The sequence below is a fragment of the Girardinichthys multiradiatus genome, chromosome 13 (genome assembly GCF_021462225.1).
Source record: "Girardinichthys multiradiatus isolate DD_20200921_A chromosome 13, DD_fGirMul_XY1, whole genome shotgun sequence".
Taxonomy (NCBI): domain Eukaryota; kingdom Metazoa; phylum Chordata; class Actinopteri; order Cyprinodontiformes; family Goodeidae; genus Girardinichthys; species Girardinichthys multiradiatus.
The window spans coordinates 34,853,572-34,925,660 of record NC_061806.1 but is presented as its reverse complement, the minus strand read 5'-3'; the positions used below and the strand labels follow the sequence as shown (position 1 = coordinate 34,925,660).

The 72,089-nt window shown below is 40.1% G+C and overlaps 2 long non-coding RNA genes across 2 annotated transcripts in view; one reads left to right on the top strand and one right to left on the bottom strand.

The window, feature by feature from the left end:
- LOC124879789 overlaps window positions 1-360 on the bottom strand; it is a 1,531-nt gene extending 1,171 nt beyond the window's left edge. Inside the window, exons 1-2 of the long non-coding RNA XR_007041123.1 lie at window positions 235-360; window positions 1-128 (exon numbers count right to left, since the gene is read on the bottom strand). The exon at window positions 1-128 is cut by the window's left edge and continues 1,171 nt beyond it. This is a non-coding gene — a long non-coding RNA (uncharacterized LOC124879789). The remainder of the gene's footprint in view (window positions 129-234) is intronic.
- Window positions 361-37,042: 36,682 nt separating this feature from the next.
- LOC124879853 lies at window positions 37,043-62,267 on the top strand. The gene is made up of 4 exons (XR_007041139.1): window positions 37,043-37,347; window positions 37,444-37,752; window positions 61,146-61,417; window positions 61,494-62,267. It is a non-coding gene; the product is annotated as an uncharacterized LOC124879853 (long non-coding RNA).
- The last annotated feature ends 9,822 nt before the right edge of the window (window positions 62,268-72,089 follow it).

Here is a 72,089-nt window from a genome sequence, read left to right as displayed (position 1 = left end):
GGCGGAGCGGTCTTACTAGAGAGCGGGCAGGCAGGTAGCTCTTGCGAGGTCGATCCGGAAACTGTGTCCAAGGTTTAGCTGTCAGAGGGTTTGTGGTTGAAAGGTCCAGAGTTGCAGCTCACGGAGACCTGGGAAAGCAGTAAGACAGGCTTGGGTAAATAGAAGGTCGAACAGGAAGTTCTCCAGTCTCAAAACACCGGGGTTTAAGGCTTAGGTACAGAAGTTTGAGTTTACCACTCTACGTGTGCCATCAGGCGAAGAATGCTCGTCCCGCACGCTCCTTAAACGCACCAGCAGATGATTGCCTGCAGGTGTGCAGCTGTAGGGCTGCGTACCACGCCCACCTCCTCAGGGAAACGACAGGAACTCATACAGGAAAACACACAGACTATGGCAATCTGTCAATCAGATTTAGGTTCAGACTTTTATATGGCCAGTCCAAAATCTACATTTTGTTTTTTTTGTTTGTCCATATATAGGTGGAGTGCTTCAAATCACTGTCCTGTTTAATTATCCCTGTGCACTTGAGTTTAAAAGTTCCACCCGATGGTGGGACTTTCTCCCGCAGGAGTTTCTGTTAGATTCCACCCATTAAAGAAGGATCAGCTGCTGAAGAAGCAAGTGAAAACATCATACTAGCATTGTTTCAAAATGACCACGTTTGACTGTCAGTGTGATGTTTCTCTGCTAAATGCTGCAATAGTTTAAGCCACATGTAACTGGACTCACACCTTCCAAAGTTTTCCACATTTGTCTTTAGGATATTTTCTAAAAAATCTCTAGGATCATGAAGATGTTTTTGTCAAAAAGAAACCGGTCTTTATGTTCTTTTCAGTCAGCAGTCGTTTTCACCTTGGAAATCTTCCATTGATGTCCTTTTTGTCCAGTCTTCTTTCTGTCCAGTCTTCTTCTTCCTGGATGAGTCATCTAATGCCTCTTTTCCATTAGTACCTACTCTAATTGACCCGGGTCGGGTTTGGTTTGTTTTCTATAACAATTGAGTTCCATCTCAATGTGGGCAGGATTGTAAATAGCAAGGCGGCCTCACAGTCTGAAAAAGTAACGTAATATGATTTGCAGTTACACAGACACAACCGCCTTGAGAGGTGCTTAGTCTATGGCTGTTGTCAGACTCAGAGTAAAAGAAGAGAGACAGAAAAGGCTGCAGGGGGCAAGACAGAGTTCTCTGAATAAGAACAGGAGAGAGAGACGCCACGGAGTGGTAAAAACCGAAGGGTACGAGATAGAGGACATGTGAGGGTAAGCTAGTGGTCATAAACACAATAAACCCAGCATACTAGAATATAATGTTTAAAAATATGAGTTATTAAAGTATGCTGTTACTAGTGATGTCACCCCCTAGCTAATCAGTGACCGACGGTCTTCTGATGTCGTGCTTTTAGCACCACAGTTTGAACCGCATCCAAGAAGGTACTAAAAATAGTAACAGAAAAGCCTAAAAAGCGAGTTGATTCATGTCGAAAAGTACTATTTGAAAACAGGGCTTTAAAGCTCTTCAAGTAATTTTGGTTGGCCGTCCTCTCCTGGGAAAGTTCACTACTGTTCCAAGTTTTCTCTATTTGAAAATAATTGCTTTCACTGGTTTACTTGTGTCCCACAGCCTTAGCTATGTCTTCCAAAAACTTTTTAGACTGATTAATCTCAGTGACTTTGCTTCTTCGCTGTTCCTGAATTTCTCTAGATCAGGACATGATGTGTTGCTTTGTGAGACCTTTTAGCCTTCTTCATGTAGTCAGAGACGTTCTACTTCAATGATTTCTGGTTTCTACAGATCTGACAGTTGTTAGGCCTGGGTGTGGTTGCTGAACCAGAACCAGAAAATGTATTTCCACATTAGTCCAGGATGATTTGGATACCTCATTTCCCTTAATAAATGAAATAATTATTTCAAAACCGCTTTTTGTATTTACCCAGGTTGTCTGGCATTAAAATTGGTTCACTGTTCTGAAAATTTAAAGAGTGAGAAAAATGCAAAATGCAAATTCTTGCAAATTGTTTTCCACAGATAGTAACATCACCTTCTTTAAACAATGTTTTACTATGATATAGCTGAGCAAAATGTTTATGTTTTAACATGTATTAATATTGTTAGTGGTTTTATTGAAGGACAAATACATTCAAACACTTTTATTGATATGCTAAAGCTTTGGGTGTAAGTTTAGTCAGAAAAATAATTTTCCCACCTGGTCTAAAAGCATTTTCCGCCACTCAGACCCCTGTTTTTTTTGTTTTTTTATCTCTTAGTTATTTTATCTTTCCTTCACAATACTTCATCTGTATTTTTTTTTTTTCTACAGTATTCAAAAAGTCTGATCCAAGGTCTTAGCCACCAAGCCCAGCATCTGTAGCCTGCAGCTTCCCTGCCTCCTTCCATTCTTTGTGTAACTGCTACATCAAAATCTAATCCACAAGCAGATACTTTAAAATTCATCCTTCATACATCAACACATTTTTTCTCTAGACCTGTTGTCGACTATGGATCATTGTGTGGCACTTGCTTTTAAAGAAATATTTCTTCATTGCAGTCGATTTTCACTTTCCAGTGGTTTGTTCAAACACAGTTGTGGCAGTAACATGTTGAAACATCAATAATTTTGTCATGAATATGTACGAAGCTGTGATCCATCAGCGTCCCCAATCCAGATTCCTGCAGCTTCATCAGAGGTGAAGATTAAAGGCTTTGAGTTCGTCTCTGCACACCTGAGCCTCGTTCTTCAGCAACAGCAGCGGCTAATCACAAATCCTTTATGAGACCCAGGATGGAAATGTGGAGGTGTGCTCAGGAATTTGAATGGCACTGATTAGTTCCTGGAGAAAATTATTTTTAAGAGCCTCGCTGCTTGTCCTCACCTGAACAAGGAGTGAAGGAACTCTCAAAAGAAATGGGACTGCAAATAGCAGAGATTTGGCTTTGTAGGTGAGAAACAAAATTCACACAGGAAAGCATGAAATTGTCCAACTAGAATAACACCTCTTTCCAAGTGCAACTATTTTGTCCTATTTTTGTTTGTGCAACACATTTTTTAAACATTTGTTTTTTGCAGAGTTAACCCAAAAGCTGTGACAGCAGTCTGGGTTTTTAGACTCTCTTAAAGAGTGTAAGACTGAGCCTGCTGCTGCTGAATAATCCAATAAAACCTGCAGAAAACTGCGCAAAGAGACTGAGGGGAGAGGAGGACCAGGTTGAGGAGAGGATCTGTAAAAAGGTGGAGGGCAGGAAGTCCTCTGTAAAAGCAAATAGACCTTTTTATTGATCCTGTGCAGGTGATCACTGAGCTGTGAGACTGAAACTGACACACAAAGACTCCTTCAACTCAGAAATGCAAAATTAAATCGACGCTGCTGCTTAAACGTACAAAGAGAGAAGTATACAGTTTTAAATTAATAGAAAAGGGAACCTTTAATGACATTTTAATTATGACAGAGTGACATATGGTTTCTATGCCAACTAACAGAACAAAAAGCATTTCTGTGGTTTAACTAACCTTTTTCATATTTTCATATTTCACAATCTGCCTTTTGCAAAAAAGCAATACCACCAATGTTGGCTGTGGTCATGCAGGCATTCTACAATGTTACACTGCAACACACAAACAAAATGTAAGCTATCACATCAGCGTAAAGCAGTTTTCTAATAAAATTGTCAGATTCAATTTATCTTATTACTCAGTCTTCAAAGGTTAATCAAGAGGGGAAGAAAACAATCATAGCTGAGCAAGGAAGACATGGGAGTGCTAAAGACAAATAAGAAACAGGAGACTAGCAATAAGTAAAAAACATTTAGGTGTGTCGAGAGCAGCAGAATGACTGAAATTACAGAAGGGAACATGCTGGTCTGCAAATAAAACGATTAAAGGAGACCAGAATACATAAATAGACCAACTGGACATGAATTGGATCTGTTTGTCTATGAGTTTAATGTTTTAGTAAGGAAAATAGCCTGGATAAAGCATATTAATACCATGATCATAGTTTGAAGCTGTCTTACTTTCTGTGAAAACCTGCTCAGTAGTATAGTTGGGAGCTGCTTTGTATTGCACACATACAGGTCCTTCTCAAAATATTAGCATATTGTGATAAAGTTCATTATTTTCCATAATGTCATGATGAAAATTTAACATTCATATATTTTAGATTCATTGCACACTAACTGAAATATTTCAGGTCTTTTAATGTCTTAATATGGATGATTTTGGCATACAGCTCATGAAAACCCAAAATTCCTATCTCACAAAATTAGCATATTTCATCCGACCAATAAAAGAAAAGTGTTTTTAATACAAAAAACGTCAACCTTCAAATAATCATGTACAGTTATGCACTCAATACTTGGTCAGGAATCCTTTGGCAGAAATGACTGCTTCAATGCGGCGTGGCATGGAGGCAATCAGCCTGTGGCACTGCTGAGGTCTTCTGGAGGCCCAGGATGCTTCGATAGCGGCCTTTAGCTCATCCAGAGTGTTGGGTCTTGAGTCTCTCAACGTTCTCTTCACAATATCCCACAGATTCTCTATGGGGTTCAGGTCAGGAGAGTTGGCAGGCCAATTGAGCACAGTGATACCATGGTCAGTAAACCATTTACCAGTGGTTTTGGCACTGTGAGCAGGTGCCAGGTCGTGCTGAAAAATGAAATCTTCATCTCCATAAAGCTTTTCAGCAAATGGAAGCATGAAGTGCTCCAAAATCTCCTGACAGTTAGCTGCATTGACCCTGCCCTTGATAAAACACAGTGGACCAACACCAGCAGCTGACACGGCACCCCAGACCATCACTGACTGTGGGTACTTGACACTGGACTTCTGGCATTTTGGCATTTCCTTCTCCCCAGTCTTCCTCCAGACTCTGGCTCCTTGATTTCTGAATGACATGCAGAATTTGCTTTCATCTGAAAAAAGTACTTTGGACCACTGAGCAACAGTCCAGTGCTGCTTCTCTGTAGCCCAGGTCAGGCGCTTCTGCCGCTGTTTCTGGTTCAAAAGTGGCTTGACCTGGGGAATGCGGCACCTGTAGCCCATTTCCTGCACACGCCTGTGCACGGTGGCTCTGGATGTTTCTACTCCAGACTCAGTCCCCTGCTTCCGCAAGTCCCCCAAGGTCTGGAATCGGCCCTTCTCCACAATCTTCCTCAGGGTCCGGTCACCTCTTCTCGTTGTGCAGCGTTTTCTGCCACACTTTTTCCTTCCCACAGACTTCCCACTGAGGTGCCTTGATACAGCACTCTGGGAACAACCTATTCGTTCAGAAATTTCTTTCTGTGTCTTACCCTCTTGCTTGAGGGTGTCAATAGGTGGCCTTCTGGACAGCAGTCAGGTCGGCAGTCTTACCCATGATTGGGGTTTTGAGTGATGAACCAGGCTGGGAGTTTTAAAGGCCTCAGGAATCTTTTGCAGGTGTTTAGAGTTAACTCGTTGATTCAGATGATTAGGTTCATAGCTCGTTTAGAGACCCTTTTAATGATATGCTAATTTTGTGAGATAGGAATTTTGGGTTTTCATGAGCTGTATGCCAAAATCATCCGTATTAAGACAATAAAACACCTGAAATATTTCAGTTAGTGTGCAATTAATCTAAAATATATGAATGTTACATTTTCATCATGACATTATGGAAAATAATGATCTTTATCACAATATGCTAATATTTTGAGAAGGACCTGTATCAGTTGTTTAGAAGTTCTTCTGATAATTTATTAGTGATTACAAAAGGTGCCATTTTACTAACTAAACAAATGGTCTTAAATCATTAGCATATTAATTACAGACCTGTTTTATAACACTCATGAATCATTTACTTTTTTTTTCCTTGTTGCCCTCCTCATCACAGAAGGATTCTGTTTGACAGTGTGATCTACATTTTGCACAATTTCCTTCACTATTCCAAAATCAGTCTATAGTTGGTTTGAAGGTGAGGGTGCTTCAACCCAACTGGAAGCCTTATTCCACAGAGAGCCCAGTACACACAATCTTTTCCTAAATGGGCATGATCTTGGCTCAGTCTTTCTTGGTGTGGAGGTTGCCAGTTGTTCATTTCAGCTGCTTGATGAGATCATTTTGGCTGCAGCTGGAGCAGAGAGGGATCCCAAAGCAGAAAGTAGGCACTTGGCCAAGAGCACAAAAATAATTAACTCTGAGTCCAATGAGCCCAATGTAGGCATAATGAAGTTGTAGCACTGACCATTCAACCATGCTGCACAACCTTGATTGCTGCCACCAGGATCTCACGATGGGAGTTTTGTGCATCCCCCAAACAAGTGGGAATCTCTAACGATCTATGACTTGTACTGGGGAACACACTGCGCCCTTAATGAACCCAAAAATGCCTTTTCAAGATCCTGCAAAGAAACGTCAACATTGTGGCTCCAGTTTAAAGGGCCTTAAACGTACTGATAACAACTTTAAACTGGCCTGATTTGTTAGTTTTTTCTGCTTGTCAGCAAAGATACTGAGACAAAGGCAAAGTTAGGCCAAAACCCAGCTAGTAGAAATCCTTCAGATTAAAACAGAAAAAGTCTGCCTCAGCAGGTCTGATCCCGCTACCAAATTAACTGAGTTCTTCTCCAACATTTTAAGCTGTTGTGTCTTCCCACTGGTATTTATGTTGAGATGTTATAACTGTTTAGTAGCTGCGAAACAAGCAATAAATGAGGACTGTGACAAGAACATCTCAGAAAGTTCATGGTCTGATAAAATGTTTTTCTGCAGCTGTCATACTTTCAGAAAAATGCTCTTTGAGTAAATAAGAGCAATCCCATTCAGCATAACTCAGTGTGAAATCCTGAGCCTCTGAGAGAGCTGAAAGAAAAGAAAAGGAGGGAAAAAAGCACAGCATTAGCCAGTTTGCAGAAGTTTTGACCTCATTGGAGGTGGTATCTCAGAAATAGCCTTTTCCTTGCTCTACAGAATGTATTTATTTGAATCCAACGATGCTTCTATGAACAGTATTCATTTCATAATAATGAAATTGTTACATCCAAGCTTGCGTTTGAAGAAAAAAATGCATCTTTAAATTCTACCAGGCTGGTGGAAATTTGTCTCAATTTGTTGTTTTTGTTTTGTTTATGCATTGTTGATCATCAGTTTAATCTCTTAGACGGCCTGTTTTGGTAACAGATAACGTCTGCCCTGGATTTTGGATGTTAATTTATCAAAGGGAATTTTTATTATTTTGGCACCAACAAATGAAATATGAAAAATGTGAGAAGTCACTTAAATTGTTCGTGCCTTTGATAGAGCTGCAGCAGCAAAACATCATGGTAATACTTTAATGCCGAATAAAATATTATCCTAAGTAAACTGAAAATGTTTTACAATATTTAAAGCAAACTTTATATTTGATTAAACATTTTTTCATCTTTGCTCAGAGAAAACTGATGCCACAGCTGCTTACTTGAGGCATCTTGCAACTGTTGTTGATGTATTTGCATGTGTCTGAGTGTCAGCCAACACTGGAGAGGAGCCCCAGTCTCAACCCACTTCCCACATGGTTTTTAACCTTATTGCCTGGAGTTTTGATGCGCTAAAAAAACTGCTGACTGCAGATAATCTGCAGCCATGAAGGGGACGTTTTAAAATATGCGGGTGGTTTTCTGGAATTGTGGCTGAGAGATGGTTACACACATTAGTAAAACTTGAAGACTCTACAAAAACATTTAAACAAACAGAGGATTTGTGTCGACATCTTACCACCACTTACATTCTGAAGACGTTTATTTACCACCAAATTCAATTTACCACCAAAGACAAAGATAAACATTAATTTCCTTGCAAATCTTCAATCTTCAGCCAAATCTGTGGCTAAAATGGTTCCCTTTTAAACAACAGGAAGCTGATATTACATGTGATTTTCAAACACCATTATCTTCTTTTCTATGTTGGCGTCCCACTGTGTGGCAGGCTTTCCTTCCTGTTCTTCTTCTTCCCTTTTCTCCCTGGGAGGTACAAACTGTCCAGAAGCCCCTGTGCTCATTGCATGATCCCCACCGCCTTTTGTCCTTGACTTTGAACTTGAAATGGCTTCCTGGCAGCAGAACTGAATAAGGATGGAGGCCATGAGATAGCATTTAGTAGAAAAGGAACACGAATATCACAAAGGTGAAATCAAGTTATGACAAAAGGTTAAAGAAATAGTTATAATCAATATGTTTTCTTGAAAACACAGAAGTCATCTTTAATTACACAGTGAGCTGGCCAAAAGGGGAGCATAAACCCAAAATACAAGCTTCACTTTCCCATTTAACAGAAAATCAAGCAAAAATGATGTACTTCATTAGCAAGAGAGCTGGGACAATTTAACGGAGGTCCAAAACAAACAAAGAAGTTCAATTCATGAATTGCATTACGATCAATTATTAATGTGTTTCATTTACAAAGAAATGGTGTCTCTCAGCAAGTGGATACAGTGCAAAAAAAAAATAAAAATAAAATAAAAAAATACAATACAAAACACTAAATACTAAACTTTAAAAGCAGATCAACAAGATAAATACACTTCCATAATATAAATGAATGTAATTAAAAACAAGCAAACAATTCAAAACCAGATTATTGGTGTTTTATGTTTAAAAAAGGTCACAAAGAAGTCCTAAGAGGAGATGCAAGATGGGGGATAGCACATTTGATTTTAAAATTGTAGCCTGCACAATTAAAAGTATTGAACACATTTGAAAATAAGCAAAGAAATAGAAGTACCCAAACTCACAGCCCTGAAAGAAAACAAGCCCTCAGTTATTCTGTACTTCACTGGGTGTCTTGCTCTAAATAAATTGGCATCTGTTTTTACCCATAGGCCATGGCATTGATGTGACACATCTTTTCAGCTGGTTGTCATCTATAAATCTGAAATTGTTCCCTCAGCCCCTCTCCAGAGTTCTGATATGGTTAGATAGAAAGAAGAGAAAAAAAACGTGCTGATTGATCAGCAACAACTAAATCATAAAATAAAAAGAGACAGATTAAAGATTTATGTTCAAACAAAGACAAGATGTAGAAAACAGAGAATGCTCTTGTATCTATAGCATTAGACCGACAACAGAGTTAAGAAAAGGCAAGCGCTGATTGTGATAGAAGGCACAAGAATATATCCTTGAAGTGCTGAAGGCCCAGTGCGGCTCCATGAAGGACTCCAGTGCCAATTAACAATCTGCAGAACTTGAGCAAATGAGAGTGGCAGGATGTCAAACCCAAGAGGCCACCAGCTGCTTCTAGTCCAGAGCTGCTATCTGAAACACTGGAGGGCTTGTAGAGGAATAAAACATACAGTTGGATCAGGGTTTTTTATTGTCAGAGGGTGCCTGACAGATATACAGTGCTGTTAAAGCAAGAGAGATCAGATCTAATAAAACAATGTCAACAACCAATTAGCAAAGAAGTTCTGTCAGTCTCTAATGCACTTACCAAACCAGTCAATCAAGATGGTGATTCTTTGATGTGTCTTCTCAACTGGACAAATACAAAGAAAGTTCCAAATACATGCATTTCTTTTACCTGGTGTTTGACAACTTGTTTACTGTGAGAAAGAGCGGCATGTTGGCTGCACAGTGACAGCGAGTAGGAGCACCTGGAGGCAAAAGGAAAACATGCAAACTCCACAAAGGCATCCCTGCAGCTCCAGCATGAGAGCCTTTAATAGGATATTTGAAAGTTTGGTTTGAAAGTTGTTGCTTTGCTATTTGCTTTAGCTATGGCAAAAACAACTGAGCATTGACAATTTCCAGGAGATTCAGTCAAGAAAGTTGAGCTTTGGGTATTTAAATAAACATTTGTCATACTTCATGTAATTAGGCAGGAAATTTAAAAATATTCATCATTAGCCCTACATGTCCAGCCACAACTATTCATGCCCCTGACAGATTTAGGTTTAAAGAATTGTTTTATTTTTTATTTATTTTATCGATGTGTTTCTTCTGACTGGATGTAATATTAATGTTTTGGAGAAGCCCAACAAGAGTCCCAGTTTGAATCTGCTAGAGAATCTATGGAGGGAGCTAAAGATTAGGGTGATGTTAAGGAGATTCTTTCAAATCCTGAAACATTTGAAGCTCATCACAAAAAATAAATTATTAAAATGCCAGACGGAACACTCAAAAAGCTGATCAACAATTATAAAAAACTGTTGCTTAGCTTACAATCAATAAAGAGTTTTAATCAATTGTTTATTAAAAGGTATATACTCTTTTTTCAAAACTGAGATTCCTATCACATTGTCAATTTCATTTCCATCAAAAACAAAATTTCTCGGTTGAATGAAAATAATTTTAAATCTAAATCTGCCATTGGTGTTGACAATTTGGGGCTTAACTGTAAATTCTGACACTGTCTAGAAGTAATCTCGTATTTATCTGTCTCATTTTTGTGCTCCGGCTACTCTTTTGAGGAAAGAAGGAAAGGAGCATGTACTAATAGAGGTGGTTGTTAACAGACAACAGGTGAGCTGAGAGGGAACATGGAGGAGGTGTTGACTGATGCTCAGAAACAAGGGAAACTGAGGATTTCTATACATTATTTAGACAAGCAGTGATTAAAAGCAGGATTGACAAAGGCAGGATTACAGAAGTTAATCAAATCTCTAGTGAATTTGTCCCAAAGTACTGGAAAATCTTTTTTTTATTGTGGCCTAATATGTACTATATTGCCAAAAGTAATGGGTCGTACCACCAAATCAATGAATTGTGGTATTACAATCACTTCCATGGCTGCAGTTGTGTAAAGTGTGTGAAGAGGTTAAATGGCCCGAACAAACAAATCACAGAATAAAATCAGCTCGGCGGTGTTAAAAATAAAGAGTCTACAAAGTAACAAAATCTCAAACCAAATCGTGTTTTACCTGATATGGATCATTAGTGAATGCAATTTGTGATAAAAATTAATAACAGTTTGCCGTGCTTTAAAACTGTTAGTGTAACTGTTATAACAAGGGTAAAGAATCATTCAGAATCATAAATCATACAATAGCTCGTACTGACCTCATTCTAAGAATAATCTTAGGATTTCAAAAACAAATATAGATACATAAATACAAACTAGACAAGATAAAGTACACTAATCTATGCACAGTATACTTAGAAGGAAGATGTAAATGAGGTTAATAAGCATTTGCTGTATTGTGCATGAGGATGTCAGCAGCCTAATCCTAAATGTTCACTTTCAACGCTCCCCGTCTGCGGAGAGGTTCTCTGGTGTGCTGCTATCTCCTCTCTAGCTTCTGAATGCAGCAGGAACCAGCAGGTACCAGTGCTGCTCACATTCCAGACGGGGTCTGAAACCAGACGGAGCGGCACATTGATCTGCTTGGAAATGCCTGTTTGTTCGCACCATGATCCCAGGACCAAATCTACCTTTCAACACTTATCTCTTCTCCTCCACCAGCAGGCTCTGCTCCTCGGTTCAGTTCAGCTTGATCCAACTTTAGTTTTCTGTTTTGTTTTGGTCATTTTACCAAACTAAACCTAATAAGAAGATCACAGTAAAATGCTGAATTTTCACATTAATATTAAATTGTTAATATGAAATAGATGCAGTAAGAAAACGACTAAAATGGCGACTAAACATAATAATAGGCGAATCAACATAATGATGAGCATGTAAATAAGCTACGTTCAAACATTTTAATACTGTGATACAATTAATTTAATTTTGCTAAGTTTTATCCTTATGATTCTAAATCCAGTCTAAATTCTATGACCGGTAAATATTTTTTCCATTGATTACTAGGAGCGTATTTCTTTGTTTGTTGTTTCTTTTAACAACTAATCATAGCTCTTTGATACAGCGTCACACCTAACAGCGGGGTCGACCAAACCTCCTCTCTAAGATAGGAATTTCTATTGTTTCTTAGCGCAGAGTCGCTCTCAGCAGCAAATGGAATCACTCTTAACGTAGGAGTCCTTGCCAAGAATTTTTAGGCTTAAGACAGGAGCCCTCTGAGAGCACTCTGAGAATCTTTGTGAAACGGGCCCTGGCCTACTGTTCATTAAAAGAAAGTGTCTCAAAATAAAAATCAGGGAGATAATTGAAAAGAAAATCCTCTAAAACATCATCCAGTAGCAGCAGATCCACTGAATGAGAGAAACACAGATATAAATGGTTTTAAAGAACTATAACAATCTCTATCTGGGTCACGTTTAAATTGTGAGCAACGCTAAGTCTTCCTGGATAGAAGTTTCTCAGTTTGTTTGGAGCCTCTGGTCGACAGTCTCTCCAGGCTTTTCCTCTTACTGCCTGGAGGCAGATTATAGCTACTGTACAAAGTGCTCGCATGTGTGTGAGTGAGAATTAATTTATTGTGTTGAATGAAGTCTAATAATACAGAGCACTCCTCTGCTGATCCCTGCAGGGTGTTTAATTCTCTTTTCCGAGCAGAGTTTCCCCACAGAGTACGCCAAGAGCTCATCTGCAGGAAAAGAAAGAAAAGCGAACTTTGTCTGACTGTGGACAAGTTTAAATAGGTGATTTGGTGCCTTTCAGGAAACCCTGTTTCCCCTTTTCGCTTACTTTTATAAAGCAGAAAACGATCAGAGAGGAGTTTGGTGGCAATAGATGGAAAAAACTTCTGAGGAGGTGAACTGACTTCAACAGAATAAAACACAAAATAAGTCAATAGTGTATGTTTTTGTTGAGGATAACAAGCAGAGATTGACACAGGAAATAAAAGGGCAGGAGCTTCGGGATCCTGTTTTCCTTTAAGTGGTTCTGTCTCCTGTGGGCAGAACACGGCAAAAAGTCATTTGCTGACCCCTGACCTCCAGATCTGTTATTTCCCAGGACATGGATATAACCAAAACCCACACAGTGACAGCAGCTGTTGCTCTGTAAGGGTCATCTTCAAGTGGAAATGCCTTTGAAAAATAGAACCATATTTGGGCAAAATATTGGGAAAGAGTAATGTGATTTTAAAACAGTTTTAATTATTATAACATTTCTCATTTTTTCAACTTTTTTGTTTTTTTAATTCTGATGATACATATCTACTGCATATTCAGAAATTTAAGAATTCAGAATAAAGGGAGCATGTTAAAGGTGAAGGACTTTTTAAGATAGCATCCAGTAGTGTAGCCATTTTTTTAACAAACCTTCAAAGACAATAAAAACCCATCTGGGTAATGGTGTATGGACAGCCAAATATCACAAAATAGTACATGTTTTTAAAGGGACATAAAATTGCCAATTCTGCTTTGTGTGTATTTGAGTTGGTTTGCATCAAAAGAGGCACAAGAGTTAAGGTGATCAGCTGACGTTTGTAAAAACTACAGAAAACACACAACTTTTTGGAGATGTTATCAAATTTGGAAGCAAATTTAGGAGTAAATGACTGTGGATGGTAAAGCTGAAGCAGATGTTGATGGCCTACTTTAAAGCTTTCTCTGGTATGAATGTGTTAAAGTTGTTGTTTGATTTTTTTCAAACAGATACATTTCTGTTTACATCATGTATTCTTTTGAAAAACGTCCAGCTTATCTTGTTTTATCTTAAATGATCAGAAAGGAAGGATGACTTCTGTGTAGGCTGTACCTCAGGTCCATGCATGGTGGGGCTGACTGGTAGGACTGTGTTTATTATAGGCGTCTGTCTGGTGATGCTTTTCAGGGGAAGTAGTGGCTGTTGTAGCAGTTAAAAATCACCCCAATGAAACTACGTTTTTCATAATTTGGGTCAAGTTTCAGTAACTTTGATTAAATATAAAAAAAATAACATTTTTTAACAGAGACAAGATTTAAAATATTATGACTTTTAAAACATAAATTGGAAAAAAAAAGGGAGCATTTTCATAATTGCTATGACATTTTTCTGACTTCAGAGGGCTAATTAATATGTACTGTCTGCTACACAACCATCTAGTCCAGAGCTGTCAGTTTTATTTTGCCTGTCAAACTTGCAAGCAGTCAAATTCTTCCTCTGAGAGCCAACATACAAACAAAAAAAAAAGAAAAGTTATGGCTTGCTGCCAGTGCTCACGATCGACTTCCCTGAGAACCGCAGATATAAACACTTCCACCAGCTGGGATGTGGAGGATTTGTCAAAGTCAGAGGGCATACTGTGAGGAAAAAGAGGATCAGTAAGAAACTAAAGAATGAAGAAACTGAACTGGAACGTAAGGGACCAGATGGGCCATTTAAGGCTTGGATTTGCACATGGGAGCAAACAAAATCTCACAGATACAAAACATGGTAATATGTAGAAAATCCTTTATTTTTTGGCTTGAGAAGGAAGGATATCTTGCAGTAACTGGTTCGCTCCATGTTATATGTTTATCATAACTGATATTTTTTAATGCTTTATGTCAAATAAGTCAAAAATCCTCAGGCTTTATTAGAAATGGTGTTCATTAGAAAAAAGTGTTTATTAGAACTAAGGTAATACTTACACAAAAAAAGTATAAATAAATCAATCATATTTGGTATCCTTTTAAAGGTGAATCTGATTTAATTAACCAAGTTCCTTTCTTTTAAATTAAGGAAACCAATATTTTTCCAGTTATGAGTTATTGTTAATTTTTATTTTGGCTGCTTCACCGCTATGGAACTACTGGGTGGAAGCTGCAATTAGTTGGACTCCACAACAGCACAAAAGTTGCAAAGGTTAATTGTAAAACTGAGGTCTCTTAGTGTAAGGGGTAAACAATGGCAGGGTTGGTGAGCAGGTGAAGCCCTGCAGGCTGGAGGTGCATGAGCAGAGCAGGTGTAGAGCGGCGGATACAGAGCGTGCCAGATACTGAGTCTATCAACTTTTAACAGCAGTGCAACATTAGCAAGCAGGTGGCGACTTGGTGAGCGGTAAGGATTTCTGGCTGATGATGAGTTGGATGGCGAGGCTGTAGATGAAGCTAAATGCCACGTAGGTGACTGAGACCTGAGCGAGCTTGTTGGCACATGAGGAGGGATCTGCTGCACAAGGAGCTTAGGGAGGAAGAAATAACGAGGGTAACATTAACGGCGTAGGTGATGGAACAGAGTGCTTCAAGTTTACGAGGTAATGATGAGCAAAGTGTCAACCTCAAGTCAGGCGTGGACAGGAGCTAGTAGCCCTGTCAAAGGTCACATAAACCCACAAAAATAAATAAGTTAGAGTAAAAAATAATAGGTACCAATAATAACAGATTCTATAGTAAACACATTACATTAAAATTTAATACATTATGTTAATATAAATGTTTTTATCATTTATTTATTTTATGACAATTTCATTTTATTTAAAAACTGTTTCAGAGAAAATGACTTGATAAATTTGTCATTTAGATGTTTTTATCGTAAATTTTATTACTGTAATTGAATTTTTTCAACCGCAAACAAAAAGGAGACATTTTCCTTATAAATCAATCATTGTGTCAACTTATTTAGCTGAAATTTTTACATCCGTCATCCATCATTGCTCTTTATTGTTCATCAGTATTTTAGATCAACCTCACGATGAAAGCAGTACTGAGCATTATAACACAAAAGTTGATGAGAAATTTCAGATTATGTGGCTTTGCAACCTCGGAAAAAAATAGCAAAATACAATTTTATTAGATATGATTTCTTTTTTTTACTTTTATTTTGACTTTCCAATTTACAAAAGAAATCTGACTGCAATGGATTATCATGCATTCTGATTTTTACTAAAATACTGTCACGGGTTGTGGTGGAAGAGCAGGACCCAGGCACAGACTGGAGCACTGAATGACCATAATTTATTAAATAAAAATGAAGAAACAGACAGTGAGTGCAAGGAAACACGACAAGGAACACGGCAGAGTTACAGGTGAGAGTAAATGACATAAATAATCCAGAGGGGAGCAAATGCAACATGTGAGCTTAAATATTGGGATGAAATAAAATTCAGGGGTGATTAATCTGGAGGATATGAGGAACAGCTGAGACCAATGAGACTAGATTGAAGGGAACACAGGAAGGAAATCTGACAAAGAATAACACAAAATATACGAAAATGAATTAAGAACCTAAGTAAACAGGAGTCCTTAAAATGGTAGAAAATATAAATAACAGGGAAGAAACAGATAAAATGAAGAAACCAGAAAGTCAAACACTTGACAAATACTGGCCAAACACTGTTTAAAAATCACTTTGTAATATAAAAGAATGTGACTTTTTGTAGACGTTTTAAATGTTCAACAGCAATCATGTTTAATTTAGATCTATATTCGGCACAAAAAACACACATTCAGATTTTTATTTATAAATGTCAGATTTTTTGTGAGGTCACTCATATGCAAAAGACAATCTGTGTTTCTGTTGCCCTCAGCCGAACCATTCAGACTTGTATTGGAAGTAAACTCTACACTTTAAATTCACCACAGCTCAATAGCCAAGAAAGGATCAAACAAACACAGGCTGTTGAAAAGCCAGAGATTCTCATTTCAAAAGATGGAGAAGTGTCTTTGTTTGGCTCCAGGGGATCTTTTCACTCGGCACACTCCTTAGTTACTGTAAGAGTTTAACAATCTCCAAACATTTTATTTGGAGTAAAGTCAATATTTCTGAAAAGGTTTAAAATAGACTTAATCAACTAAATCATTTAAATTAAATCACTTAAATTGAGAATTAAGATAACTTTGTTGATAGCACTGTTGCTTTACAGCAAGAAGGTCCTTGGTTTGACTCCCGGCCAGGGGTCTTTCTGCATGGAATCAGCATGTTCTCCCCGTGCATGTGTGGGTTCTCTCCGGGTACTCTGGCTTCCTCCCACAGTCCAAAAACATGACTGTTAGGTTAATTGGTCTCTCTAAATTGCCCTTAGATGTGAATGGGTGTGTGCATGGTTGTTCGTCCTGTTTGTCTCTGTGTTGCGATGGCGTGGTGACCTGTCCAGGGTGTACCCCGCCTCTCACCCATGGACTGCTGGAAATAGGCACCAACTCCCCCGTGACCCATTATGGAAGAAACGGGTATAGAGAATGGATGGATAGAACTTATTTTTTCATAAAGGCAAATAATTTTACCGAGATAACAGTAACAGCCAACTAGGTAAACCTTATTCCTGGCAATCACAGCTAAGATGAACTGTTTATTACAACTGCCTCAGTGCTATAAAACTCAGCTTGCTAGCAAGTTTGATTTTAGTATTTGTGATGACCCTAAACCAGTTAAAGCTATAAATTTAACACAGCAACTTTCTCTACCACCAGTCTTAACTTTTACTAAGCTGAACCGATTTCAGCAATCCCTCACCCTATATAAGGAAGCATGTGGAGTCAGTTGAAAGAAATAACTCCCTTTTGACAGGAAGAAACCTCCAGCAGAACCTGGCTCAGTGTGATCTGTCAAGAGTGGCTGGAAGTTGAGAAGGCAGAAAAGAGACACAGATAAAATCTGAAAGACTGGCCCAGCAGTATTTTCTATCCAGAAAGAAACTAAGAGTGGTTCCAAAGTTCAGAGTGGAAATAGGAAGGACTAATGACTCCACTCAAGAAAAAAACTCAGAAAAAACATTGAAGCCCTGGCCAAGAAGGACTTGCAATAAGTGACAGTAAGTTTATTTTTCTTCATGAATAACATACAGCTTAATGTTGGAATTTTCTTAATATAAAATAGTGCTTATTCAAATATAGTTTTCAGTCTCTCACATGCTCAGAATGCTGTTGTCACAGATAAATTAATTACACCAGGGAATACATTTGCACAAACAAAGATAAAAAACCCTGACATGAAAGTGAATTCCTGGAGCTAGAACAAGCATCCGTCTTTATTACTCACCAGGGTCAATGTCTGTGTCCTTGTGTCCCATCATTCTTCAGACAGATGGACAAAGAATTCCCTCTGGACAGAAATGAGCCCTTTAGATATTTTCTCTGCTCAAATATTAAGTGTGAAAACTTGTTTTTCCTTATTGACAATAAATACATTCAAGCTTGTGAAATGTAGGGTCCTTGAACATATCAAAAACTATGACTTTTTCATAAACTCTAAGATCTGGAGTCTCCTTCTGACCTTTAAAGTGTAAACAATCTTAAAATAAATTGCTTGAAATAAAGAGTGTCACAGAAGCAAGGCAGATTACTCATGTTTATCTCAAGGGAATAATTTTCAGTGAGTGAGAGAGGAAGGAGGATGTCTGAACAGATAAACTGTACTGAAATGCTTAATTAAAAAAGGGCCTGACATTCATTTATTAGAGTTGAGCAATCAGAGGAATGTACAGGGGTTGGACAATGAAACTGAAACACCTGTCATTTTAGTGTGGGAGGTTTCATGGCTAAATTGGACCAGCTTGGAAGCCAGTCTTCATTGATTGCACATTGCACCAGTAAGAGCAGAGTGTGAATGTTCAATTAGCAGGGTAAGAGCACAGTTTTGCTCAAAATATTGAAATGCACACATCATTATGGATGACATACCAGAGTTCAAAAGAGGACACATCTTGCTGGCACATCTGTGACCAAGACAGCAAGTCTTTGTGATGTATCAAGATCCACGGTATCCAGGGTAATGTCAGCATACCACCAAGAAGGACGAACCACATCCAACAGGATGAACTGTGGACGCAAGAGGAAGCTGTCTGAAAGGGATGTTCGGGTGCTAACCCGGATTGCATCCAAAAAACATAAAACCACGGCTGCCCAAATCATGGCAGAATTAAATGAGTACCTCAACTTTCCTGTTTCCACCAGAACTGTCCGTCAGGAGCTCAACAGGGTCAATATACACGGCCGGGCTGCTATAGCCAAACCTTTGGTCACTCATGCCAATGCCAAACGTCGGTTTCAATGGTGCAAGGAGCACAAATCTTGGTGCTGTGGACAATGTGAAACATGTATTGTTCTCTGAGTCCACCTTTACTGTTTTCCCCACATCCGGGAGAGTTACGGTGTGGAGAAGCCCCAAAGAAGCGTACCACCCAGACTGTTGCATGTCCAGAGTGAAGCATGGGGGTGGATCAGTGATGGTTTGGGCTGCCATATCATGGCATTCCTTTGGCCCAATACAGGTCCTTCTCAAAATATTAGCATATTGTGATAAAGTTCATTATTTTCCATAATGTCATGATGAAAATTTAACATTCATATATTTTAGATTCATTGCACACTAACAGAAATATTTCAGGTCTTTTATTGTCTTAATACGGATGATTTTGGCATACAGCTCATGAAAACCCAAAATTCCTATCTCACAAAATTAGCATATTTCATCCGACCAATAAAAGAAAAGTGTTTTTAATACAAAAAACGTCAACCTTCAAATAATCATGTACAGTTATGCACTTAATACTTGGTCGGGAATCCTTTTGCAGAAATGACTGCTTCAATGCGGCGTGGCATTGAGGCAATCAGCCTGTGGCACTGCTGAGGTCTTATGGAGGCCCAGGATGCTTCGATAGCGGCCTTTAGCTCATCCAGAGTGTTGGGTCTTGAGTCTCTCAACGTTCTCTTCACAATATCCCACAGATTCTCTAGGTCAGGAGAGTTGGCAGGCCAATTAAGCACAGTGATACCATGGTCAGTAAACCATTTACCAGTGGTTTTGGCACTGTGAGCAGGTGCCAGGTCATGCTGAAAAATGAAATCTTCATCTCCATAAAGCTTTTCAGCAGATGGAAGCATGAAGTGCTCCAAAATCTCCTGATAGCTAGCTGCATTGACCCTGCCCTTGATAAAACACAGTGGACCAACACCAGCAGCTGACACGGCACCCCAGACCATCACTAACTGTGGGTACTTGACACTGGACTTCTGGCATTTTGGCATTTCCTTCTCCCCAGTCTTCCTCCAGACTCTGGCACCTTGATTTCCGAATGACATGCAGAATTTGCTTTCATCCGAAAAAAGTACTTTGGACCACTGAGCAACAGTCCAGTGCTGCTTCTCTGTAGCCCAGGTCAGGTGCTTCTGCCGCTGTTTCTGGTTCAAAAGTGGCTTGACCTGGGGAATGCGGCACCTGTAGCCCATTTCCTGCACACGCCTGTGCACGGTGGCTCTGGATGTTTCTACTCCAGACTCAGTCCACTGCTTCCGCAGGTCCCCCAAGGTCTGGAATCGGCCCTTCTCCACAATCTTCCTCAGGGTACGGTCACCTCTTCTCATTGTGCAGCGTTTTCTGCCACACTTTTTCCTTCCCACAGACTTCCCAGTGCCTTGATACAGCACTCTGGGAACAGCTTATTCATTCAGAAATTTCTTTCTGTGTCTTACCCTCTTGCTTGAGGGTGTCAATAGTGGCCTTCTGGACAGCAGTCAGGTCGGCAGTCTTACCCATGATTGGGGTTTTGAGTGATGAACCAGGCTGGGAGTTTTAAAGGCCTCATGAATCTTTTGCAGGTGTTTAGAGTTAACTCGTTGATTCAGATGATTAGGTTCATAGCTCGTTTAGAGACCCTTTTAATGATATGCTAATTTTGTGAGATAGGAATTTTGGGTTTTTATGAGCTGTATGCCAAAATCATCTGTATTAAGACAATAAAAGGCCTGAAATATTTCAGTTAGTGTGCAATGAATCTAAAATATATGAATGTTAAATTTTCATCATGACATTATGGAAAATAATGAACTTTATCACAATATGCTAATATTTTGAGAAGGACCTGTACTTGTGCTAGATGGGCGTGTCACTGCCAAGGACTACCGAACCATTCTTGAGGACCATGTGCATCCAATGGTTCAAGCATTGTATCCTGAAGGCGTTGCTGTGTATCAGGATGACAATGCACCAATACACACAGCAAGACTGGTGAAAGATTGGTTTGATGAACATGAAAGTGAAGTTGAACATCTCCCATGGCCTGCACAATCACTAGATCTAAATATTATTGAGCCACTTTGGGGTGTTTTGGAGGAGCGAGTCAGGAAACGTTTTCCTCCACCAGTATCACGTAGTGACCTGGCCACTATCCTGCAAGAAGAATGGCTTAAAATCCCTCTGACCACTGTGCAGGACTTGTATATGTCATTCCCAAGACGAATTGACGCTGTATTGGCCACAAAAGGAGGCCCTACACCATACTAATACATTATTGTGGTCTAAAACCAGGTGTTTCTGTTTCGTTGTCCAACCCCTGTAGAGTTCAATGTCTGATTCAAAATTAATGAAATTCTGCATTTATTTAGCCAAAATTTTCTTTATAGCATCTTCATAGGCTATGAAATAAATGTTTTAATGTAAGAATCACTTTTAAAGTTTCTGAAAAAACCCTTTTATAAAGCACTCTTTTTAAATGATTATATGTATATATATATTTTTATATGATTAGATGGCAAAAATTTATAGGTTTCACAGACAGCAGTTGCTTTCAAAAATCTATTACTTTTTTTTCCTGCCTAAATTACGTATTTGTTTAAAGCTATTAAAAACTTGGCACACTTGATCTTCCTTTTTCACTTCCAGTGGACAGAATCTTTCAATCTGTCCATCTGCCAATTTATTATATTATATATGCAGCTAATCTATAGCTGCATATATAATAAACTGAGGTCCCTATCATCAACACTCCAAACGCACCTTCTTCTACAGCCAGACCTGGAACATTTTCCTGTCTGTCTATGTGTGATTTATATTTATATAAAAAAAACAGAGTTTCTGGGCACCCCAAGTCTGGTGCTGACAGAGTCCATTACCATGGTTAACATATGAAAGTGTAACCCAGTTTCATGTCAGCTCCATGCTGCAAAGTCTCCTTTGTTTCCACGATGCATGCTTCAGTTGTGAACGTCGCCAACATCATGGTGGGATGTGGTCAGACCAGTTGTTCATGAAACGCTAGAGGCAGCTCAAAGAGGGTACAACTTTGCAGGAACCAATTTGCAAAGAAAAGGTTATAGCCTTTTGGGGTATTTCTTCATTAGTCTTGCTTTTATTTCCTGATTTGACTCAGGCTGGACTTTGACTGGACCATTCTAACATGAATATACTTTGATGTAAATTATTCTATTTTGGGTCTGGCTGTACATACAGGGTTGTTGTCCTGCTGGAAAGTTAACCTACTTCACTGTCTAGATCTTTTGCTGCCTCTAACAGACTTTCTTCCAGGATTGTCCTTTTGTTTTTTAGGTTTAGAGGCCAACATTTTGTTCACTGTTCTTTCTGAAATCAGGTTTTGCCACAGATTATCAATTAAATTTAGGTCCGGAGTTTGACTAGGTCATTGCCACATGAGTATGCTTCGATTTAAACCATTCCATGTTAGCTCAGGCTTTGTTCAGGATTGTTCTGCTGGAGGGTGAAGATCTCCTCAAGTCTCAAATCAGGTTTTCTTCCTGGGTTGCCCTGTATTTAACTCCACCCATCTTTCCATCAACATGACCATCTTCCCTGTCCCTGTTGAAATATAGATCCTCATAGCACAATGCTGCCATGACCATGTTCCACTGTTGATATGCTGTGTTCAGGGTGATGTTCAATGTTAGTTATTATTCAGATAGAGTTTTGCATTTATGAAAGAAGTTAACTTTATTTCTCAACTGACCAGTGGGATTCTTTTGATCTTTGATGTTTTCCTTATATTGCTGGTAAAAAACTGAAAAGGAAACTTCATAGGGCTTTCTTTCAACATTTTCTTCTTGCCACTCTTCTTTTCGTGCCAGAATTGTTGAGTGTCTGAATAATAGTTGTCCTGTCAAAAGATTCTTTCACCTAAACTTTCCAGCACCTCCAGAATTACCATTTTGTCTCTTGGCTGTCACATTAATGCTCTACTTGACACCTGCGGACCTGTCATGTCTTGGTAGGTCTGCACTTGTGGGGTACTTTTTCAGTTTTATTTGATGAATTGAACAGTTCTATGTGAAATGTTCAAATCATGGAAGATTTTTGGATAACCTAATGTTGCAAACATTCAAGGGGAATCGATAATTTTTTGAGGCTCTGTATGTTACATTGCAAATTACAATCTTTTCAAATTATCAAGGCATTTTCAACTCAGCATTTTTGTTTAACAACTTTCATAAGGAACTGTCTAATGTTTTTGCTGGAACTACAAATATCTCTTTCTATTGATAAAGTTGAGCCAAAGATATGAGAAAGCATATGTAAACTCAAAAACTGTATTGTCACAAACCAAAGCCAAAGTAGGGTACCCACCAACTTAACACCAACCAAATAGAGGATCATTTACAGTATTCTGCGTGTGGTAACTGTCCATGTACAAACCAAGATCAAACCTCAAAAGAATGAGGGATATGTAAGCAGAATATGAAATCAGTTTACCAACCAAAGATCAACAAAAGCCAAACCAAAACCATAAAATCTTTGCATGTACTTTTACATTACTTTCTTAGCATTTAATAAACTGAAGCATCCAGATCATTTTATTTATTGTATACATGCAGAACAAAGTTTTGTGTTTGCTTCCAGAAGTAATAATGACTTTCACTTTCCAGGTGAAAAAATGGCTGTTCTATGTTTGTTGCATACAGCAACCAACATAAACATAGCAGCAGTGATATTTGTCTGAATAAACCATTACTTATCAAAGTTTGCAGACAAAAAAGGAGGGCCCTGCCCAGACTTTCGGGACTGCAAATTAATATTATGCATGATTTCAGAGATCAAAAAAAAGCCAGAGGAGAAAAGAGGCAAGAGACAAGGAAAGTTTCTGATTTAATTAAAATTAACATAATTTGAGTTCAGCCTGATCTGTGTGAGTTGAAGGTAATTTTATTCCCTCTTGTTGGCTTTAATTTTGTTCTCAACAACACAAAATAAAACATCTCCACATCAAAGAATAAATGGATGACCCAATTCTCAGGTGAAGAAGAGTTTGGTGTTTAAGTTCAGTAAAATATTTTAAACCAAACCAGAAGAGTCTGACCTCTTGTTAATTTGAGTCTTTCAGTCAAAGGTTGGTGTTCTGTACATATTCAATACAGTGCAAAATGTGTCTAAAATAGTATTTTATCTATCATGCCTCAGAATGTATGAATGTTAATAAACCTTTTATTCAGGTAGGGTATTTGGAACACTTGGCACAATCTAAGTACCATGTTAATGAACTGGATTGAAATGGGAGCAAGAGGAGGTCTGAATGTTCGGAGGGCTAAGTGGTTTTAGACGCCACCAACAAAGATTTGGTTTAAACCTTTTACAAAAACAAAAAAAGAGAGTGTTTGAAGAAGCTGCTTAGATTTAAACTGATCACCATGTTATCTGAAAAGAGGACTCATACTCAGAGACAGCAGCATTTTCAGTCCAGAAGTTTTCTGTCATTAAACCTTTACACATTTACTCACAAAATAATGCTTGCTTTGTAGATGTCTAAGCAGTGGACAGGGGTTTTCAGGTTTATTTGCATTTCAAATACTACTTAAGTGAAGCAGGACTTCTTAATTAAGAACCAAGTATTCCTGGTTTGGTATAATATTAATTAAAAGCAGCAGGGTACATTTGATTACACACTTAATTCATGGTGATAGTATAATTTGGGCTGAAAACATGTTTTAATTAATATAATCATAGTTCATACAACTCAAAGTGAATTTTAAAAGACTTATCAGATTGTAAAATGTACATTTTTGTACATTGTCTTACATAAGCTTGAGCTGCAGCTATAAATCACAATCCCTAATGGTAAGTGGACTGAACTTACATAATGCTTTTCTAGTCACACGGAGTGCTCAAAGCACTTTATATACAGGGGTTGGACAATGAAACTGAAACACCTGTCATTTTAGTGTGGGAGGTTTCATGGCTAAATTGGACCAGCCTGGTAGCCAGTCTTCATTGATTGCATATTGCACCAGTAAGAGCAGAGTGTGAAGGTTCAATTAGCAGGGTAAGAGTTCAAAAGAGGACAAATTGTTGGTGCACGTCTTGCTGGTGCATCTGTGACCAAGACAGCAAGTCTTTGTGATGTATCAAGAGCCACGGTATCCAGGGTAATGTCAACATACCACCAAGAAGGACGAACCACATCCAACAGGATTAACTGTGGACGCAAGAGGAAGCTGTCTGAAAGGGATGTTTGGGTGCTAACCCGGATTGTATCCAAAAAACATACAACCACGGCTGCCCAAATCACGGCAGAATTAAATGTGCACCTCAACTCTCCTGTTTCCACCAGAACTGTCCGTCGGGAGCTCCACAGGGTCAATATACCCCGCCGGGCTGCTATAGCCAAACCTTTGGTCACTCATGCCAATGCCAAACGTCGGTTTCAATGGTGCAAGAAGCGCAAATCTTGGGCTGTGGACAATGTGAAACATCTATTGTTCTCTGATGAGTCCACCTTTACTGTTTTCCCCACATCCGGGAGAGTTACGGTGTGGAGAAGCCCCAAAGAAGCGTACCACCCAGACTGTTGCATGACCAGAGTGAAGCATGGGGGTGGATCAATGATGGCTTGGGCTGACATATCATGGCATTCCCTTGGCCCAATACTTGTGCTAGATGGGCGCGTCACTGCCAAGGACTACCGAACCATTCTTGAGGACCACGTGCATCCAATGGTTCAAACATTGTATCCTGAAGGCGGTGGCGTGTATCAGGATGATAATGCACCAATACATACAGCAAGACTGGTGAAAGATTGGTTTGATGAACATGAAAGTGAAGTTGAACATCTCCCATGGCCTGCACAGTCACCAGATCTAAATATTATTGAGCTACTTTGGGGTGTTTTGGAGGAGCGAGTCAGGAAACGTTTTCCTCCACCAGTATCACGTAGTTACCTGGCCACTATCCTGCAAGAAAAATGACTTAAAATCCCCCTGACCACTGTGCAGGACTTGTATATGTCATTCCCAAGACAAATTGACGCTGTATTGGCCACAAATGGAGGCCCTACACCAGGGGTCAGGAACCTTTTTGACTCAGAGAGCCATGAAAGCAAAATATTTGGAAATTTATTTCAGTGAGAGCCATATAATATATTTTAAGACTGAATTCAACTAAATGTGAGTATAATAACGCTCTGAATTTATTCTTTTAAATCAGGGAAAGGGAACCTTTTTGACTCAAAGAGTTATTTAAAATTTAAATAATGTTGTTATAATACCATTAATGCGACTTCTGGTGCTGCATGGATTTGCTGATGGCTTTGTAGTCTGGTTGGTACTTGGTGAGGTTGAGCTTCATGCAAGCGTTGAGGCTTTCATCTGTTAAACGTGATCGTAGGTTGGACTTGATGTTTTTAAGATGTGAGAATGACTGCTCACATGCATATGTAGATCCAAACATGGTCAACACAGCAATACTCACACGCTGCAGTGTGTGGTATGTGATAGGAAGGAAGCGTGTTCCAAGCTGGTCTTCGGGTTGAAGATTTTTCATTTCTGTCCACATGTGCTTGCTCGCCAACTCCGCTTTCTGTCGTGCGATTCTTTCCAAATCTTCATTCAGTGACTTGAACTTATTCACCCACATGTCTGAGGCCTTCAGGTCAGCCACTTCTGCTTCAAAATCTCTGACAGAGACACCAGGAATGTAACTCAGGTTGGCTGTGTTTACTGAACACTCGTTTGGATGGGTGATGAACTTAAAAAGACGAGTGTGCTCACAACATTCTCCAAAGCGTGCTTTGAAGGACTGTAGGAGACTGGATGTGAAGCCAGCTAGCTGGTGGATATCAAAGTTTTGAGTGGGCTCACTTGCTGTGCATGCATCTTTAAATTGTCTCAGTTTTTCAAAATGTAGTAAACGACCTGTTTCAAGATCCATGATAAAGAGCTCCAGCTTGTTTTCAAAAGCAAACACGGCTTGTAGGGATAACACTGTATTTCCAATACCTTGCATTTTAACGTTGAGGTGATTCAGATGTTCAGTCATATCCACGAGATAGTAAAACTTGAGGAGCCACTCAGTTTCGGCTAGCTCAGGATGCTTGATGCCTTTCATCTCAAGGAAAGTCCGGATTTCGTTCAGGCATGCCACAAAATGGCTAAGCACCTTCCCTCTTGATAACCAACGCACATTGCTGTTGCAAAGTAGACCGTGATAGTTACTTCCAACTTCATCCAGCAGTGTTTTAAACTGGCGATCATTTAAGGCTCGGGCAACAATTAAGTTGATCACACGAATGACCAGCGACATCACTTCACCAAGCTGCCCGTCACACATCTGAGCACAAAGTGCCTCCTGGTGTAGAATGCAGTGGAAACTTAGAATGGGTCTATTTTCATGTTCACGGAGAAGTGCCACAAATCCTTTGTTTTTCCCCACCATACACGGAGCACCATCAGTACACACTGAGAAATGTTTATCCATAGGTAGATTTTTGTCTTGAGCAAACTCCACGAAAGACTTGAATAAATTCTCACTTCTTGTGGACCCTTTTATTGGGAGAACAGCAAGACTTTCTTCACACAGTTTGTCACCAGCAGCATATCTTCCAATCACACTGAACTACAACAAATGGCTTACGTCTGTTGACTCATCCAAAGCCAGAGAAAAGAACGGCGCTGCATATATGTCCTTCACTTGCAATTCCTCCACTTGGTTTGCCATCATGATGGTACGATCATGCACAGTTCTTGCTGAAAGAGGCATGTCTTGTATCCATTTGATTATCTTGTCTTTGTTCGGAAGATCATCAAAAAGTTCATTGGCTACATCCAGCATGAACGTTTTAGCATACTCGCCATCTGTGAATGGTTTTCCGTTCCTCACTATTGCTAAAGATCCAGCAAAACTAGCGGAATTATAGTCACCTTGCCGGGTCCACAGGCGGAGTTGCTGCTGGCTAGCTTCCACCCTACTCAGTAGCTCTTGGCACGCTTTCTTTCTGCTGTCTCCCACAGGGTATTTTGATGCAAAGGTAGCATGGCGTGTGTCGAAGTGCCGCTTTACATTCGACCGTTTCATCGATGCAATTTTGCCATTGCAAATTAGACACACCGCAGAACCTGCTCTCTCCACAAAGGCGAATTGTTCGGTCCATTCGTCCTGAAATGTACGATACTCCTCATCTTTTTTTCTTTTCGCCATCTTCTTCGCCGAAGGGTTAGCTTTGAGCTAATGACTGAGCAGACTGATTGAAAAGGAGGTGTTTACCTCTTTACCCAGCAATGGCCAACACAGGCTATTATCATCCAATTATAATGGACAATTGCTCCTGCAGCCAACTGCAGCCCTGAACAGGACATGAGCAGTGGAAAATCGATGGATGGATTAAAAAATGAGAATATATTATGTTTTTTCTGCGAGCCAGATTAAATTTTCAAAAGAGCCACACCTGGCTTGCGAGCCATACGTTCCCAACCCCTGCCCTACACCATACTAAAAAATTATTGTGGTCTAAAATCAGGTGTTTCAGTTTCATTGTCCAACCCCTGTATGTGCCACATTCACTCAATCATTCATACCCGTACACAGACCAGTAGGTGTTGAACCACTTGACCAGGAGCACATAAACATGTGGCAGGAGGAAGCTCAAATTGAGCCCAAAACCTTTAGGTTGCAAGACGACTACTCTTCCCATCAAGCCACAGTCACCCGGTTATGTAATGCTTTTGAAGATGTACCATGTGAAAAAACAATTCTCCATGCACCTGCTTGATATTCAGTCCACTTTTTTGCATGTTGAAAAGTATTTATTTTATTCTTAATAGTCAGTGGAAAAATCTTTATTGCTATTCAAGCAATCAAACATTGTGCAGTTTGTTTTTGCATGTTTCCACTGATACCTTGACTATTTATCTATTGTGATGAGCTCCAAGTCTGTGAGATCGGAAGGCCTTCTAGCCATCACAGTCATCTTTAAATCTGGCTGGGAAAATCCAAAAACTAAATTCGCACCAATTCTTCTGGAGTCTCATTGGTTGTTCCTGGAATCTGCTCAAGTCACTCGCCAATTTTGGGAGTCATAGTCCCAAGTCCTATGATCAATAGTACCTTAGACAAACTAAAACTTTGCAATTCTGGCTTTGTGCCATTGCTATTATTAAATTTTCAACTCAAAGGCAAGAACAATACAGTCAGTTTTACTTGCAGCAAGGGTAGCTCACTTTGCAGTAGAGACTACAAAGTGTTGACACCCCTTCTCTCTTTATTTATACGCTGGTTCAAACACAGTTCAACAGACAGTTCAGACAGTTCAGACAGTTAGTGTGTGTGTGTGTGTGTGTGTGTGTGTGTGTGTGTGTGTGTGTGTGTGTGTGTGTGTGTGTGTGTATGTAAAGAGGACCAGCTGTTTCTGCTTTCGGGTGTTGTGAAACCAGCTACACATAGACCAAAATAATGCAGAATAATGCAGAATGTTTCAGAATGCTGGGTCACATCTGCATCTGACCTTTTAGAATAGACAAGAAATATATGTGAGTGATAATGGTGAACATTTAATGTATACACATTCAACCTAACACTTAGCTCTATAATGCTTACTCTGGGACCTCCAGGCCATACACAATTCATACCTCTTGGCATGGTTTTCCATGCACACTGTGCCTGTTTCATTGTCCGATGAGGTAACTCCTCCCTCCTACTTCCCTATGTCTAAAGGGATTGCTCAATCCAGCTCTCCATCCAACGGGTCCGGACTTCCCTAAACCTGAAAGATCTTACTAAGCAGGTTTACTTAAAGTTCATTTCAATTCAATTCAGTTTATTTATATAGCGCCAATTCACAACACATGTCGTCTCAAGGCACTTCACAAAAGTCAGGTACATACATTCAAATTAATCCTAATCATTGAACAGTGCAGTCAGATTCAGTTATTTATTCAAATTGGATAAAAAGTTTTTCTATCTAAGGAAACCCAGCAGATTGCATCCAGTCAGTGACTTGCAGCATTCACTCCTCCCGGATGAGCATGTAGAGACAGTGGACAGTCACTGGCGTTGACTTTGCAGCAATCCCTCATACTGAGCATGCATGTAGCGACAGTGGAGAGGAAAAACTCCCTTTTTAACAGGAAGAGACCTCCAGCAGAACCAGGCTCAGTGTGAGCGGCCATCTGCCAGGACCGACTGGGGGTTTGAGAGAACAGAGCAGAGACACAAAGAGAAGCACTGATCCAGGAGTACTTTCTATGGGAAGGAAAAGTAAATATTAGTGGATGTAGCTCCTTTAGTCGTTTCACCTAAAAAGAAAGAACAGATAAACTCTGAGCCAGTTTTCAAGGTTAGAGTCTGAAAGAGAGCACATAGAGTTAGTCACACTAAAAGCTCAGTCAATTGCCATGTCTAGGAGAGAGAAAGGGTTAAACACTGATAGACAAGGCTATGTGGATCATCGGTAGAGGGTGAGCATTAAGTTGTTGCCAGCAGAAGCTTGGACGATGCCCTTCTCCAGAAAGGTGTCACCGGTAGACACAGAGTCAGGCCAGGTGTAGCTTCTAGGAAGAGAAAACAGAGAGAACAAAGTTAAAAGGTGAAATAACAACAATAAGGCAAAATTGGAGAGTAGTGTGAGAATGTAGCAAAGAGGGTGAAAGTTCTGTTTAATCTGGTGTCGGGAATGACTCACCTAGCCTCTGACAGCCTTCATACAAAAGTCTCGCCCTTCTTCAACTGGAGGTCTGGACGACTGAGTAGCCTATTGCAGTCATCCACACCTTCGACAGACACTTTTGTTCACAGCTGCTCATTCCCTAATTTTACAACTGCCTCTTGGTATATGGGCTAGGTTAATTTTAGTGGCTCGGCACGAGCTCCAAGGGCGCTGTTTTAACAAACTTGGCAAAGGCAACCTATAAAAACCTTCTAAAATATCTTGGAACCAGGCAACAAGACTTTTTACCGCCAATGAAAATCCAAAAATACAGTGACTCAAATAATTGAATGTCCACGATTTAACTAGAATTGTATATGCTTTCTTTAATTAGTAACGCTTTGCAGGGGTCAGTAACAGCTTAAATTCGGCAACAAAATTCAATAATAGAATGAATCAATCAACTCAACCTGTCTTTCCCTGATGCTGAAACTAATGAGTTTGGAGAGGCTTTGAAGACAGAGGCTCATCCATGCACCTGATGGAGATGTTTCTTCTGGTAACAACGAGTGGTTTCTTGAAGGGAATATGACTTAATCTTCAGTTTTCTTCCTTTAAGTGGCAGGCACTGATGCTCCAGGTTTCGATGGTTAAACAGAAACTTTGTTGTCATATGTCTCCAAAGACAGTAGTTTCCAGAGGCTGAAGAGTTGAAGGAAACCCAGACACATAAATGAGGTTGATTCAGGACTTCCAGAGGCCTAAAACTTAGAGCAATCAGCTGTTCACCGATCAAGTTCACTTCTGTTGTCTGGATAAAAACACTTTGGATGAAGTCAGATTCTTAATCTTGAGGCACAGTCCTTACAGGGCACCCGGGTTGATCCTCTTTCAATGCAGTCGATCAGCTGGTTTGTGTCTCTGTTCCTTTTCCATCAGAGCTTCTTTTCTCCGTCCGATCTTGTTCGCTGGACTTCTGCGAGGAAACAACCGCAGTTCCCTCCTTCAGTATTGCCTTTATAGTGCAGATGCTCTCAGCAGTCAGCCCTTTGTTAGGCTTCTCAGTTATTGCGCAACCTACTCTGCTCAGCTTCTCAGTTATTGCTCAATACTTTAGTCATGGTCATTGTGACTTTCTGGTGCTGTTTTTCGGCCTTGGAGATCCCATTAATAGCCATGCAGCTGGCTGTAGTCCCATCCTCCGTTCCTTGCGTTGGTCTTCAAAAGATTCGCTGTCAACATGCAGCTGGCTCTTGTCACTCCTAGTCATCCTGCAGTTCTCTCCCTAATCTGCTCAGTCTTAAACTTTACACAGTGCTACACATTACATTCTCAGGTTTCTGCATTTGCTTTAAAACACAGTTACCAAACCATCCCTTCATTCTTTTTATTCATACATCACAACTGATCAACATTATATCTTTTTCATATATAGCTGATTGAGAATTTTTAAATCTTAAATGTTTTCTTTACCTTTATTATCAGTTCTTTATCATATTTCAATCATGCATCTTTTTTAACTTGATAATCAAAGATCACTGATTTCATTTAATACTTAAAGAATGGAAAATCATCATACATCATTTCTTTGGATAGTTTTTGTTTACACTTCTGCAAAAAACAGAACAGTTAATATGTGGCTCCACACAGGCCCCTCCAGTCTTTCAGTCCCAGAATATGAGAATATGCTTGTTTAACTCTCTACTGCTTCAACTGTGTATTTTAATAATTGTTGCATGGATTACACATAAGGATTTTTATTGTAATTATTATGGATTTAATAATTGTTGCATGGATTACATGGACAGATCTCACCTTATTTTGACACCTGCCAGCATCTTACATCCATCTATTATGTTCTAGACTTTTTCTTTGGCATCTTCACCTTAGGTCTGATGTAGTAGATGCCAGCTTGGTTAGCTCTTGTGGTGCCATGTGTTGCCATGATTAGTGCCTCCGTGCTGCCCTTCAGTCCATGCCTCTCTAACTGTTGGTAGGGTTTCCCAATGTCAATCTCCTTCTCGGTTGGTTGTACGCGCCAACCACAGGGTCGTCTTACCATGACTTTTCTACTGGCCCCAGTTCTTGCATACTGGGTTCATATGCAAACACACATTGCTTATCATTTATACTTCCTAGGTACAAATGTTGGGGCTGTAATATGAGTTGTTTTTTCAGCATGCAGTGCTTTAAAATCGTGTTTAGTTTTACTTGTTTATGTGAAGATCTCAAGAAAATTGGAGTTCTTTTTGTGTGCATCAAAACAAACTTCAGGAATATCAACAGTGCCTAAGTCCCATTGGCAGTGTGTCCCAGATAATTTCATTATTTTTATGTAGAATCTTAAATCTTATATAATGTTGACTGAATTATTAGGATATTGCAGTCCATAGCCAAGTCTGATATATTTTTAACCAAACCTGTTTTCTCCTCTTTTATCCACCTCAGATAAAATAAGCATTTAGAAATAGAAAACAAGATCTTTATTAAAAACCCAGGCTATGTGCCTTAGCCTTTATCTGTTCTCATCTTGCAGCACCATAGAGCAGATTGGCTCTTTTTAAGTGCTTATAAGTGTCATCTAAGTCTCCCAAGCCTTATCAATAGTCTATCTTATTGAGTAATGGTTCTGTTGTGGACTAGTGTGACGTCTTGATGTCCATGCATGTGTTTCTTCTTTCTCTGGGGATATCTGGCCGTTCATCCTAACCTTGTTTCTACTCGTGGTTTCTGTCTGCTATCCGACCGTCAACCCTCTTCACTGCTGCTGTTGCAATCAGGTGGTTTCTTTAGATCTCATTGTTAGAATTGCTTAATGAATCAGCTGAATGTGATTGTTTGCTAGAATGAATTCACTGACTTGAAAGAACTGGACTGAATTGGTTTGAATCTAACTGGGTTTGAAGTGGACCTGTTAATGTGAAGTGGCCTAATATTAAAATTTGGCTGTGATTTGGCACTGTATAAAAAAGATGATCTACACAGAACTAAACTAATGAAAATCAAATTGAACTGAATTCAAGAAATCGCACCAGAGTTAAAATGGACAGAAAAAAAAAACAATAAAACTGAATTGCATTGATATAGAAATCAATTAAATTTAAGTGTTAGCAGTTGAGCTAAACAGAATTATTTAGATTTATCACAGAAAAGAATTAAACTGAGTTGGACTGAACTGAGCTTGGATTGAACTGAACTGAGCTGAACTAAACTGAATATAACTGAAATGAACAAAGCTGAGTTAAACTGAACTAACATTAATTTAACTAAACTGGAATAAATAAAATTTTACTGAATTAGAAAAAGACTAAATTGAAAATAAATAAAAATATGTGACCTGAACTAAACTGAACTTAATATAACCGAATCGCCTGCTTAAGTAAAAAGACCTGAAATTACTTTTTCTATTGTGTTTCGGTTCTGTATAAATAAACAGATTTTAAATGAGTAAACTGAATTGAACTTAACAAAATGTAGTAAAGATTAAATTCAACCCTGAATTTAATCTTTTTTACTTTCATTTGTCTTTCACAAATCAATATTGACATATTCTCAAAATACATACATGTATTGTAACTTCCCAGCAACTCTTCATGCTTTTGGGTGTTTCAGTGTAATGTTCCCCTCCTCCACAATCTGCTAGCCTCGTTCACACCCACCACCTAATTTTCTTTTGAACTCAGAATTAATAAAGAGGTTTCATGTTCCGTCCAGATCTCACAGTTAGTCTTGAAATATGCACAAACTCGTTAAAAACTCATTAAAAGGGTGTGTGCTGCAATTGCCTTCTGAGATCCTTTTCTGCAGTAGAAGGTCAATTAGCTCTGTCCTGGCAGACAGGAATCCCCTCACAATCACTGATTAGGCGCTGAGATCCTCAACCCATTGGAACCTGAGGCTTCATTTAACAATGCCCTCTAGAACCTGAAGGTCTTCTGGAAAAAAATGTCATTTATATTTTTAGCCTCTGAAGAAACTAAAAATGTAGTAGAGATGAAATCTTTAAATTGTATTTAGTTCAACTGAAAATTAGAAATTCAGGGTGCTTTCTGTTACTGTGGACCTTTACTGTGAAAATAATTTCCCTGCGTATCTGAGGTCTGTCAAACCTTTGTCTGCATTCAGTAATGAATAGAATAGAATATTACTATTATTACAATTTACCTGCTATACATATTTGTGTAAACAGTGTATGCTCGAAATCTGGCAGTTTCTAAAATGGCTTCTTCTTGATTGTGTTTTTGATGTATTGTTGTGTGACATTTTTTTATGTTCACCAGTTCACTTATTGTTCTGTTTTGCTGATAAAGCATCTATCTATGAACCACAGCTTCACTGATCCAAAATGATATAAGATTTCTTTTTCTGTTTTTCTGTAAGTTCTGGCCCAATTTTAACATCATTGTTCCTGACTTTTGACCTTGCAGAAGCTTCGGCTGTTGTCCTCTGCTGGCAGTAAACAGTTTGATTAGCATTGTGTAAAACTTGAGAGCCTGATTCTTTCATTGTCTGCTTTTCTTTGTCTTGTTTTTGTTCATTTTGCTTTTTCCCTGCAGAGCACCTCACAGCGTTCTCCTCAGGGGGAAAAAGTGCTCCACAGTAGAGGTGAAACTTCTCGGCTCAACCCTCAGAAGATGAGTTTGAGGTAAAATAGATTATCTTTGATATTCTAATAAGGGGTTTTCACCAGGATCTAAAGCAGGCCAGGGCACGGGGGGATCAAAGACAAGAAGTGTGTATGCTAAATAGGATTTTGGATTCAGGCAGAGGACGTTTCACTCCTTCATATCTATGTTGTTATTGCAGATTTTAGTTGTCAGGCAGATTTTGCACGATAGAATATATTAAAATGAAGCATTTTTAAAATGAAATGTTCCTGTACTGTTTCACAATGAGCTTCTAAGCATGTATATCATGAGCTAACACAGTTCATTTGTGTTCTTGTTGCATGTTGCTTTAAGCCTGTCTGGTGAGTAATCATCAAAAAGAAAGATGCTAACATTGCCGAATTTCTTTTCCAGGCAGGGTTTAAAACGGCAAACATTGCATAAAATGTTTCTGGCCTCTGACCCAGTTTTCTCTGCCTTCTGTCTGTGTGAATTTTAAACGTCTGCCCCGAGATATTATTTTTAGAAATAAGGGATTTCAGTTACTGAAAATTCTAAAAACATTTTAAATGTAAGTTTAAGAGAAAAAACATAAAAGCATTTCTAAAACCATGATTTATTATGTTACTGAATAAATCTTGTCAGAGTGAAGGCCTCAGTTATCAGATAGTGATAGGATATAGAGTTGTAATCAGAAATCCTCAGCCCTACTGAAGATTTTAAGGATTTATTAAATAAAGTTATTTTATAGGGGAAAGTTTGCTTTGGATGGCTTTTTAATAAGTTATTTGTAAAATCAACACTGTAAATATATAATGCTGTATTTGTGCATAACAGCTATTTATGAAGATAGCAATTTTACAAGTATTTAACCCCTATATCATTTGGTTGCCTTTATTAGACTAAAGTAGAGTTGAAACATAACAAACCCTTTGAGAACTCTCTAATGATGCTTCATTCTCTTCAGCTGTGATACACATAAAAACCCTCCTCATAAATCTTATATGAGGTGAGCTGCAATAATTGGGAAGACAAGGAAACCTTTACACAAATTGAAAGAGGAAATAATTTTTTCACACCTGTAAGGCGCTGGGTATAGGTTTTCATTAAAATTGTCATAAGGTGTGGTTGCGGAGGAGGACCCAGGTGCAGACAGGAAACTAAAAAAGACACAAGGAGAACAGGACAAGGAACATGGCTGAGTCACAGGCAAGAAGTCAGGAGGTTTTTTAGGAGGATTTAGCGGAGAACAATGACCCACAGAGGACTTAAAGGGGACATATCATGCTTTTAAATCCTTCCTTTTCACAATTAAATCATTCAGTTGTGGTCTATATAAAATGGAACTGCAATGCTTTGGTCTGAACTCCTTGTTACTGTATCTCCACAGCCTCCTCTTTTACTCCTGTTCTGAGGTGCATGGGAGCAACTCTTTGGTGTGGTCTCTTTAAATGCTGTTGAGGCACTTCACACTCCCCTCCAGGTCAAAGAGCCTTCCAGTCCACCCCGTTCAGCCATTTTTGTAGTTTGACAACAATTATCTAGTGCTGCAGAAACAAGACAAAAATTCTAAGATAATTCTAAACTTAATTCTAAAATTAACCCAACAACCAAACCAACTTATCGTCTTTCAGAGTAGACATACTTGAGCTTGGACTACAAAGTCTCAGCAAGAAATAAATATGGCGGATATGCGAAATTGATCAGCTGGAAGTCCATGACCTTATTTAGCTGTTCCGCAACAAATACTGTGACATAACAGTTGGAAAAATGTAATAGATGATAGAGAAAACTGAACAGACTAAAAAATATGTCCCAAACAGAATATAAAGATATCTACGCAGCACCTGGAGAGACCAAATTCAACTTTTTTGCTCTCCTACAGACTCCAAGAACACAAAAAAATGTATTAAAAGGCTAAAAAAGTGGATTTTGCATGATATTTCCCCTTTAAATACTGAGGGACGAATAGAGAATGACATAGGATGCTGGTGTATTATTCAGAGGCTGATGATGAGCACCTGGCAGAAGGCAAGCAGGGAGACTAATTAGCACAGAGGAGATAAACAGAGATACAAAAATACTAGGGAGAATTTAACAGAGATAATGTACAAAGAAAACAATAATTAACTATGAAGCTAATACACAAAGGGATTAACTAAACCGGGAACAACTGGGGAACATAAACAACAAAGTAATACAAAAAAGAGACAATAGAAACTCAAAAAACTCAAACACCTAATGATCATTACAAAAAATATAGTGTTCCAAAAGACCCAAGTAGTGTTGCATCCCCTGAGCTGGGAGCTATTGGTTTGTGTTGGTGTGTCTCTCTCTCTCTGGCAGGGCGTGACCGGCAGGTGCTGTTCCACAGCTGCAGGTCATCAAGCGGCAATCAGGAGGAGCATAAAAGGGTTGCATCGTCTTCGAGGCTAATGTAAGATTGTTTTTACGAACCAGCTTGGTAATCCGAACCTACCCTCTTGACCACATTTCTTCAGAACTTTTTTCTAATAGTTCTCTCTTTTCGTAGACATCGCCTCTCGTCCTGACTAGAGTGCCAACACTGATCTCCTTGCACTTCTCCTCTGGACTCCAGAAGTAACTCCCTGGGATTTGCCTCAGTGTACCGGTTTGCTGCTTCTCTGGTTGCCCTCCTGTTGTTAGCTGCTGGATCTCTCTCAGATCTCTCTCTTACCTGCCTGTCCGCCCTCCTATGCTCTCCGCCTGACACGAGACACCAGCCTGAACCAATCCTCAAACCGTCACCCTCCGACGATGACACACTTTCCCTCAGATGATCGCACCATATCCTACAGCTCATTCCCTCTAATCAGCAACAGTAAGAGACCAAACTATATTCAACACATCCTCCCTTTACAACTTTCCACTGGCCTCCAGTGTTAACTCCATTTTCTCCTTCTCAGTTCTCCTCCCCCCACCTTGAGACTCTGCTTGCTTGTTTGTTTAATGAACCTTATACAGCTATCCACAGTGTCTGTATTTGTTGCTTCCACCAGAGTCCAAAACAAAATCAGTATGACAAGTAGTAGCATTATAATAAGGTTTAACATTTAATAGCTATAATGTAGCAAAAATTTCATTAGGGACCCTTTGCAATTTTCAGGATAAAGAAGATGCGAATAATCAGTTAAACTACTAAAAAGGCTTTGTGTGTGAAGATCAGCCAAATATTCTCATGCAGCGATGTAACAAGCCAACAATCTTCACATGCATGTTTTAAAAACCTACAAGTTTCTTTAGAACTTCAAAGTAAGGTCTACCCTTAACATCTGTAAAATAAATCAAATACTGTATGTATAAATAAATAGTTTTAGTTATTTAATTGAGTCTCTTTTGCCATTTAGTGACATCTATCATCATCTATTGAAATCTATCATGCCCATCGCTACAATGTTGAGTGGGTTAAACATTTATGAGCAATATCTTTAAAAGGGGTAAATAGTGCTTTTTCAGATTCTGTTAAGATTTTAAAGTTTTTCACATAACTATTTCTCTTTTGATGGTCATGCTGTTGTGCAAACAATTTCCTTCTCCACAGACATATGAATTTATTCTAGTAAGACTCAAACCCCATCACCTTAGGTAACGTCTTACCGAAAGGTCTTAACCCTTAGATGCATGAGAGATAGGACCCTACACTCTTCCATAAGTGGGCCAAAAATGACCCATGTTACAATCAATTTGTTTTCATGGTATTTTTGTAATTTTGGTTTAGGATAATAATTTTTAAGAGATTTTGTACTATAATTGTGCCATGATTTGTAGGTGTTTTTGGGTACTTCTTATTATTCTTGAGAGGTTTTGAATCAAGCTTTTGTTATTTTCCTGGTCATGCTTTAGTTTTGTCTTCTTGTTCATGTTTTGTCAAGTTAGGATCTGGTTATGCTTTAGTTTCATGGTTTACTAGTTGTGTTTAAGTTTGTATTCAAGAGTCTCTGTTTTGCTCCAGCCACGTTTTGTTCTCTCCTGTCTGTCAATTAACGTTAGTCGGTTCACCTGCACCTAGCATTCAGTCTCCTCGTTTCACCTGGTTCTTGCTCCATAAATACACCTCTGTCTGTTCATTCCTCGCTGAAACATTACGGATCACTTTACTCTGTTATCATCTCGAGTCATTTCATGTTTATACCAAGCCTGTCTATGTCTGTTTTTGCACCACCTGCTGAACTAAGTTTCTGTTATTAAACCATTTTACTTAACATCATGCTGCCTGCTCGTTTGCATTCCGGGGTCCTCCGTTACACTGTACCTGACAGAATGTTTCCGCCAATGATGGACCTCGAGGATGAACGTCAGGCAAGCTCCATGGACCTCTTTACGTTCCTGTCTTGGGAGGTGGAGAAGACGCTGCACCGTTCTGCAGGGCTGTCCATGTTGGCTTGTGATGGATCCAGTTTGGCGATTCCATGTCCGGGGACAGGTCCTCTTAGTCGCCGTTTATCTTCTCCTCCCCTTCTTTCAGCAGCAAAGCTGATGTCTTCCTCTCGCCGCAGACAACGTCGGCGCGGAGCACCTTCCTGTTGTTCGGCCGGCGAGGAGGCGGGTCCTATGGCCGCTGACCTGAGGATTGCATCAAATAATCCCACGTCTTCCTCTGCCACAGCATTGTCTCCCAGGCTCGCTGCAGCTCTGCCCATGCCTTCTTTGCTCGCTCCAGCCCAGGTTTCTGCTGCAGCACCAGGTGTGCTGGAGGAGCGGTTGAGGTTTTTTGCACGACAATTTAAGAGCTTCAGGAGGACCAGTCCTGTATTCCTCTCCTGAGGTTAGGGAAAAAATCAGGCAGATGGAGGAGGATTACCGGACAGCAATAAGGCAGTTTTACTGCCGCCCACCTCTGCCGCCGGATCCTGTCTCTGAGGGGTTCAAGGAGCAGTTTGTCCTCGTTCTGACCTCCAAGGGTCCCCCAGACTCTGCATCTGTCTCCGAGGGTCCTGTCGGCGCTGCATCTGCCTCTGAGGGATCACCAGGCTCTGCTTCAGCCTATGAGGGATCGTCAGGTGCTGCTTCAGCCTATGAGGGATCGCCTGACTCCAAGCCTGACTCCAAGCCTGACTCAAAGCCTGACTCCAAGCCTGACTCCAAGCCTGACTCAAAGCCTGACTCCAAGCCTTCAGAGTTCCACCGAGTTTCTGGAGGGTCCTCTACTCTGTTCGGCCGACCCCCAGACCGAGGGTCCTCTTACTCTGCCGACCCCCCTCTTCGTCTCTGCTGGCCTCCTTGTCTTCGCCTTCGCCGCTGCCGCCGGCCTCCACGGTCTCTACGCCTCTGTCAGCCTCCACACTTTCGCCGCTGACCGCCCAGGACTCTGTGCTGCAGGTCCTGGCGCACACCTGAACTTTGTGCCTGCTCGGGACAACATCCTGGTTACCCACCTGACCTTTGTGCTTGCTCGGGACGACATCCTGGTTGCCCCCCTGACCTTTGTGCCTGCTCGGGGCAACGTCCTGGTCGCCCGCCTGAACTTTGTATTTTGGTTTTTGTCTCTGGCCCTCCTGCCGAGACCCCCTCCGCCTGCCCTGTTCGGGTTGTTTTTGGTTTTTGTCCGGACTCTTGTGGGCATCTGGTATCCGCCCTTGAATTCAAGAGTCTCTGTTTTGCTCCAGCCACGTTTTGTTCTCTCCTGTCTGTCAATTAACGTTATTCGGTTCACGTGCACCTAGCATTCAGTCTCCTCGTTTCACCTGGTTCTTGCTCCATAAATACACCTCTTAAACCATTTCACTTACCATCATGCTGCCTGCTCGTCTGCATTCCGGGGTCCTCCGTTACACCGCACCTGACAAATTGTGTCCACGCAAGAATGATTTCATTTTGAAATAATTTAGTTTTTTATCACTCTTGAAACATTTTGAAAATTTGAAAAGAAAATTTCACAACAGCACCAGAACGATGTTAATATCCATTTTTTATGTCTGTGTGTGTTAGAGTGTGTGTGCATGAGTGTGTATGTGGAATAGCTTTTGTATCTGTGTAACTGTCCTGTAGCTTCACTGTAACCAGTTGTAGCAGACCACATGTCTTTGGCTGTGATCATTGCACACAGGTACATAGAATTTCCCACACTGACTGCTGACTTTACAGTCTTTCCCATGGCTGAGTTGTGGCTTGTCCCCTCAACACCCTCTCATTGCTTCAAAGATCTTGTCATGTGTGGTGTGACGAGCTCCTTAGAGAGGTCAGTGAGAAAGAACTGACATACAGTGGTGATACCACTCTAAATCAGGGTGCTGAGTTGTGGAAAAGGTTTAGCTATTCAGGGTGGTGATGTCAAGAATGTTGTAACACAGCACCATGGGCCAACCCTGCATTTGATGCTTGTAAGTGTAAGTGCCAACCATTTGGTCCATGGTGTCTACACCCCGTTTGGTTTTTTTGTATTATGTGATGACCTCTGTTTTGTTTCCTTCTTTTTTCATCACCACATTGCTATGATGCGATGTGCTCAAGAGCACAACAGTCATTCATTTTATTCCTGATGCAGCTGACCATGGTGAGGCTGCCATTAAATCCAAGTTCTGTTCTGTGGACCTCCCAAGAAGGGATGTCTGTAGAGTCCCCGCAATGGCAAGATCTTTCTCCAGGACGTGCTGCACAAAATGCACAGTGAAGACGGCACTCATGCCGGACAATGTTTTCACCAGAATTTCTTTCCTAGGCTGTCTCCCATGTATTCCATCTGTTGCGTAGGTGATACATGCATCACAAACCAGGAATATGTTCAAGCCATACTTGACGGCTGTATTGGGCATGTACTATAGAAACTTGCAACTCCCCCGAATATAAGATAATACTGATGTTTTAGATGTTGCAGTGTTAAAGAATCTTTAGAGGTGACACGAGATATAATCAATAAATCACAAGTAGATGTACTGTATGTAGTGTCAGTCACCGATGATTCAATTCAATTCAGTTTATTTATCATTATTATTAATCATATATGATTATTAATCATATATTCCCATGAAATTCCATTGGAAATACGTGTGTACGTTGACGCACGTTTGGAAGCTTGAGTCAGTATTATAAAAAAAAACGTAAATTTTGCAACATTTATAAGAGGTAAGTTGCAATTTTAAAGGGCATGATTTCAGTAACACATTTTGCATCCCACTTATCCATCTAAGGGTTAAAGTACAATCTTAAAAAACAAGTTCTCTCCATTTTTATAGACAAACACTAAGTATGAAATTAAATCCTGAAGATATTTTCTGTTTGTTTGCAACAATTGTTTTAAGAGTTTATTTAGTTTTTTTTTTACATGGCCGATAAGAAGTGTGGAGGTTTTTTTGGATTGGGATGGATTGTTGCTATAAAGAAGTATGGAATAGTTTTTTTGACTGTGATGAAAGGTGTTTTAAAGTTGTTATTTTGTATTAAGCCAAATAAACTGTTGAGTAGTTGCTACATATTATTGTTTAACAAAACCTTAACTTACCTTAAACAGAATATAGAGATTAAATGTTTTCTGGCATTTGGTGTATATTGAAAAATAAATTAAAGCACTAAAGACTTTTGGGCCAGAGAAACACAGTTAAAGCTGGCGCTTTGAAGAAATGTGTATGTTGGGGCTAAAATACATTACTCTGCTTTGTTATAAAATTAAGTTACTTCAAAAGAAAATGTAATTTTCCTTGCAGGCAGACCCAAGGTGTTGACTTTGGGGCTAAAAAGTTCACACACAGTTAAAAGGCTGTTTTACAGTTTACAAAGAGAATGTATTAACTTAAAAGTCACAGATATAAGTCTAAAAAGGACTATTTGTTGATTTTATTGCAAATAAGGACAATATCTTTTGAGCAAAAGTTTATCATGATAATGCAAATTGGTTTAACTTTCTTTTGTTTTTTTATACTTCAACATTTTAGAATTGTGAATGCAGTTTGTTTACCCCAGATGTCCTCCTCTTGTAGACTGCTTTCTATACAGTGAAATGGATGGTTATTTTCTTGAGACCTCTTTAGCTCTCTTAGCATATACTCATGAGCTGCTACAACCTGCTGTCTGAATGCCTCAGACAGCATTTTGTATCTCACCATCGTGTTCTTCAACTGTCAGGAGCACACCAAACTCAGGTCTGAGGTTTATATGCCTGTTTGCAATCTTTCCCACTTTAAGAGGAAGTAAATATGGGGCTGTCCTAACTTATTCCTTACCAAAATTTAGCATATTTAAATAACATTTTAGGAAAAGTTTAGCTATTTTATTTATTTATTTTTGTTTGTTTACAGGGCTGCAAGGTGGCGCAGTTGGTAGCGATGTTGCCTTGCAGCAAGAAGGGCCTGGGTTCAATTATGTGTTCGATTAGAAGTGTTTTTATTTGGCTCCAGGGGATCTTTTCACTCGGCACACTCCTTAGTTACTGTAAGAGTTTAACAATCTCTAAACATTTTATTTGGAGTAAAGTCAATATTTCTGAAAAGGTTTTAAAATACACTTAATCAACTAAATCATTAAATCACTTAAATTGAGAATTAAGATAACTTTGCTAAATTGTTCTGTCATCCTATTTAGAAAAGTACAAAAAATTAGAACGGGTTTGGGGCTGCACGATGGTGCAGTTGTTAGCACTGTTGCTTTACAGCAAGAAGGTCCTTGGTTTGACTTCCGGCCAGGGGTCTTTCTGCATGCAGTTTACATGTTCTCCCTGTGCATGCATGGGTTGTCACCGGGTACTCCGGTTTCCTCCCGCAGTCCAAAGACATGACTGTTAGGTTAATTGGTTTCTGTAGGTTGCCCTTAGGTGTGTGAATGAGTGTGGGCATGGTTGTTTGTGTGTTGCCCTGCGATGGACTGGCGACCTGTCCAGGGTGTACCCCGCCTCTTGCCCGTAGACTGCTGGAGATGGGCACCAGCTTCCCATGACCCACTATGGAATAAGCGGTAGAAAATGAAAATGACTGACTGTTTGTTTACATTGGCTGAATTTCAGTATTGTTTAAATTGATATTAAAATATCAATATATGCTTTTTTCGTAGCTGTATGTTAGAAGAAACACAAACTATGATAGCGTGAGTTTTCCTTTTTTTTTTCAAATGGCTGGATACATGTATATACATGTGTTAATATTTTATTCTCAGTGACTGACAGCTAATATATCCAGGACAGGGAGGACAATAGGAGGGCAAATACTGCTGCTGTGGTTACTGTCTCTTAGGTGATTAAATTACATTTCCTTCACTACTCCCCTGCCAAATAATACCTCTCCTTCTGTAACCCTTAGTGAACCATTCATGTTTTCACAATATTTTCATCCCTTTTTTCTTTTTTTGTTGGATGGTGATTTTCCTGCTTTTTTCTTTTTGCTTTACATTGTCCCTAAATTGACTTTTCCATTGAAATTCTTTATGAACAATTTGTTTTTTTTTCATGTTTCCATCCTAGTTTCCATTTGACTTTGTTCTGTTTTCTCCTCCCATTTGTTTTCTTCTTTGCACCTCATGTCTTCAGTCTATCCATTTCATCTCTTTTTCTCATCTATTTCTTATAAGTATCTAAGTATCTTTTTTCCTCTTGCTCCAATGTGTTCTTTGACTTTGACATTCAACTTCTTGATAATCCTGTCTCCACCCTTGCTTCTCTACCTACTTGAGCTAAAAAGCCACTCAGAAAGGAAGACAACATTACTCCTAAAGCAACACAAAACAGATGTTATTTTGCAAATGCACTCAGGGATACGAAAACTCTTGAAGACATGTCCTGTGGTCTAATAAAGCTAAAATATTACCAAAATTACTTTTGTTACAATTGGAGGAAAAAGGAGAAGCCTGCCAGCCATAAAACACATCAGACTGGATGTGTTTTAAAGTACAGAGGTGGTAGCATCATGCTGTGCATATGTTTTGCTTTAAAAGGGAAAAATGCACAAATATTGAAGAACCATCTCAAGACATTGGCAAAGAAGCTAAAGCCAGGGCACAAATAATTCTCCCAATTGAAAAATGACCCTAAGCAAAGCACCCAACTAATCACATAGTGTCTTTAGGACAAAACAAAATAAATTTGGAAGTGTTATCACAAAGCCAAAATGAAAAAGGAGAAGCTGAAATTGTGGGAAGTTTGTAGAAGATACCCAAAGTGTATTAAGTAATTGATTCAGATTAAAATGTTTGTCTATGAGTAATGTTCCAACTTTCCATAGCTCAATGAGGAATTTTATGTATACCAACCTAAAACAGATAAAAGGTCTGAATTATTGTCAGACATGGAGAAAATAAATATGTTAACACGATCTATTACATCTGTTCACATTTTACAAATCAAAATATGCAAAGTGTGTAAAGCATTTGAATTCAGCCACCCCTTGGTCAATACTTTGTAGAGCCAACTTTCACTGCAATTGAAGCTGCAAGTCTCTTGAAATACTGTATGTCTCCCTCAGCATTTCACACCAAGAGACTGAGAAATGTAGGCCTTCTCTTCTTTGCATAGTAGCTCATGCTCAATCAGATTGGAGTGGCAATTTCTTCTTACCACTCATTTATAAAGGCCAGAAATGTGGAGTGTATACTGACAGTTGTCCTGTCAACTGATTCTCCCATCTGAGGACAGTTGGAGGGGTATGGAAACTCTTGTATGGCATTATGTATGCACATATCTCTCATAGTGTGTACACATTGTTGTTTCATGACCTTGCATCTGGCATCTGTTTTCTGACTGGATTAGGAGAGTTCAGTCAACGTTTCTCAGCAGAATGAAGAATAAATGCCTCAGATGTGCTCTGAGCTTGGGGAACCACAGGCTCAGTCAGATAGAGGAGGAGAGGGAGTGTGTGTGTCCATCTCAGTTTGTCACGCGTCGTCGTCTGCGATGCTGGCAGACAAGATGACAGGCGGTCTCCCAGCTGTCAGGAGCAAAAGCTGGAGACGGATCTTTTCTTAAATAAGGCAGAAAAACCAGTGGTTTGTTGCGGGTGGGGGTTCTGCGAAGTAGTCTGCTGCCGCCGTGGTACACGGGTGTGATATGTTCCTCTCGTCAGCAGAGCTGCTGAGAGGTGTCTGCCACATTAAACTGAGTCAGAGAGTGCATAAATTTAGAGAGGAAGCAGAGTTTACAAAGTCTTTCATTTTTCACTCAGAAGAGCTCCGTTCACTTCAGTTTGGCAGTAAAAAAGTTACAGTTTGGGAAGGAAGAGCAGCAAAGAAAACACCCACAAAACCATCTGACTGAGGAAGAATATAACTTAAACTTTTTGCAACAACAATACTTCCAGGGAACAACACATTGTTTGAACAATCCGGCTAACGGAATTTTTCTGCAGGTCATAAATAGTCCTGTGTAAAGAGATGAACTTGCATAAAGTCTTTGACACTAAAAATTATATTCATCGTAAACAGCAGAACAATGTTTACATACAAATCCAGCTTTATGTATGTTTTATTCAAAATTTTCTAAACATTTTAATAACTAGGACTCAGATAGATCAAACTTGTGGAAAGTTATTTAGAGCCTTCTCCATATTCAGTAAAAAAACTATTCATTGGTTTTACAGCATTTAAACACTTTTTGTAATTTTTCACTGCCTTGTTGAGGATTTATCTCAGGTGATTAGCTCCATTTTGCAGAAATTTGCAACCACAGCCTTGTCCTTAACTGCCACCTTGCTCACATGATATCCGACCTCTCCATGAACTCCTCTTACCCACAACCTCAAACCAACCCCTCTGGACACTGACAAAGATTAGGAGAGTGAATTGATCTGTTACTACATCTTCTCTGGGTGTTTACATTTATGACTTGGATGAACTTCTAGCAGATGTTAAATTGGGCAACCAGCCTGCATTAGGTGAGATATTCTTCAAGCCATCTCAGTCCCAGTCTGCTTGAAGACTTCTAGAGAATGAGATTGTGGATACAAGCGACTGAAAGGAGCTTTCTTTGTTGGGTGGATGGACTCAGGTTTAGACATATGGAGAGAGGAATTCCGTCAACTTTGTGATCCCCAGAATGAGCTGGAGAATGTCACCGAGGGGGAGATATGTCTGGGGTTCTTTACAAGCAAAGGCAATGAGTGGCTTGATAGACCTGGAACACAGACATATCCAAAACAGAAACAGAACCGTTGCATGCTTTCAGAGATTTTTTCTGAAAAAGTGCTTGTTGCTCTATCTTGTCTTGTCCTGAAGTTAAACTGGGCTACAAGTGAAGCAATACATGAAGATCAGATTTAGGGGTGAAGAAGAAGAACATGTAAAGCAGAAAGACTTCATTTTAAACTGAATTTGAACGCACAGAGCAGTGCAGTGAACTGTTATACTATATGGGAATTGGTTGAAAACTAGTTTTTCTTATCTGTGGGATTTTAAGTTTTCACTGCTTGGGGGATTTAGACGTGTCTGGTTGCACATGTTAGTTTCACGCATTCATTGCTGACTTTAAGCCTCTAGCAGATAATGCTATGCTTACTTTACAAAATATGTGCCTGGGTTTGCATATTGCTTGATAAATGCATCAATCTCCTTGTCAGTATGAGCGTCCTGGGCCAGCGATATGAACAGCAGGTCAACTCTGCAACATTCGTTTAATGTAATAATGCTGAACAGTTGACAGTGTAGATAAACACACCTGAGTTGGATCACAGGAGATTGTTGGATCAGTCCTGGACATTTAATTCAACACATTGCAGAGTGTGAGCTGGGTCATAGTGGAACTGGATTAAAGTACTTTACACCTACAAAACTAACTTATTGCAGCAGAAAACCCAACAAGGAGAGTCATATTCTGTTCTCCAAGCAGCTGTGAAAAATGGTGAGCATAATTAAAATGTTGTGGTGCTGGCAATTAACTTGAGTGTTTCTAGGTCTTGACGTGTTAGACGTTTCTCCACTGCCTCTTAGGAGGAAACTATTCACAGCACCACATCTATTTTACATCCTTGCATCATTCTCCTTACTTTTCCACGTAGTCCTTAAAGTGTAGTAACACTTCAGGAATGCAAATTCATTCAAGGGTATGTTTTACTTTACAGTTGAAGAATATTTTGGCAATGTTTTGGGTTTCGGAAAGTTTTTTTTAAAATTCACTTGGATAGTTAATGCCTAATTTGCCAGTCAAAGAGAAGCTATAAAAATAGGTTATTATGTGTTACAAGCATTATGTAATAACCGGATTGAGTGATTTTTTTTTATTTGACTGGTAACTTTAGCATCATTCAGTTTGAAGCTGAACTGAGCTTCAAAACATTGATTCACTGCCTATTTGGTTGTTTTCTGCAAATGGGGATAGAGCTCCTGAGGTTTAAGAATGTTGAGGTCTTGTTCATGGCATGGAGAAGTGGAGGATCAAAGGGCTGACTCTGGCTGCCTTTATATTGATCTTCCATGAGCTGAGGTACAAAGTAAGACTTTAGGTTCAAAGGCGAATCCACAGTCTTATGCTAACAGATAGTCAGATCTTGATAGTTGCTAAAAAAAGAAACATTGCAGGCAAAAACAAAACTTAAACAGTTGAGGATAGAAGCTTTTCAGCTTTCCCATCTTTTCAGCCATGAATCAAAAAGTAAACTAGAATCACAGATGTTCAACTAGCGGGGATTACTCAGTACCCAGACATGCTCGGGTGTTCTGATCATTAACCATGTTAGAAAATTGTGTTGACATAAAGTTGGGTGGAGAGATCCGAAAGGTTTTAGAAACACACCATGGCACTCCAAAAATAATTCAATTACATGTACATTAATTTAATATTTGGTATGATGAGATGAAAGACAGCTTAGTTAAAGCTGCAGTCAAGGTCTTCACACCCAGCATCCTTTTTTAACAATTAGTCACACAATTTCAATTACAAGAAACATGCTATTTTAATATTTATCAAGAATACAGAAAGAAAGGAAACTGGGTTTCTCTTTTCTGGAGGACATCAAAAAAGTAGTATCATCCTCCAAATCCAGGAGACCAAACAACACCTGGTAAATGTCCTGATGTACCAGCAGTAGGCGGGCCCACCTATAAAATCTTTTCTCTCACTACATTTCAGACATACCATATAAAAAGGCAGGTTGCCTACATGTGCCAATGAAGCTTGACTCTACAAAAAAATAGTTGTGTGATTCTCACTCTGCCATCTGAATTTAAAAAATAATTCGAATATCGGAAAAATATAAAATTGTTTTTGTCACTCATTTCACAAAGTAAAACTCATATTAAATGGATTCATTGCACATACAGTGAGTATTTATAGCATTTAGTTCATGTAATTTTGGTGATAATGGCGAACAAATAAAAAACAAAAAAAAAACATTTTTTAATTTCTTACTAATATGGATATTAATAAAAATATTGTAACTGGATTACTGCTGGAGGAATCATGTATCCCATAAATTAGGAATATGGAAAGAAAACAAATGTTTAGGGAGCTGTTTTGAAACACCCAGGATACTTTGTGTTTCTATAGCAGGAGATGATATTTTTTGTAATACTGCTGATGTTTTTGCCAAGTGCTAGTGAAATGTGTGACCTCAAGGCTAAGCCAATCACAGCAGTTAGTTTATGTAGCCAAAAGGGAAACTTTAAACATCAGTTTGAAACAGGCCTGTAATCTGTATGTTTACAGATGTTTTTTTTATTGCTTTGATTGGTGTTTGCTAAATGCTTAAAACCAAAATGTATTTCATACAATTAAAGAGGTATACAGCCTATTTGAATAAGACTTGTTCTCCTTCTACAATTTTATTCTTTTGAAGTGCACCTTTTGACTATATTTACTCTCATCTGTAAAGCAAGTTGACAAACTTTATGCCTCCACTTAGTTTTCTATTTGGATAAATCTTTTCTTACCACTCATCCACCTCCCAAAACCAATTATCTCTTGCAGCTTGGCGCACTGGTTTATAATCCCAAAGCCTGCCGCAGATGAGGCTTCTCTTTCAGCATTGCTCAGCGTTATTCAGAAAGAAGAAGAAGAAGAAGAATATGAGTGTCTTGGGAAGAGCGTGTCTGATGAGACTAGAGGATGAAGAAATGAAGCGATTCGATTAGCGAAGCTAGGACTGGGTCGTGGGTCACCGAGGCGGGCTGGGTTGGACACCGCAGACAAATCAGCCAGTTCGCTGTTAATGGGTTTCCAATTTTAGAGCCGAATAATGCCATCTATCTGCTAGGCCTCATTCTGCCACTTTGCAGAGGACTTAAACTCCAAAAGACTTTCTGAGCTCTGATGACTTTTTTGGAAACAACACAGGGTACAAAAAGGGGTTTGCAAGACTTTTCCTCACTGCAAAATGGGAGATTAGAGCAGATTCATGAGGAAACGAGAGGCACTTTCTTATGACCTTTCAGAGGACCAGACACCAAAGAAGAAACCAAAGACCGACACAACATCAAACAGTTAATTTATTCAATATTTGCAGTCTTTGCTAAAATAAAGGCTTTAAGAGAAAGAATCCAGATAGTTTCTCCAGTTTTCTACTAACTGAGCCTAATGCGTAGAGAGAAAAGCTGTCATATTTCTTGCTGGAGGAGGTATACAAACCAACTAATTAAGTTGATTCTCTGAATTTATTAACAATTTATGACTATATTTATCTCTTGTGTCAAAATAAACTAGCATTTGGTTAAATTATATGTATTTTAGAGGTGAATGTTTAACACTTTCACATCCCTACAGACACAACAAATAAGCCATTTAACTGGTGAGTCACCAAAGAAGCTAACTCAGCATGATCTCAGTGGCACAAAAACCTATTTTAATGTACGGCACTGGAGAAACCTACATTGCCTTGCAAGGGTTTTCACACCCTTACACATTTGTGCTAATTTTGGCAGATTATAGGCACAAATTTTGACGTAGAAGGAATTGTGTTTTCAGATTTATGTGCAGTGCTGCCAATCCTTCCCACATATTGCTTCATATGCTAGGCCAAAATGTTACATTTTGATTCTATCTGACCAAAACACCTTCTTTCATCTTTTTCCTGTAAAATACCCAACTGGTGACAAACTTTAAAGAGGAGTGCTTTTAGTTTTTTTCTAACAATGATTTGCTTCTTGCCACTCTTTCATGCGGGCCATGTTTGTGGAGTGCATGATAAATAGTTGCCTTTGTCTTAATTATGCTGCATTTTCGCTAATGTCCTCTAACAAATCTCTGAGGCTTTTAAAGAATGGCTGTATTTAGCCTGAGCTTGAATTACACACAGGTGGACTGTGCTACACTTTGCTGACTTATAATAGCAAAAACAACATGTCATGTATCATTGTCGGCCCACTTCACAATTATGTACTACTGTGTGTTCATCTGTCACATAAAATCCCAATAAAATACATTAGTTTGTACATACGTTTGTGGTTGTCAGAGCTTTTTTTAATGCACTGCTCAGGCCATAGAATTAAAAAAAATCTGTCTTTTTAGTAATGTAATTGAGGTTGTGCATATTCCCCCAGGGTTGTTAGAACTGCAGGTGTTTTTTTGTTTGTTTTGTTTAAAAATATAATAATAATAAATTTTTTGCTGCCCAAATACCTTAGCTTGTTGAGAAGCCACACCTAACATGAGTCCGGTACCGATTTTTTATAGTAACCCATGTCCTAATAAAATATTTACTAGCAACAAAAACAAAATCGCTTAATTATTATAGTATTAATATACTGTAATATCATTACAGTATTACCAAACCTGTTATGGTAATAAATAGCTATAGTTATAATAAACACTATAAAGGGTTCACGTAAGAAGCAATCGGTAAATAATTATTCTAGTAAGAGACATTCTGTATTTAGAAACGTATATAAAGTTAAAGTCTAATAAGAAAGATGCTTTTTGTGCCCTTAATTACCAAAACTGCTAGCAAGATGTCTGATATATAATCACTTGACCAATAGGACTTTAAAAAAATCTGAGATAGGCTGAGGTAAAGGAAGGTATTTGTGATAGATTTTGGTTTGAATCCTAAAAGAATTATAAAAAACACGAGAATAGCCACTAACACTCGATTAATTGACCGGTCGCTCTGATGCTAAAATTAGCAAAGCTTAGCAAACAGTATTTATTGTAAGATAAATACACAAAACTGGAACAAAAAACTGAAAAAATACATCTTCCATAACAAATGTATTTTATATAAAGTTATCATTTGTCCAACCTTCAAAGACACCTTTATGCTAATAGAGAACAACCTTTATTGAAGACAAAATAGGAACGTTTTGCATAGATCAAACAATACACTACTAAATAATAAATCTTGAAATTAATTAAATACATTTATTAAGTAACTAATTAAACCTCAGAAGTCAGATTTTCTGTTCTTTATATATACATCAGATGAAACAGTAAAATGGATCTGTTAACTGGAGCAAGATAATGAAACTCAATTGCAGCACCATTCAGTAAACTAGAAAAAAAAGCTTTGTGTTTCCAGTCATGTCAAAATGTTTGTTTCGTCTCAGCATGACTGTGACGGTAAATATCACCTAGGTCAGACAGACCCAGTCTTCAGCTTGTCACTATGGGAACAGTAAGAGCTGTCACCAGGAAAAAGGTCAGTGTGAACTGGGACCTGTTTTCACTTCATGTATCAGTGACAGGACATAAAATAAGAGACATATTCAGAATAGAAAAAGTCATCTCATGTTTGTTTATAGAGATACATAGAGGTTTCACAACTGACAACCTACCTGTCTCACTGTGATCTGACTATTAAATAGAAAGTCGAAAAGTGGTAAGACAAATATTTGAGGACGAAAAACAAATATATAGCCATGTTCTTGATAAATAGACCACAAGCATATAAAAACTAATTTGGTTACTTCATACTCCAGACTTGCTGAGAGGACATTGTGAGGAGATATAGAGCTGCCAAACTGGTAGAAGGGCCCAAAAGCAAAGAGGGGCTAATGTTGATCAGAAATGTCAAAAAAGTCAAATTCAGATATAAGTCATAGTAGCCTTTTCATTCCGTTGGAAGATGAGGGGAGACCGTGCTACTTCCCAGACAGACGAAAAGGTCCCTGTAAATCAGCTGATTAGCACGTCTCACCAGATGGGGGTCCCAGTATAAAACAATTGACCGGGTATTGCAGCAGGACAAAGTTATTTCTCAGCTTTTGGCCTCAGGCAAAAAAACAAGCCAACTTATTTTGACTTGTCATGACCAGGAAATCCTTGTGTCCATGCACAATGCCCTAGAACCCATCAAGCAGTTCACCAGTGCCTTTTCATTGGAGGGCTTTGCCACAGTGTCCTACATCAAACTGGTGCTACATGTCTTCCATTCCAGCATCTTGGCAATTCAAGATGACTCTCCACTGACCTCATCCATCAAAGGGTGCATCTTGGATTACCGTATTTTCCGCACTATAAGGCGCACCAGATTATAAGGCGCACCTTCAATGAATGGCCCATTTTAGAACTTTTTTCATATATAGGGCGCACCAGATTATAAGGCGCATAGAATAGAAGCTACTGCAGTCAAACGTTTGACTGGGGTTGCGTTATGCATCCACTAGATGGAGCTGTGCTAAAGAGAATGTCAACAAAACAGTCAGATAAGTCAGTCAGTCAAACTTTATTAATACACTACAAACCAGCGTTCTGATAACTCCATTCACTCTCATGGTAAGGTCTCCTCTACATAGAATTCTATTGAATAGAGCCAACCGCACGTTAGGAATGCATTGGAGTCTATGAAGTTGAAGTTAAAATCAAACGTTAGTTAAAACGTGAAAGGGAACTTTTCCCTGATTCAGTAAACACGTAAAAGAAACAGTTTGATGCACTAAATCAAACGTTAGTACTGTTAACCTTTCCTGTTTCTGTCCCCTGACCGTAGTCTGATGACACAGGGGAGACGCTTTCTCCACGGCCGAAGTTACTAGTTTCCTCGGGGTTAACTCCCTCACTCATACGTTGCTGAGTTGAGCATGAAGAAACAGCATCAAAACACTGAGTTGTTGACGAGATTCGGGGTTCTTTTTAATGACTTTGCAGCACGTAAAAACACAGGGCTTACAGATTCATACACCGCTGCTCCGGTCGCCGTCTCTACCCACCCCACACACACAATAATACCGACGTCACTCCTTCACTCTTGATTCTCAGCTACGGCAGCACACAGCGCCACCTCTGTCCGGAGGAGTAATGTCAACATCTTCCATACACACACACGAAACATACACCCCACACACTGAGCTTCTAATCACATATAGTTCAGGCAATTCCTGCAACAGTACATTCAAACGTTATACACACACAAGTGGTGTTGGACTAGGAGTAAGCACAGTACAGGTGTTTACCGCTATTACTTCGGCGACACCCCTGACTACGGTAGCCGTAATGCCGTAGTTTACCAGTCGTACTGAAACATTTTGACAGAGCGCCGTGTACAACCAGTATGGATCAACCAATTAACCAATTGATCCATATATAAGGCGCTCCGGATTACAAGGCGCACTGTCATTTTTTGAGAAAATTAATGGTTTTTAAGTGCGCCTTATAGTGCGGAAAATATGGTACCTTAAATTTGCAGACCCTTCCACTGACATAGCTCGACAAGTTATTTAGCGAATCCTACAGTAAAAGTGGGGGTAAATCGAAGATGTTGGCAGATGTGATGCTGTTTGATCACGGTGTAGCAAGGTCACCTACTTTGTGGCCTTAGATGCACCAAAATAGAAAACCTATGGAAGTTTGTTCAAAAAGAAATTTTCCACTTCCACATCATCACTCAGCAGATGACTGCAGTTCTTCCTGCCTGTTTGTTGTCTGTAAATGTTGACAGTAAATCAGATCACTTGGAGTGGTGGAAGGGCCAAAAAGGAATGCTTCCAAATTTGAAAAGTTTGGCAAAACAAAAGTCTGTGCGCCTGCTCCTATTGTCACTATTTGTGGGTGTTTTTGGGTTCTTTTTCTTCTTTTTCTTCTTATTATTATTATTGATAGGTTTTGTATAACGCTTCTGTTATTTTCCTGGTCATGCTTTAGTTTATGTCTTCTAGTTCATGTTTTGTCAAGTTAGGTTTTTTGGATCTGGTTATGCTTTAGTTTCATGGTTTCCTAGTTGTGTTTAAGTTTGTATTCAAGAGTCTCTGTTTTGCTCCAGCCACGTTTTGTTCTCTCCTGTCTGTCAATTAATGTTATTCAGTTCACCTGCACCTAGTATTCAGTCTCCGCGATTCACCTGGTTCTCGCTCCATATATACACATCTGTTCTGTTCATTCTTCGCGGAAACATTTTGGATCGTTGCTCTTATTTCATGTATTGTCCTTTTGCTCTTGCCAGCCTGCCCATGTCAATTTTTGCCATCACCCAGTAAGTTTTGTTCTTGAAATCATTTCACCTACCGTCATGCTGCCAGCTTGTCTGCATTCCGGGGTCCTCCACTACACAAACCCTGACACAATGTTTCCGCCAACAATGGACCTCGCGGATGAACATCAGGTAACCTCCATGGACCTCTTTATGTTCCTGTCTCGGGAGGCGGAGAAGAAGCTGCACCATTCAGCAGGGCTGTCTGTGCTGCAGTCAGCTTATGATGGATCCAGGATGGCGATTCCATATCTGGGGACAGGTCCCTTTAGTCGCCGTTCATCTTCTCCTCCTCTTCATTCGGCAGCAAAGCCAATGTCTTCCTCCCGCTGCAGGAGATGCTGGCGCGGAGCACCTTCCTGTTGTTCGGTGGGCGAGGAGGAGTCTCCCATGGCCGCTGCTGTGACGTCTGGAGCGGTGGTTTCCCTGCCAGCTGATGTGAAGGATGCAGCGAGTATTCCCGCGTCTTCGTCTGCCACAGCACCATCTCCCAGGCTCGCTGCGGCTCCGCCCATGCCGTCTTCACTCGCTCCAGTCCGGGGTTCTGTGGCAACGCCTGAGGAGCTGGAGGAGCATTTGAGGTTTTATGCTCGCCAGATTAAAAGCTTCAGGAGGGCCAGTCTCCTATATTCCTCTTCTGAGTTCACGGCCAAGGTCAGAGAGTTGGAGGAAGATTACCGGACAGCAATAAGGCAGTTTTACTGCTGCCTACCTCCATCCTCTCCAAGTCTTCACAGTGCTGCTGCGGTCCACACCACGTCAGGTCTTCAGAGTGCTGCTGCATTTGGGGTCCCGGCGACGCTTCGGCTCAAGTCATCGAGGGTCCCGGCGACGCCTCAGCTCATGTCATTGGGGGTCCCGGCAATGCTTTGGCTCCTGCTCAAGCCACTGAAAGTCCCGGCGACGCCTCAGCCCCTGCTCAAGCCACTGAAGGTCCCGGCGACGCCTCAGCCCCTGCTCAAGCCACTGAGGATCCTAGCGACGCCTCAGCCCCTGCTCAAGCCACTGAGGGTCTCGGCGATGCCTCAGCTTCTGCTCCTGGTCTAAAGGCCTTCCGGGGCTTCAGCGAGAGACTGGTCCTTGTCCTGGTTCCTGAACTCTGCGATGAGGGGTTCGAGGACAAACTGCCGCCTGAGCCTGTTCCTGAGTGGTTCCAGAAGGAGCTTGTCCTCGTTTTGGCCTCTGAACCCAGAGACGAGGGGTTCGAGGAGGAAATGCCGCCGGATCCTGTCTCTGAGGGGTTCAAGGAGCAGCTTGTCCTCGTTCTGGCTTCCGAGGGTCCCCCAGACTCTGCATCTGTCTCCCAGGGTCTCGTCAGCATTGCATCTGTCTCCGAGGGTCCCGTCGGAGCTGCTTCAGCCTCTGAGGGATAGCCAGGCACCGTGAAGACCAAGCCTGACTTCAAGCCTCTGGAGTTCCACCGAGTTCCTAGAGGGTCCTCTACTATGCTCGGCAGACCTCCTGACTGTCTGTTCCTTCATCACAGACCTCTAGATTGTCAGCTCCTTCGCCGCTGGCCTCCAGACCACCGGCTCTGGAATCGGAGGCTTTGTGCCCGTTAACACGGCATAGTAAGAGGAAGAATGCTGTGGCTGCTACTCAGGTTAGCTAGTAGATGAATAAAGGATGGACGGAGGACTCAGACAGTAGCGATAGCGAGAGCTACTTTTCCGACGTCAGCGAAATGTCTGCCACACAAACTAATAGTGCAGAGCCCAGATCCCCTGCGGAGTCGGATCTCACTTTTTTGCAGCAAATAAAAGGCCTGAGATGGGTGAAGATTGAGAGTTTTTCCCTGATTTAAGAACTTTTTATTTTTCAGCTGGTTACCATATTAGGCACAAAGATGAAGTGGATTTTACAGAACAACAGGTTTTTAGGCTGAAAAAGATGATGAGTAAAGTTAGAAAGCAATTCTGAATAAAAGTGAAATGCATAAGCACTTTATATTTTTTATAGTCTGTTGGTTTGTTTCTTTTAGCTTCTTACCCAATATGGACTCTTTTATGAGGTAGAATGGCATAAAGAATCGAAAGGAGAGGTAGTTATGAGCCATGGCACCTCCCAACCCCTGCACTCTGGTTTCCCCCAAACTCTTTTGAAATCAAGCACATTATTCAACGGCGGTGTCTTTTAGTCGAGGCATGTTTTGATCATTTTAGCGTGGTTTTCATTAACATTTATGCTTCTATTTCCAGTGCAGAGAAGAAGCGTTTTTTAGAACAAATTGGGGAGAAGGTGTGGGGATGAGAACTATGTTTTTAAAGGAGGGGATTTTAATTGCACCGAGAATGAGATTTTAGACCGTAATCATGCAGAGCCGCATCTGGCAGCTCAGCGCGTTCTACGGCAGCTTGCCGGGTCTATTAGAGATCTGGAGATGAATATAGTGGAACTGGAACATCTGAGCGAAGCCACGGGAAAATGAGAGCACTTAGAAGCTCTCAGATCTAAAAAGGTGCTAGAAAACCTGCTGAAAAACAAGGTGCAAGGCGCATTGGTCAGGTCCCGTTTCCTAACCATCAAGGAAATGGATGCACCGTCCAGCTTCTTCTTTAATTTGGAGAGGAAATGTGGTCAGAGGAAACTGATCCACTCCTTGGTGTCGGAAACAGTGCAGCGACTGAGTGAACCGGGGCAGATCAAGAAGAGGGCTGTGGAGTTCTATTCTTCATTGTTTCGGAGTGAATATAAGAGGAACGAAGAGCTGTCGAGAAAGTTCTATGATGAACTCCCCAGAATCTCTGAGGAGATGAGATCACAGCTGGAGCGCCCTCTGGGGCTGCAGGAACTCCACACAGCCCTCCTGAGTATGCAGGGCTAAAAGGCCCCTGGACTCGATGGGCTCACCATCGAGTTCTATAAAGTATACTGGGAGATTGTGGCAAAAGATCTACTGGAGGTATACAATGAGAGTCTGGCAGAGTTCGCAGAGTGGTAGTTGCCCTTCTCCTGAAGAAGAGCAACTGACAAGATATAAAGAACTGGCGTCCTGTCTCCCTCCTCTGCACGGATTATAAGATCCTCTCCAAAGCCCTGGCGAACAGGATGAGAGGAGTGATGGAGCGGGTCATCCATAGGGACCAGACCTATTGCGTCCCCAGCAGGGGATGTTTTGGAAGTCTCCAGTTCATTGGGTTTAAAAGCAACTTTGGTCGCATTAGATCAAGAAAAGGCTTTTGACTGCGTTGAGCACAACTTCCTCTGGCAAACCATGGAGAGATTCGGGTTCGGTGCTGGCTTCACTGCCAAGATCCAGGTATTGTACAGTAACATTGAGAGTGTGCTGAAAATCAATGGTAGTCTGTGTGCTCATTTTAGAGTGTGTAGAGGCGTCTGACAGGTCCGTGCGCTCTCGGGGATGCTCTACGCGCTCTCCCTGGAACCCCTACTCCAGAAAATTCGTTCGTGTGTTCATGGTTTTGTTTTACCTGGTTTTAACAGTAATGTAGTTTTATCTGCATTTGCCGATGATGTTGTGTTTTTTTTGAATGATCAAAAAGATGTAACTACATTATGTGAAGTTGTTGACAAGTTCTCTGTTTTACTGGCAGCCAGGGTGAACTGGACAAAAAGTGAGGCCCTTGCTGTAGGTGGGCGGCCTGAAGGGCTTCTAGTTCTCCCCCAAAACCTCCAATAGAGAATGGATGGTATTAAGTATCTTGGTATTTATTTAGGGGACAAGGCCACTGTGGAAAAAAACTGGGAAACTGTTGCACAGAGAGTGAAGAGCAAGCTAGAAAAGTGGAAATGGCTTCACTCCCACATGTCCTACAGAGGCAGAATCCTGGTTTTGAATAACTTGGTTGCATCACAGTTGTGGCATAAACTGTCTGTTTTAGATCCGCCACCCGACCTGCTGGTAAAAATCCAGTCTCTGATGGTGGAGTTTTTGGAGCGGTCTACATTGGGTGCCGCAGTCTGTTTTGTTTTTACCGAGAGAGGAGGGGGGACAGGGCCTTGTCCACCTGGCCAGTAAGACGGCCTCGTTCCGTATTTGTTTTTACAGAAGTATTTACTAGGGTCTCCAGATACTGTGTGGAGGGATGTGGCCAGCTGCATTTTCAGACGTGTTAATGGTCTGGGGCTGGATGCAGCTCTGTTTTTGACCGATTTTAGGTTTTTACAGTTAAAAGGGCTGCCTCGTTTTTATCAGAGCGTTTTTAAATCATGTGGATTTTTTAAACTGCACAGGTCAAAAACGCATAATTCTCTGCATTAGCTTTTAGTAGAACCGATAAACCATGGACCGAGACTGGACGTCAGTGGGAGTACAGTCCTTGGCCTGTCAGAGGTGCTGAAGAGGTCCAAGACAGTGACCGTAGGAAAGCTGGTGGCGGTAGTGGTGGTTTATTGTTTAAAATGTATAAACAATATCAATACATGGTTGATTTAGGTTTAATACTTTTTAATACAGACATGAAGTTTTTTTTTTTTTTTTATCTAAGACAGGCATCATTCAAAAGATAATGAATAGGTGTATAAATAAGCAAGTAGTGTACATTTTGGAAATAATGATTTGTCTTGTTTTATTTACGTTTTATTTAACAAACAGCATGCTAAATATGATTTATCACTTTCTCACTAATCAGTGGAAAGAACTCTGCTGCTGAAGTCCATTGGCCTCAAGCTTCATCATATTGTGTGTTCAGACATGGTATGCAGCATACTTTATTTGTAACAAGGGGGAATTTGAACTTCTTACTTTTCCTCAGCTCAAACCAGTCTGCCCTGTCTCACCTCTTACATCAACATGGCATTTTCTTCTACACAACTGCTGCTCCCCGGGACATTTTGCCTTTTTGAGGTACATTTTATTTAACATCACATCATGTCTTTGAAATGCACACCACATAAACCCTAGCTTTTGTATGAGTGTATACTATATCAGCATTACTAGTGTATCAATAGATGCCTAGAAAATAAATGCCAGATTGTTATTTACTTAAAGCCAAATATCTTTTTGAAAAACAAGGCAGATATGCAATAGTTTGCTGAGTGTATTCCTGACATATTGGACATTTTAGCAACCACCTTGACAAGACCCATTCCCTTTGAAAGGACCATGCATCCAAATAGCCACTTTTACAGTGAGAGTATCATCCGCCTCCATTCTAAGTAACACAAGCCAAAAAAACTTCTGAAAATAATTCATGGAGTGATTTTTTGTAAGAAATGTAGCTCTGAGGTTAAGTCATGTTAAAGTAACAGCTATGAAACATTCTCTGAAGAGTCCAAACAAGTCTGACAAGAGCTATTAGAGTGAGTCTGGTGCCAAAATGACAATAAAGACTTTCCAAACTGTATCCAAGGCTTATGCTGTCCCTCTTGAAGCTCAGATGCTATGACAGTTAGAATTTTTACAGGATTGTTTAATTTGAACATGTAAGTTTTCCAGGGAAGCTCTTGTGTGGTGCATTAATACAAATCTTTCTGTTCTTCTCTGTCAACTTTACAATTTCTTTCCAGGGCTTGGGTTGTTCCCCCTGGGAATAATACAGCTGTTCTTAGTGAGTAACTGACAGCATGGAGTACAGCTGAATCCCCTATCCCAGCATGCTCTGCTCCTCACTGCTCCACCATCTCATGCTGTGCAGTGTTTTTCAGCTGGTTTTGAATCCCATCTGATCAGTCAAATCTGTCAGCCTTCAGCTTCGCATTCAACAGCTATTAGAGGATAAAGACATGGCTGCCTGAAAAACGGGAAACCGTGGGTGTTGGGGCTTGAGAGTGTGAGTTTTCTTTTTCCCTGTTTTTACCACCTGAGGTGGTAAGGAGTGGATCCAGTGACAGGTGTTTCAGATTTGCTGCTGATTGTGTCTGCCAGATGAGGACTATTTAGGGAGCCAGGTGCCAGTCCTTCGTTGCCTGAGTGTTGTGCCAATGTGGTAAACCTCGAGCCTTAGGTTACCTGATATATATATCGCTTATGCTAAGAAGAACTAACCCTTCTTGTATTCTTGCTTTGCTTCAGTACTTCTACCTGTGGGGTGCGGACAGATTAAAGGCTACCCCCAGGACCGGAAAATCTCAGGAAACCCTTAAGATCTACAGTTCAACCTTTTGGTTCCTCAAGAATCTGCCTGGCGGCTTGGCTCCTAAATATGGTAAACCCTGTGGCTTCAGTAGGATTGTCAACCTGAGACAAAGAAACGCATCAGCTCTGTTATTGGACCTCTCCTGGACTCCTGCTCTTAAGACCCCGACCAGAAGTTCCCTCCCAGCTCCTAGCTTCCATGGCAACAAGTAAGCCGACTGTAACTTATTGAAATATTTTCCCACCTGACACCAAGTTTACCAACCTGCACTCTTCTTCTTCCAGAGCTTACCGAGAAGCTAGGTGAGCCTGTCAGTGAGACCAGACCAATGCTCTCTGTGAACCTCAGAAACGAGACCAGATAAATTAAACTGTTTTCCTGTCTCCTGAGTGTGGTTATGCATGTGGGTCAAACAAACATCTAAGAATATGACAGTGGGAATCCAAAATGTCCACAAGCAAAGACATTTACAGCTTTTTTGAAAGTTAAGCTTTACATGTTTAAGTTGATCAGGGTGCCTTGGAACTGATAATCAGTACACCATCAGTAACAAAGAGGTCCATTTCTCCCTGGTAACTCTTCAACATAGGAAAGACAAGGGAACATGGAGTTCAAAACAAGTAATGCAGAAGTACTGAGTTTGCTTCTTCCTCTGCTGCCACACCAAAGCCCCAATACCATCCTGGAATTCCACCTACATAGACAGATGTCTTTCTCTGCTTCAACATCCCTGGTTCACCTGAATAAACTCACCTGCCTGTCTGCCCTCATCGACTACAGATAACAATGGCTGATCAAGGCTTTTTTGAAGCTTCCACACTTGATTCAAAATAACGTGGTTGATCACTTAAGGCTTCAATGACATAGTGCTCGAGTAGGACATCTAATGGTAAGTAAAATCTAGTCCCATCTCAGTCAGAAGACCTATTGAAAACCTGTGTGGTGATTTGAGGAGAAAAGAGTATTAGTAATGTTTTGGTCAAGTTGTCCTATCAGTTCCATCGCTGAAGCGATTTCATTGTTTGCAAAAGTGAATAACATCACAGCTGACATTAAACATTGAGCTTGAAATCAATAATCAATTCATCAGCTTGGAGTGTTTGTGTAAGTGTGCGTGTGTTTGTTGTCATCTGGTCTGCAGTGTCATGCTAAAGAAGCAATTTCAGCTGCAGAAAGGGGAGATGCCTTTTTCAACTGTCAAAATCTGTAAAAACCCCTGTGTGTGTGTGTTTTAATGTACAGGTCCTTCTCAAAAAATTAGCATATTGTGATAAAGTTCATTATTTTCCATAATGTCATGATGAAAATTTAACATTCATATATTTTAGATTCATTGCACACTAACTGAAATATTTCAGGTCTTTTATTGTCTTAATGATGATTTTGGCATACAGCTCATGAAAACCCAAAATTCCTATCTCACAAAATTAGCATATCATTAAAAGGGTCTCTAAACGAGCTATGAACCTAATCATCTGAATCAACGAGTTAACTCTAAACACCTGCAAAAGATTCCTGAGGCCTTTAAAACTCCCAGCCTGGTTCATCACTCAAAACCCCAATCATGGGTAAGACTGCCGACCTGACTGCTGTCCAGAAGGCCACTATTGACACCCTCAAGCAAGAGGGTAAGACACAGAAAGACATTTCTGAACAAATAGGCTGTTCCCAGAGTGCTGTATCAAGGCACCTCAGTGGGAAGTCTGTGGGAAGGAAAAAGTGTGGCAGAAAACGCTGCACAACGAGAAGAGGTGACCGGACCCTGAGGAAGATTGTGGAGAAGGGCCGATTCCAGACCTTGGGGGACCTGCGGAAGCAGTGGACTGAGTCTGGAGTAGAAACATCCAGAGCCACCGTGCACAGGCGTGTGCAGGAAATGGGCTACAGGTGCCGCATTCCCCAGGTCAAGCCACTTTTGAACCAGAAACAGCGGCAGAAGCGCCTGACCTGGGCTACAGAGAAGCAGCACTGGACTGTTGCTCAGTGGTCCAAAGTACTTTTTTCGGATGAAAGCAAATTTTGCATGTCATTCGGAAATCAAAGTGCCAGAGTCTGGAGGAAGACTGGGGAGAAGGAAATGCCAAAATGCCAGAAGTCCAGTGTCAAGTACCCACAGTCAGTGATGGTCTGGGGTGCCGTGTCAGCTGCTGGTGTTGGTCCACTGTGTTTTATCAAGGGCAGGGTCAATGCAGCTAGCTATCAGGAGATTTTGGAGCACTTCATGCTTCCATCTGCTGAAAAGCTTTATGGAGATGAAGATTTCATTTTTCAGCACAACCTGGTACCTTGCTCACAGTGCCAATACCACTGGTAAATGGTTTACTGACCATGGTATCACTGTGCTCAATTGGCCTGCCAACTCTCCTGACCTGAACCCCATAGAGAATCTGTGGGATATTGTGAAGAGAACGTTGAGAGACTCAAGACCCAACACTCTGGATGAGCTAAAGGCCGCTATCGAAGCATCCTGGGCCTCCATAAGACCTCAGCAGTGCCACAGGCTGATTGCCTCCATGCCACGCCGCATTGAAGAAGTCATTTCTGCAAAAGGATTCCCAACCAAGTATTGAGTGCATAACTGTACATGATTATTTGAAGGTTGACGTTTTTTGTATTAAAAACACTTTTCTTTTATTGGTCGGATGAAATATGCTAATTTTGTGAGATAGGAATTTTGGGTTTTCATGAGCTGTATGCCAAAATCATCTGTATTAAGACAATAAAAGACCTGAAATATTTCAGTTAGTGTGTGTTCAGTTAGTTGTTCAGAAATGTCTTTCTGTGTCTTACCCTCTTGCTTGAGGGTGTCAATAGTGGCCTTCTGGACAGCAGTCAGGTCGGCAGTCTTACCCATGATTGGGGTTTTGAGTGATGAACCAGGCTGGGAGTTTTAAAGGCCTCAGGAATCTTTTGCAGGTGTTTAGAGTTAACTCGTTGATTCAGATGATTAGGTTCATAGCTCGTTTAGAGACCCTTTTAATGATATGCTAATTTTGTGAGATAGGAATTTTGGGTTTTCATGAGCTGTATGCCAAAATCATCATTAAGACAATAAAAGACCTGAAATATTTCAGTTAGTGTGCAATGAATCTAAAATATATGAATGTTAAATTTTCATCATGACATTATGGAAAATAATGAACTTTATCACAATATGCTAATTTTTTGAGAAGGACCTGTATGTGTGTGAGAGAGAGTCTGTAGTGCATGTGTGTTTCAGAGTTTGTTTGAGGAAGACAATGCAAGCATATAGTTTATTATGTGTGACTCTTGAGAAGACAGTCAGGGATTCGGAGGCGTCAGGCTGTCAGAGCTTAAACATACCACCATGCCTGTACCTGCATCCTTGTGGGCACCGAATATCACCATATTCTCATGATCACAACCTCAATTTGAAGCAAAATTTCAATCCTACAGAGGTTTAGCCCAAAGTGAGCACCAAAGATATTTTTTCAATAAAACTAGTCCTCACAAGGATATATGCACTCTAATGAAAACACACACACTGTTGGTCTAGAGGAGGAAAAACATGCAGAGTGACAGAAAACACATCTGCTGGGAGACAAGCTTGTTTACACCTGGTCTCAGGAGTGTGTGTATGTGTGTTTGTTTATGGCTTGCACAAAAGCTGACATATGGTCCTGCAGATGGTGTTTGACTGTGTGTGTGCAGTGTGTTGGTCTCATTGTTTTTAAGTTGTGTGTAAGAGAGTTAAATTCAACATGTAGACGAAGATGACAGTAGCTGGATTTGATTGCAGTAGCTGTGTGAGTCCATCACTACAGGTGCAAAGTTCAGTCAATTCTAGTAAGTTTAAAACTTGGGAGAAAGGTGTGTATTTGTACGTGTGTGTTTGTGTGTTCTAGCTTTTTTTTACAGTGTAAGGCCTATTTTTCCAACATATACTATTGTGAGGACCCACGGCTCTTTATGGGGCCCAGGCTTTGGGCCTCAAGAGGAGCAAATTTTGGATTAGGGGTTAGGTTTATGACTAAGGTGTAAATAGGGTTTAGGTTCAGTCTAAGGTTAGGGTCAGTTAGGCCATAGAAAAATATAGAAAATTAATGGAAGTCAATGTAATGTCCTTGTTAAGATAGAAAGACATAAAATGTGTGTGTGTGTGTGTGTGTGTGTGTGTATGAGTGTGTTCCTGTCTTGGCATCACAGTGAGAACCATTTTCCTGATTTCACCATCAAATTGAGGATCGTTTGTACCAAAGTGAGGACATTTTGCTGGTCCTCACGACCTATTTTGCTAACGGTTAGGTTTAGAACTAAGGTATGAATTGACTTTAGGTTAAGGTTAGGGTTAGGCATGCACTGGTAATAGTTAGGTTTAGGGTTGTTGTCAGGGTTAGGGCATAGAAAGGGTTGAAAATGACTGGAAATCAATGGAAGTCAATGGGAGTCAACAGATGGTCCTCACTACATATAGCAAAACAAGAGTGTGTGTGTGTGTGGTTAATACAGCGTAAAGTAGATGCATTTACATCTGTGTGCACATCCATCAGAGCACCAGTGCAAAGCTTCACGTCCTGTCATCTGTTTACTGCAGAAAGACTTTCGCAAGGCCTTCCCACGAGTGACTAACAATGGCCTCATAAAGCATTATGACAAAAAAAAGTAAAGAACAGACCCACTGCTCAGTCTTCTGCATATGTACATCAGTGCTGTGCCATTGCGTAGTTTATATGCCTTCTCTCATTCCATAAAAATATGTTACATTAAAAATCTATATTAGGGCTGCCCGGTGGTGGAGTTGGTACCACTGTTGTCTTGCAGCAAGAAGTTTGACTCCTAGCCGGGGGTCTTTCTGCAAGGTTGTGTGTCTCTGTGTTGCCTTGCAATGGACTGGCAACCTGTCAAGGGTGTACCCAGCCTCTCGCCCATTAGAAATATATTGATCAAGAAAGAAATGTGTTTAATATTTATTTTGCTTTATAGACTTTGGGAAAAAACATTTCATCTTATAGATAGGACAAGTCACAGGAGAACAAGTAAGAATAAAATGATGAAATGGCTTTGCAGCTGTTCAATCCTCTCAACAGTACCATTACCATCTGACAAAGATTTTAGTTTGTTTTCATTTAGTGATTAACCATTAGTGACAATGTAAAAGCAATTCTGACTAGTGCTTTTTACCTTTATTCATATGTAGTATTACCAAACAGCTACAGTCTAAAAGAAGAGGACTGCATGACAGTGATTTAAGAGGCATTTCAAAAGCTGTAGACTGTTGGAGCGGGAGTGCATAGCTGTTATATCAAGCACATGGAGATGCTCTGTCATTTGTGAAAAGCCATAACAAGACACATGTGGCTTTACTGCATCCCAGGCGTGTGCCCCTGTGGTGAACTATGAGTAAAAGCAGATATTTTCTGACACAACGGGACATTCAACCCCACTTTACAGCATTTTGGTTGATTTATAAATATACAGGACACAGGTTGCTAGTCATAGAGCCATGGTGTATATGCAGTTGTCATCTTTTTAGGATGAAAACTGCTTTGAGCCTTACAGAGAAAGAAAGCAACTTGCTTTCTTAAATCTTTTTTTTTCAGTATGATTTTATTCTTGTTAAGCATCCATCATTTCTGTTTAAAAGCCTTCAGCCAGTGCAGCCTACATGATTCACAGTGCTATCAGGTCATTGCAAATCTTTTTTTATTACTTGACCTTGAAGATGAAATGATAGGCATTAAGATCAAACATAACAATGGTTTTCACCAGACTCAATCCCTGACTTGAGTTTCTATATCATTTACAGCTGCCATAGAGAGAACTTACCCGGCTTCTTTAGAGGCGTAATTCCTCAAGATAAAAGCTGCTTTTAGTAAAAAGAAATTACTTTGTTTTTGGTGAGATGTTACCATTTCTCACTATGTTTTCAATTCCTTGAATATTTTATAACATTTCCAGACAGAATAGTTTCCTGACTCCAAACAGACTGCATTGTCTTCACGTTCTTCATACCATAGTTTTTTGTATTGTTTTTCAAATTGACACTCTCCCACCATTTCTTTTTTGATCTACAACAGTGTGTGCTTGTGTCTTTCTCAGCAAATCTAACAAAATACTCACCATGTTCCAGCCTTTATAATCATCTGTAAAAGCCTTCATACACACTATTATGATTGCTGAGAAGGGATCGTTACCTGTCCAGGATGTATCCTGTATCTTGCCAAGAGGCTCCTATGAGAGGCTTCAGCCCCTCCCTGGTTAGAATTAGGTAGGTACAAAGCTGTTCTATTAATGCCACAACTTTTTAAAGTGTAAAATTTTTCTAATTTTGGTCAGAAAACTACTGCTACAATAAAGAGAAAATCATTTTCTTCATCAGCAGATAATAGTTGTTGTCTGTGACTAAAAGGACTGACTGTTTACATACACTACATTGCAAAAGTACTGTGAGAGGAAGCCAGAGTACCCAGCGAGAACTCACACATATATAGGGACACTCCATGCAGAAAGACCCCAGGCCGGCATTCGAATCCAGGTCTGTAGTAACAACTTATTCTATTCTTATTTATGCTGAAATCTTTTTGTTGGCAATAACTAATCTGAAAGAAAAATGGTTTTCTCTGTGGAAGCAATCATATTTTAAGTGTTGAAGACATCTATAGCCCTAGTCCTTTCTTTCTGCATCAACTCAAAGCATTCATGAAATGTTGTAATGCTTTGTTGTTTGTGACTGCAAGATGATGCTATCACCTAAAATATATCACCTGATAGCAGTTGCTTTTAAAATGTTTATCTCAATAATATGAAGTAATTCTCTTTCTACTTTTACTCCATCTTTGCCCTCCTGTGGTGCCTTCCTTCTTTCCTTCCGTCATCCCCATTTTTTTCTTCCCTCCAATCTGCTCCTCCCAGCATGCACATCTTCCACAGATGGCTCCCTTCTCATTCATTCCATGCTCTGCAGGTGGAGAAGATGGAGAGGAAATGGAGTTTCATTGGTGGGAAAGAGCATCAAGATAAAGAGATACTGTCTTAGTTTTGACCCACCAAGTTTAAACATGAAGGTTTTACCATAAAACTTTATATAAGAATGGGTTTAGAAGCTATGATAGTCCAACAGGGGTATTTTGGGGTTCATGTCGGAGGTTTCATTTCTGCTGACAGAATAATAAAGGAAATGTTTAAATAGTTGTTGCTTCTCATACCATGGACACTTCCCAAAACACTTGATAAGCAATTCTCACTTTAAATTTCACTGTTTTGTTCTTTGACACATAGAGTTCTAGAACTGAAATTTTTAATTTGCGCTGAGGAACCCTTTTGAAGCTTACAGACTATTTTTCAAACAAAGTTATGTATTATAATAACTTTCTCTGATAATCTGTAAGATTAATCTCTGTCTTACAGTGTCATGTTCCACTTCTATGGAGGTCTGGACAGGGCCAATGAACTGAACACATTCTTCAATAGGTTCAATTCAGAAACAAGCTTCACATCCTCCTCTCCTGCTCACAGCCAAACAGACATTCCACCCTCCTTTGACCCACAGGACCCACAGCTGTCCAGTAACACCTCACATTTTTTATCTTCCACCTCAGCCCTAGACCCTTCTGCTTCTACATGTTTGCCTTCAACCATATCAGAAGATGCTGATACTTCCTTTGCTTCCCCCTTCCACCTGTGTGTCTCAAGAAGTCAGGTGAAGAGACAACTGGAGAGACTGAATTGGAATAAGGCTGCAGGTCCAGATCATGTCAGCCCTAGAGTCCTGGAGGCCTGTGCAGAGCAGCTCTGTGGGATTCTGCAGCACCTCTTCAACCTTAGCTTGGCCCAGAAGAAGGTTCTGGTGTTGTGGAAGACCTCCTGTCTTGTTCCGGTACCAAAGAAAACTCACCCATCAGTCCTCAATGACTATAGACCTGTTGCTCTGACATCTCACATCATGAAGGTCCTAGAGAGACTCCTGTTGGCCCACCTGAGTAAGCAAACAGTAAACCATCAGGACCCCCTTCAGTTTGCTTATCGCTGTGGAGTTGGAGTTGAAGATGCCATCATACACCTGCTTCAACAAACCCCCTGTCATCTGGACAAAGCCAGCAGCACTGTGAGGATCATGTTCTTTGATTTCTCCAGTGCATTTAATACAATCCAACCTGATTTGCTTTGTCAGAAACTCCAGAAGACTCAGATGGAGGCCTCAACAATCTCCTGGATCAAAGACTACCTGACAAACAGACCACAGTTTGTGAGACTGAAGGGTTGTTAGTCTAACCAGGTAGTCAGCAGCACAGGAGCACCACAGGGGACGGTACTCTCACCATTCCTTTTCACTCTGTACACCTCAGACTTCCAGTACAAGACAGACTCCTGTCATCTGCAGAAATACTCAGATGATTCTGCAGTCGTGGGGTGGATCAGAGATGGACAACAAGCTGAGTACAGGAAGGTGGTGGACCGCTTTGTGGCATGGTGTGGAAACAATCATCTCTTTTTGAACGTGACTAAAACAAAGGAGATGATTGTAGATTTTAAGAGAAACAGGAATAAGTCAAAAACTATTTCCATCATGGGAGAAGAAGTGGAGGTGGTGGAGGAGTATAAATGCCTCAGTGTTCACCTGGAAAACAGACTAGAGTGGAGATGCAACTGTGAAGCCATCTACAAGAAGGGACAGAGCAAACTGTACTTCTTGAGGAAGCTTAGGTCCTTTGGTGTTTTCAGCAAGATGCTGCATATCTTCTATAAGTCTGTTGTGGAGAGTGTGATCTCTTCTGCCATCATCTGCTGGGGAAGCAGCATCAGAGCCAGGGACTTAAAAAAACTCAACAAGCTGATAAAAAAGGCTGGCTCTGTTCTGGGGACTCCTCTGGAACCTCTGGAGATCATTGTGGAAAGACGGATTCTTCATAAAATTAAGAACATTATGGAGAACCCTGAGCATCCTCTTCATGAGACTGTCCTACAACAACAGAGTGTCTTCAGTCAGAGGCTTCTTCAGATCTGCTGTAAGACGGAGCGCTACAGGAGATCCTTCTTGCCCACAGCCATCAGCATCTACAACGGCTCTTTGAAGAAACCTTCATAATATGAGCTACAACAACATTTAATTTCCCTTTGGGATTAATAAAGTATTTTTGAATCGAATTGAATTCTAGTTTGTGTTATTTAGTATGGTTATGTTTGGGATTCAGTGTTTAGACATCAAAAGTAATTAAGTTGAAATTTCCCATAAAATTTCAACTTAATGATGATCTTCTGTAAAAAAATATTTGAGGTGAACAATGTGTGTGTTATTTTGCTTGTGAGTCGTAAGCAAATTTTTCAAAGGTGATTTGCTTATCACTAGTTGTGTCTGACTCTTAGGAAGCGCTGATCAATATGTTTCACCCCTAAATAATTTTTTTTTTTCATTCCTGCCTGTCTGGCTTCATTTTTGTTGCTATTTTAATACAACTTATTTGAAAAAAAGACCTAGGCAAATAAATGAACCCTGTGAATATATGTAATTGAAACCTATAGGAGGAAAACAAAACCAGACCTCCACCAGATGACTTGCCCAGTGCACATCTGATAACAATAAACCATTTTCACAGCAGATATGTTTACATGTCTCAGCAGGAAATCCAGTTTTATTAACAATGGCCGCATTCCAGTTATTAAAAGGTCAATGTATACTGTTTTTTTTTTTTTTTTTTTGCTGTTGTTGCTGTCAGTTTATGTACAGAAGAAATGAGAAATGCAATTACTACTTTTCGGGGACTTTTCTTGTAGAATATAATATGTTACCTTGTGTTTTTTATTTTTTATTGTATTTATTTATTGTTTGTGTGCATGTGCATATGTCTGTTTGTGTTATATTCTTTATTCTACTGTTAATAATTAGTCCTCAGCAGGTTTCTTCTGCCAGAAGAAAAAAATGTTCAAATGTGAATATATGTACAATTTTGCTCCAAATACCTTGACTGATGCATCAATCATAGACTAAATGTGTAGGCTTATTTTTATTTTTGTTGTGTTGAAACAAGCTAAGTGGAGCTATATTAAGGTCAAAGAATATGTGCAAGATTAACACAAGCTAATAGCTACCTTAAACACTAAAATATCTAACCGTGGATCTTCAAATAATTCTCATGAAGTAAATCATGAATATAGACACTTCATCTCTATATTATATGTCTATTTATTTACATAGATTTGAACACAGCCCAGCAAAGTTATTTTGCAGACATATTTTTTTGCATTCATCTCTAGCTATGTTTAATGCTTCTATGTTGTAGCTGCGGACAGTGAGCAAACTAATCACACTAGACTGTCTCACTGTTATTACGGAGTGAAAATAAATAATATATTTCCACTCCCCTTGCAAACTGAATACACACTTTCATGGGTATGCATTGGCTGATAGAGCAGCTCATCCTGTCTGTATGAAACCACATGGTTTTCCTTTTGGCTTTTGTGGCTCCATAATTTTTTTTTTCTTAAACCAAATGCTGTCATCCTGTTGGAGAACACACCAACATGTTTCCTCCACATGTCTGAAAATGCCTGCTTCTGTTTCTCTCAAGAATACTAACTCCATTCTGTTTAACAAGCATCAACTGGGGACAATTCAGTCTCATACTGAGGAAAGAACAGAACACACATTGTAATTTAGGTAGTACTTTCAGGCAAAAACCATCTGAGCATAGCTGGACTGAAGATATGCCAGCAAAAAACCTTAGCAACCTATCTTTTGCTGCTTCTTTTATCTGTGGGCCAACATGTTAACAGTCCAGATGGTTGACAATTCATCTCTGACACCATCCCTCCATCAGTCTCTTCGTCTGACGGATGATCCTGGCTTCTGCTCGTGACACGTCGCTTGATGGAGGCTCCAACTCTCAGCTGCTGCGCAGACACTTGCTTCATCATGTTCCGCA